Source organism: Rhinolophus hipposideros (assembly GCF_964194185.1).
Source record: "Rhinolophus hipposideros genome assembly, chromosome: 2".
NCBI lineage: Eukaryota > Metazoa > Chordata > Mammalia > Chiroptera > Rhinolophidae > Rhinolophus > Rhinolophus hipposideros.
The window spans coordinates 76,935,392-77,007,480 of record NC_138048.1 but is presented as its reverse complement, the minus strand read 5'-3'; the positions used below and the strand labels follow the sequence as shown (position 1 = coordinate 77,007,480).

The following is a 72,089-nucleotide window of genomic DNA, read 5'->3' as shown; positions in this document are numbered from 1 at the left end:
AATATGCAAAGTAACAGATGGGGTCATGCAACAGATTTAGTAAAAGGAGTATAAGTGATTATGTAGGCTACAGGATTGGATACAGTTTGGAAGGCTGTGAGATAGGAGATAACTGGTTTCTGCCTACACAGTTTCAGCAGCTTTGCAAAGATGAGATTTATAAATACTTTATAAATTAAAGAAATTAACTACAGCATCACTAAACTGAAAGTACCACCTACACTACTTGCACAGTTTTCTATTAATAGTGAGTGAAGCATTAGCTGCCAAGGCCCTGGAATAAATTATTATGGAATTAGAGCTTGCAGAGATGAGTTATTGTCTCTCATATGCACATTACTTGTAGCAAGAAAATACCATATTTGGAGTCAATCTCTTGTAAAGTCCAAAACCTTCACAGTTACAGTGACATAAGAGCTTAGACTTACAGCCTTGTTAATGTTTTATAGAAATGGGGTGGAGAAGATGAAGTGGATAATAATTTAAATGAAGATGACATGGTTCTTCAGTACATCTTGATCCTTTTTTGGTCTCTCAAATACTTGTAAGAGTATAAGCAGGCATTTCTTGTTTTAAAAAAAGCTCATTATTGTATGGTATCAAGAAGTGAATCAATTGATTATTAATTACATGAAAAATTATAGTTACAAAATGTTGAGGTCCACAAGTAATAAATTGTGATCTATCTGCAATGTGAGCAAAAGGGGGTTTCGGATCAGGATTGCATATCTATAATTAATATAATGATTATAACTCTTAATGGCAAATAACAAACCCATTCGAAATGGCTTAATCAAAAGGAAAATTTATGGGGCTGCTGGTTAGCTCAGTTGGTTAGAGCGCGGTGCCCTTAACTACAAGGTGGCCAGTTCAATCCCCACATGGGCCACTGTGAGCTGTGTCCTCCATAAGTAGATTAAAACAACGATTCAACTTGGAGCTGATGGGTTCTGGAAAAACACACTTAAAATAATTAAAAAAAAAATAGTTGTTGTTGTTTTTTTAAAAAAGGAAAATTTATAACCAGAATAAAATATAAGGATAATTCACAGTTTACAAGGACCTCATGTACCCAGGACTCAGGAAAAGGACTGCAACTACCAACATAATTGTCATTAGTGCTTTCTCTTCAGTGATTATTTTAGACTGGTTTCTTGTTCAGTCTTGATGCTGACCAACCTCCTCTCATAGCTGAAAATGGTCTGCTTTAGTTTTCAAATTTAGAATCTTCTATTGTAGAGGGAGTCATAATCAAGATTAATGTCTAGATTCCTTGCTAAGGAACTATTTGGCCCAGTCAATGTCAGTAACTTACCATTTCTAGTCTAACCACAATGAGTCCTGCAGCCCTGCTACTGTGTCCAGAGAAACAAGTCAGTTTCACTGTTCTAATCTGACTCGTACTCACCAGTCAAACCAGAAAATGTAGTAATAGAATCAACTGACAAGAAATCAGTTGTCTAAAAAACGTTATCCAAAAAACAAAAATGTTTTGCTTGCCCTGGTTATAACTTTATAGGTTTGTTGAGCAGAAAAATGAAATGATGTATGCTAGTAATATTTGCAATTTTTTTGGTAGTGATTTGAGCTTCCTCAATATATTTAAAGAATTGTTTTCTTTATAATTGTAGCTGGAAAGCTAAGCTCCTTGCACATACTATAGAAGCTAAAAATGCTACATTCTCACATTCCAAGACTCTATGACACTTCAGGCATGAACATGTGACCCAGGTGGGTCACTCAGGGACATTTCACACGGACTGTGCATTTTGATGTAGAGTTACCATTAGTAGAGATCTTGGTGTTGGGCCATGGCATCTCAGGTAGTTGTGTCAGCTCGACCTCATCCCAGACAGAGGGCACAGTGGTGCTGTGGCAGCATTCAGGGTTTGTTATACTGTATCTTTCCTGACTGTGTTAATATCATCATTATTACCTTAGCCCAGATTCCCATTCTTTTTCGAGATTGGCTCTTCCTGTTCCTGGTGCTTTGTCTCTATTCTCTTCAATTCAAACATATAAACAACATATTTTTCAATAAATTTATTTTTTGCTTAGGTAAAAAATATTTAGATCTACCTGAGCTGGTTTCTGTTGCTCATAACTTAGAATTCCAATAAATAGTAAAAGCTAATAAATAGGGAAAGTACTCATAAAACAAAATTTATTAATGCTGAATAGTTGACTTTCATTTATAGCCCTCAGTCAACCAACCTGGAAAGTATTGAGAAAAAAGAAAACAATAAGATGAGTCCATGCCCTTTTAAAATTAACATCATTAACATCTATATGCATTTATCAGAATTCATTGAAAGGACAGTAAGGTTATGTATTTAATTTTATATATAATTGACCTCAAGCACAGCAACAAAAAAGCACTGGAAAGAAATATCACATTCTGGTTAATAATATGTACGTTGAAGTATTTGTGGGAATACACTAGATAAATAGATATGTGATAAAGCAAATATAGTAAAATGTTAATTGTAGCATTGATTGTAAAATTCTTTTAACTTTTCTCTGTGTTTGAAGATTATCCTAATGAAACATTAGAATGAAATAAGCACCTAATGAGTCAGCACATCCTAACATAAAGAATGAATTCTCATCTCATATTTCCAAGTATTTCAGAATCTAGAAGAATCTCTATTTCTACTGCTTTCATTATAGTATTTTATATGCTTTAAACTCATTTACCTTTGAAGTTTCTAAGTTCAATGTGTACCGCTCACTGTTTATAGTGGGCCATCTTAAATATTCCTTTCAAGTTTTTTATTCCACAATGAATAGTTATGCATTTTAGAAATACAGAAGAGCAAACTCTGGAAATATAAATTATTTATATACTCACTACTCAGAGATATTTGGTGTGCATTTTTTTTAGAATTTAATAAGAGCCCTTTTAAAATTTGGAGAGACTATAGCAAATGTATGGGAAGTATGTATCATTTTTGTCATTTAAAGGATCTGGTCAGAAATACTGCTTTTTAAAATCCAAATTTATTATTGCTCACCTTATCATGACAAATATTTGTTTTTATCCTTCATATTTCTCATTGACCTCTTCCATGGATATTTCATATTTTATTGATTTTCTCAACCAATACAGTATTGTGAATGCACTTCATAGTACAATATTATTGGATTGTTCTGTCTCAATAGCTTAGGGACTGAGATGTTTATCACGTATTGCCTAATAGGCACCATTATGAATAGTGCCACAAAAATAGTATAAAGGAAATAAAATTTATTTTAAGAAATAGTAAACAGATCGTTTTGTTGGAAGTTTACGACAGGTAACTTCTCTGACCCCCCTGCCTGTTCTTGAACCTTAACATCTTTAAGAAAAATAAAATAAGATGCTTGTAGCCCCTTGTCCAGTGCACTCAGTAAATGTAAGAGATAATTGCTATAGTATGTTATTTTCAATTTGCATATTGTTAGCATATTGAGACTCAAATGTGCAAAAAAATGTGTACTCAATTTTTTTAACATTTTCCCATAAATGTTTTGCACATTATTGACATTTTTCTTCAGCCCTTTTTCATTAATAATGCAGTCTTATCTCCAGCTTAGACGAGTTCTGATACCAAAGTCTGAATTTTTTGCCTCAGCAAACGAGATTTTGTTATTTAAGAATCTAAGATAATGACCCTCACCGAATGTTTTAGATTCTTTGGCAAGACATTATTATTATTATTATTATTATTATTATTATTATTATTATTTACCTCTATATTGGGCTAGTGACTCTGTTACTCTATTTGTGTGTAACAAGTTATTAAAGAAAATAAAGGCTTTTTTCCCTATTACATATTATTTCTTTTTATTTTTTATTTAAAGCTTTCACATTTGTCATGTAAGAGCCATTACTAATCTATTCAAATTCTTTGTAAAATTCTCACTTTCTATCAATGTTTGCTATATTTTTTCAATCAGAAAGAACAAATTATATGTTAATTTTGCTATCTTCCTTATCTAATGGAATTACCCTTCCAACCCACCTTATGTGAGTCAACTGACATGTGGCAAGTACCAGCGTCACAGATGGATCACTAATGGCAATCACACAATCACTGATTTTTGCAACACAGGTGCTTAGATTGGCTTTGCTTGCCTGCCAGTAATATACAGACTTTTGGCAGACCCCCACAATTGTAAAAAGCAAAGAGAGAGCACATACCCATTTAGTTGGCACTCATCCTTCTCCATAATGGGCCCTACAGTTGAGCCAGACTCACTGCTATCATTGCCTCTTAGTCCCTGAATCACTGTCATATTTTTGACCCATACCTGCAACTTGCAAAGAACCCATTTTGGTTTAATTACTAATGTGCAAATTTAGTATAAAAATAATGTGTTCCTTCATGCAATATTTACTACCAGCAGAAGAGTGGAAACCGAGAAGCTTGAAGACAATAGTTTTTCTTCCCAATCCAAAATGAAATGTTTTTACAACAAAAACAAAAATACATTTAAAATGTGTTTTCTTTGATAAAAATGTCATATATTTGCTTTTAGTTTTCAAATGAAACCTCTGATTTTTCAAATGTACTTTTGTCCTTCATACTTAAAGATGTAAAGATGTATCTAGAAAGAATGATTACTATTTATATGCATGTGGGTGGGTCTGAAAATACTGCTTGTGAGCTATTTTTCAGCATGAGTGCGTATCAAAATTTGTCTTTAGTGAGAATTTATGCACTGGGCTTGTTTCCAGGGATCCTAATGTGAATTGGAGATAAACTCACTCTTGAGGAACTCATGGTAGAGTTGATGAGAATGTGTGTGACAACTCTTACTAAAAAGTGTAAATAAAGTGAAGTGATACTGCTCAGGGAGAGGCAGTTATGCCTGATAAGAGTCAAGGAAATCAGTGGAAACTGACACATACTTAGGGTTTAGAGGATGTATAGTACTTCATTACAAAAGTATACAGATATAGGTAGTTTAAACAAAGGAAATTGAAGAGTAGGTTTGTTTTGGAAAATTGGCTTTATGTATGTTTGTTAAAATTTACTAGAGATATGTTTGAAGAGATAGTCTTGCATCAGAAATGAAGAACTAATAATTTATCCTAAGGAATATGGACTTTACTTAAATATAGGTAATGTAAATTGTAAGCATTTCCAGAACAGAATACTTGAATTACACCCTTAACTAATAACCGTGTCCCACTTCCTGAGTTTCCCCACCTCAGCTGCCCATATCCCTGTACCACAATACACTGAGTTAATTGAGCCAAAAATCTTAGTTATTCTCACATCCTCCTTTTCCTTCACACCCATATTCAATCCACTAACAAGCTTTGATTATTTCATCATCAAAGAATATTCCATTTTCTTACTTGAACCTTCACTGTTATTATTCATTTTCACGCCATAATCATTTCCTGTCTGGACTATTTTAGTAGTGTCCTTATTAGTGTCCCTGCTTCTCCTTGGTCCACCATTCCCAGGAATCTATTTGTCACAAAGCAGTCAGAATGATCTTTTTAAAACTAAATCAGAGCAAGCCATTCCCATGCTTATTACCCTTCTAATAGCTCTCCACTGAATTTAATGTAAAATATAAAGCCCTAATTCTCTTATAAGATCTACATGGTTCAACTTTATCTCATGTGGTTCCTGCTATTCTTTCTAAACTCCAATCTTTTCCTCAAACACAGTAAGTTTAAGTTTGCCTTGGGGTCTTTGCACTAGCCTAGAATACTTTTTCTAAGATTATTTGTATTCTGGACCCCGAGGGGGAAAAATAATTTGATGTGAATCCGGAGAAGGAATTTATCTGCTGAGATGGACCTCCCATGGTCAATCGAGGGCATAAATTTTACAATTAAAAAAGCTCAATGGCTATTTGCTGACAGGGGCTTCTCACATGCTCTGGATACCAGGAAGAAACTCAGACTGAGCTCGCAACTTCCCACACTATGTCCTGCTTATGTGCACCGTCTGAGTCAACTTTATAAGGGAGTTTCTGATTTCGTCTTTCAACCAATGAATTAAGACTTTCACAGTCCAATCAGAAATGTCCATGACAACCAATCAAGACACATAATAATGACCAATTACAACTGCATGATTCAGACTAATCAGAAAGTATACAAATTTGGATATCCCATTTACATAAAATGGACCTAATTGGGAACCTGGGCAGAAACTTTTGCTATAAAACTATCCTCCTCTTTGTCTTGACTGAACACAATTTTAGTTGCTACCTGAATCTGTGTCTCCCAGGCTACAGCTCCTTTTGCTCAAATAAATTGTTTTTAAAATTTTTTATTACAGTTTAAAATTAATTTTGGTTTACAGCATAAGGTATTTTTCTTGTTATTTTCATATCAGATTTAAGTAACACTGACTTGGGGGACCATTTATAACCACTCAACCTAAGTTATCCTCCAGGCATACACAAACAGAGTGCTCTTCTATGTATGATCTTCTGAGCAGTTGGAAATGAAAATAAGGAATTTGTGGCAGAATGTAAAACAATGTACTACTTTCTTTACTGAGAAAGATTTGGTGTACAACAAAAAATATCAACAATAATATCCTATGTGTAAGAATCATACTTGCTTTATTCAGAAACTACAGAAGCCAGTGTAGTGGAAAGTCATGGAAGAAGTAGATTTATCATGACCAGAAAACAGGCATGATTATCTGACAACTTGCCTGGGTATTCTTACTTTTTGCCATTTATTACCCTCTTGTTACATCTTCTGAATAGAAAAATGGAGGAAGGTAGTGTTTATGGATAACAGAAAGGTCAAAGGTATCATGTTAGGGTTTGATTATGATACCAAAACTTTGATGCTACTTTTCCTTTATGTTAGGAGAGGGAGAAATGACCCTGGCTAGGCAGGTTCTCATATCCATTTTATCTATTGCAACAAACTAGGATATAGATACATTCGGATATTGACTGAAGTAAACTATAAGTGCCCATTTTAACATCCCATTGTGGAAGACAAAAAATTGTATTTTCATTTAAGAAGTTTGTTTATATATACATATTTGTTTACTTTTATTTTTTTCTTTCCCGTAAAAGAATTAATGCTCTGGTTTAGATCCCAGAGTTATGCATCACAGAACATGGAAGAGCCGTTTTGGCTTGAAAATGTTAAAGACAGGTGTTTCCAGTTATCCATAGACATTAAAGAACTTTAGTAAATCTCTTGCTAAATATATAATTTTGAAAAGCATGGCTTTCATAGATTAGTTAGCAGCAGAATGCTACTCCAAATAGTTGAAAGTATTAACATGTTGGATGGCATAATTTTGCATCATCCATTATATTGCTGAACAAGGCCTGCGAAAAGTAACAGTATGGGTATCCAGTGGTTACTGCATTTTTCCCCCAAGAATAATTAACAAGTTTCACTGCCTTTTTAAATTACATGTAATTATTTGTTTTGAATACATAATATACGTACGTTACAAAGTGTAGAAAGCTCTCAGAGATAGAACATGAAAAATAAATTCTCAGTTCTACATTTCTATCATTGCCATCTAGTTCCTTCCTCAGAGTCACACTTTTATTCTTTTTAAGTGTGTTTCCACAGATAATTATTTTTAAATAGAAATCATAATACATCTATAATATTATGCACATTGATTTCTTCAAATTCAAAAACCTTGGAGATATTCCATATTAGCACGTAGAGACTTATCTCATCTAACTGCTGCATGGTATTCTATCTTATGAATAAACCAAATTAGCTTCAGTACCATCCTATTACTGAACATTTATCATGTTTTCTAATCTTTCTGATAAAGAAGAGTTTTATTATAGAATTTCTAGGATATGTCCATTACTCTTTCTTAGCTGAGAAACAGTGCCCTTTTTCCAATTTTCTTAAATTATACCATCAATTCTTTTTGTCCCTTTATTTCATTTCACACTTAGCAAAGTGATTGTATTCATCTCCTTTCAAAATATTTTCTATTCATCTTTGTCTGTTTTTACTCTTTTTTTACTTTTATTTTATTTGTTTTACTTTTCAATCCTATCATATTTCACTGTGTTTTCAGCCAGGCGAGTTATGTATTTATGTATTTATTTTTTGTATTCCTCCTAATTGGGCTTTATATCTGAGATTTTTCCCCCTCTTATTTCTTTTCTGTGCTTTGCTAACTCATCAGTTGTCTTTCTCTGTTACCTACCACATTTTTCCTGAATTCTTGTATCTCTGCTTTGAAGTATTGGTTTTGCCATTTGTTTTATTATTAAGATTTTAAAAAATGTAGTGGGAATATATTTGTTCACCATTTTTATCTGCATCATGAAATCATTTTGTTTTTTCCTAGTGAATCTTTTATTTATCTTTTATTTTCCTGTGTTCTTCCTTTTTATTCTAACAGTTTCCTATAATTCCTGTGCCAGTCTCTTAATTTCAATGAATTGAATTCTGGGACCAATAATTTGCAGAAATTTTGTGTGAGGCAGAAATTTTTCTTAGGACAGTATTGAATTAGGGCATTATTTCCTTAACTTATTATTGAAATAAATTATTATATTCATTATATTATGTTTAATTACAACATTTAAAATCTCTTAGCTTAATGATACCCACATGTTCATCTTAACCTTCATTAACCAGGCGTATCTTAAAAAAATGGAAAAAAAAGGCATTGGGTGAATTTAATATGTCTAAGCAACAAGAGTTGATTTTTTCCTTCTCAAGGTTAGCACCACCATGCCTCTTGACTTTTAATTAAATAACACACCTCAATTAAAAACAAAAGAAGTCTGTAAATGCTACTGTACCTATAAGCATATAACGTATGTCTGAGAGTCATTGAGCCTATGACAAAGAAATAAAATAATTGGTAGAAATACTCAAACAGAAAAATGTAGTAATATGGTTCAATAAAAATAATTTTACAGCTCTTGTGAATATCATCCGATGGTATTGACATTAGTTAACAACCTAATGATTGTCTTTTTCTATAGAAAAAGTAATACCAATATTGTGATCAATAAAGATTTCTATCACACTGATTTACCTAGTTTTTGAGGATGCAGTTTTTTTCTTCCTTTTTAGGATAGGATTTTGTGCACTGGCATCACACATAATACCAACCTATACCCCTTTATGTTTTCAAAGTTTAAAAAATCTTTGGCTCCTGCAGGTCAGCAGCATTTGAACTCTACCAGTTAAAAAAAAATCATGTTTCTAGTACTGAAAGCTGAGCCAGGCAAAGAGCAAAGCAGACCTCTTAAGGTAAATCCTGGTGCATCCCCGGGCCACGCAATACTGAAATGTGGGGGGAAAAAAAACAAAAAACAAAAAAACAAGTAAAATGAAAACTAAACTGAAATGTGGCATTGATAAGGCAATTTTATGATTATCACAACTACCTTGGAGAGGAAGCTTCCTGGAACCAAGAAAAATATTCCTTCCTCTAGAATTTCCTCTTAGACCCTAACAGATGTTGGGTTTCCCTACTGATAAGTTAAAATTATGTTAAATATAATTTGTTTCCTCTTATTTTGTGTGTGTCTGAAGGATTAGACCAGGAATTCTCACCTACTTCTGCCTAAATTTATTTCAGTATTAATATCACTTAATACTATATTCACATAAACTATGGAAAATGAATTAATCTAAAAGGAATGACCATATTCAAAGATAACCTGCTTTTGCAATTCTGTTAGTGCAGAAATAATAATTTTTAAATAATATTTATAATAATAATAATTTATTTTAGAAGATTAAAGGGAATTTTGCACGTATGAAATTGTAACAATGACTCACAGAGTAGTTGAAATAAGAAAAGCTACATGGAAAGCAAAATAAAAATGATGAAATTTAATGAAAATAATGGTGGTAATAGAATAATGAGTTAGATATAGAAGACAAATCTTGGAGGAGAAACAAACACGGGGGAGGAAACTTCACAATTCATAGTGTTTCTGAGGAGAACAAAGAAAAATTAAAGTGAGGCTAAAGTGGGACAGATTCATGTAATTGGACCCATGTAATAACAGGACTACGGGAGGTGACAATAGTGAACAGAACAAAAATAATGACATCAATCTGAACACTGTCACAAAATGAAGATCTATTTTAACTGGTAGATTGAAAATGCATAGTTATTCTGTCATAGTTCTAGAAGTTAGAAGATTGAAATCAGTTTGTATTGAAACTAAGGTGTCAACAGGGCCACCTTTCCTCCATATGCTCCAGGGAAAGATTCATTCTTTGTCTCTTCTAGATTCTCATGACTGCTGACACTGCTTCGCTTGTGGCTCAGTCACTCCAATCTCTGCCTTTCCTCTTGTGTGTCAGATTTCCCTGTTTCTCTTTTATAAGAACACATGTGGTTGTATTTAGTGCCTTCCTGGATAATCCAATATTGTCTCTCCCTCTCAAGATCTTTAACTTAATCATTTCTGCAAAATTATTTTATGAGTTATAAGGTAACATTACAAGTGCTAGGGATTAGGAATGTCTTTGGGAGGGGCATAATTTAGCCTGCAAAATATATATGTGTAAATCTTATAAGTATCCAGAGATATAGGTTATATGCATGGAAAAATCTAATTGTTCTTAAACTTTTATTCTGTAGAGAAGTCTATGAAGTTGAGGAAAGTGTATTTCAATGATGATATAAATTCCATCAAATATTCACTTATTTGCAAAGGCAACTAAAAGATTTTCTCAGCTATAAAAAAGTGTGGTTTATTTCCTGAAGAAAAAAAATATATATATATTGTTGAATTACAGAAGGATGGGAGACAAGTCAAGGTTAGAAACTTAAGAGGAAGAAAGTTGTTTTATAAAGATCTGGCAATAAGCACTGTAGCTTAACAGATACTTAAACATCAAATTAAGTTTCAGTGCTGGAGTGCTGGCTCTGCTCAGTTCAGATTTACACTTAGTCTCTAGGTAATTTCCTTCCATACCATGGCCTTATATACTATCCTGATGTTGGAGACAACCTAAATTATATCTCTAATCTAGACATCTTCCCTCAACTCCACTCTCATTTTACAAAGTGCTTTTTCTAGCTCTTTCTTAGATAACTAGTTATGTAGATGCTCTGGAATTTGACCCAGTCCTTGGTAACTTTCAATCTACATTAAGATAAATAAATAGGTACATCTCTAACTGGCTTTAATGCCAGGTGAATTGAGATGAAGGACATGATACTCACTCACTGTCTTTGAAATCTTCAAAAATCTAACAAGAAAGAACAGTGTTCTGTTAGAATTCTCACTTAATATTTTGCACATGACTTCAAAGAGACAACTCCAAGGGAGATTATTAAAATTTCATCTTTTATGATTATATGAAAATGTTAATTCACTTACTAAAGAGAATATTTTACACACATTTGGTTTAAAATTGTAATGCCACAGCAGATGTTAGCATTTATTATTGTTCACTCATTTATTACCTTGCACAAAAAGAGTAACTTCAAAATTAACATTACAATGATATCAAACAAAGATAGCACATTCAACTAATGAAAAACAGGGAAATATCTTTAAGAACAGTGGGAAAGGAAGAGTCCTCTTGGATTAAAAATGTTGTTTTATGCCTAGGGCTATAAACTAAAGGCTCATTTCCAATTATGTGGTGAAAAACCATAGCTAAACCAAGTTTTGCTCTTCCCGAAACTCATATGTTTCTGGGAATCCTCTTCAAGGAAATATATATATGGTACCCAAAAAATGTATACACATTTTAAGAAAGGAAAACTGTATTTAAATCATAATACTCAATAACAAAATCATTATAACCAATAACAAAAAAATGAATACAAGTCACATTTGACTTCTGTAATTACAAGAAATACTCAAAGTTGTTACCATCAGCATCCACACATTTCTGATTACAGTGAACTACTGCTTGAGCAATGTTGACCAAAGTGTCCACTTGTATACACTTTTGGGCACCCCCAATCTTTATAAAATTGCAAATGCATAATTACATACAGTACCCTCAAAGGAGTCCTTGCAAGTAAGGATTCCTGAAATTTAAGTTATGTACATTTCATGATAATTTTCTTCTCTGGGAAAGTGTTATTTTCTAGGCTCTGTTCCCAAAGGCCAAATGGAATAATGAAAATTTGCATTGCAGACGCAAATGTAATCCTTTATATCACCAATGACTTCTAGACCATAGCACAAAGTTCTGCAGCTCTTCTTTTGTGTTATGGAAAAGAAAAAAGAGAAGAGATAAAAGGAAAAGAAAAGAAACCCTACATGCAAATTGAATTTTTCCACCACCATTCTGTTAGGAAAACAGCATGACCATGAAAACTTAAATTTGATGTAGAAAGGAAGAAGAAAAAAACATACCCTGGAATATTAAGAAATGATAAAAATGATAATCGCCAAACACTTGAGATTGACAGAGGTATGCAAATTATTATCTGGCTAAGATCTAAAAGATATTAGGGAAAAACTACCAAAAAATAGATATTCAATACCTCATCAATTTAAGTACTGCTATCATCGTCATTAGATTGTTAAGAGAGTCACTGTTTCTGAAGGATATCTGCTGCATGAAAAATATTTGTTTTTTCCTGATATGGCAATACAAAATTGATAGAAATGTGAGTATGCCCTGGGCACTTTAAGAAGTTTTAGAATTTGCTTTAGTCTGTTAAAGTAAAAAATGCACTGGACAAAGTTAACAAGCAAGGGAGACTTTGTTCAAGACTACTGCAATACACGAGGAAAACTGAATTCAACTCCATTGCAACAAAAGCTGTGAAGGTTTTTAAGTGCTGAAGTAAACTAGTGGAAAAGTACCGGAGGATGCTGGGGAAGGGCTGACCAATGGGATGCGTTGAGCACATTGAGTTTACAAGTGTTTCTCTATGATTGGGCCATCTGTGTTTGGGAATTGGCTCCCATCAAAGTTAGTTTCCTACTTTACACAGAGACTGAGAGATGAAGGCACTATCTCATTTCATTTTTAGTTTCAAAGCAATGGTTCCCAGTTCTTTGAGAAAGACATTTCCTGTAGTAAAACTGGCAAGAGGCTGCTAGATTTACATACATTTCAAAGGGCAGAGAAAGAATTTACAAAGATTTCTAAAGTAAATGCTGTAAGAAATGAGAGGTTAGAGGCCTCCCATCAGGGAGAAATCTGTCCAAAGTTTAGTCAAGCTGAAGGGAACATTAAGGCTATTTGTTCAAGGCAATGGCTTTGAATTTATATTCCAGTTTGAACCAGCTATGTCAATATTTCTCTGGTGTTTCCCACCCCCACTTTGGTTAAAATTGGCAGTGGCATATTCTAGATAGATGTTATATACACAGATAGATGGTAGATAGATAGATAGATAGATAGATAGATAGATAGATAGATAGATAGATAGATAGATAGATAAATAAGATAGATAGATAAATAGATACAGATACTCATAAATACATAGATAATTGTCTTCGCATAACATTTCAAGGATGTTATAATTCTTAACATTGTTAAATACATTTTTATAGTTTATTCTCCAGAGACTTCTTTGATACCTTTTGTTTTTCTTCCCTGAATTGTTGAAGGAAATAAAAAACAATTTAAAAGGAATGAAAGGTCTCCCTTCAGAAAAACAAGGTAATATAGTAATTGATTGCCTCAAGGGTATCTGTTAATTCTTCTTACATGAAAAATAACTCTTACTACTCACCTACTTAGTTTAACAATCATTAAGTAATTAATACGAACAACATCTCTTTATGATCCTAGAAAAAATAATTACTTGAAATAACTTTGAAAGATCACAAGACAGTCAATACTTTTTATGTGAAAAGTATACTGGAAAATGGGAATTAAAATTCTGATTTCTTATCTTGAATCTGAATTATTATTGCCAAATATTGTCAAGCGAGCAAATTCTGGGTTAGTTCAAAGCAAACAATGATGTACTCTAATAACCACTATGATATAAACCAATGTAAAATGTTATATATATTTTATTTACTATTTCTTATTTTTCACTCTCTCCAGAGCATAAAAACGATATCCCGAAAAGATAACTTTATAGAGAGTAGAGGTTTTAAAAAGAAGTGAGCATCCAAATTTATTCTCCAAATTCAGTTATCTCTGTTACAGTTTCTTGTTCAGAAAAAAAAAAAAAAAAACAATTAGGCTTTCAGATATCAGTAACAAGTACATTTCTTACATAAAATTTCAAGTTTTATAGTTATATGCTTGTGAGTACTAAAACAATATGAATATGGAAATATCAACCCAGTTCTTTAAATTAAGCATCTGAAATGTGTTGTTGGTTCCCAAACTTTGCTGTACATCGGAACCAATTAGGGATCATTAAAAAATACTTGTGCCTGGCTCCCACCCTCACCTTGTGATTTAATTAGTATGGGGTGTAGCATGGATATTAGGATTTTTATTGAATTCCTAGATCATTCTAATATGTAACAAGGTTTGGAAACTACTGATCTAGGACCTATAATTTCTTCCCTATCAAAATCATTGTCTTTTAATCTGTTGAGACAAACAGTGCTATCATAGAAAAATAAATTAATGCATTTCAACCTGAAGAAATCAGAATCACCTGAAAAATATTAAAAAAAAAAAATAGTGTCTTGGCTCTACTCTCAGAGATTCTAATTTAATTCACTGGTATATGCAGGCCATATGTAGGTAGCTATTCCAGTGATTCAAATGTGTAGTCAAGGTTGAAGGTGGAGAATCCTAGAGTTAAATAGCCCATACATCAATGTGAAATTATCTAATCATCTAATATGTATACCATATGCTATTCCATATCTCATCACCTCTTCTGCCCTGAAACACCCAATTGCCTAGACAGCTCATTTGGATAAATTTAGTTCCAGGTGGTGGCCCTCCTCTTCTCACTCTTCCTCCTCCTCTTCCTCCTTTTCTTCCGCTTTTGTTTCATGCTTCCTCTTGGCTCCACAAAGATTCACAATGAAATTTTTCTCCTACATACCAGTAGTGGAACTGAACTCTGCTGTATCTTATACTCTTATTCACACAATCAATCAACAAACACCATGCAGAGTGTGGTGCCACTGTGTAAGCAGATCCTAGCTGAGAATCCAAAGATGAATCTCATAAGATTAAGGCATTGACGATTAATTGCCTTAGAAATTCAGGTTTTCACCTCTTAGAGTAACTATAAAAGGATTAAATGGGTCTAAGAAAATGAGCAATGGCTAGCAAAAAATCCAGCATTCTTTGGGTGAGATAAATTCATTTTGTGTTTTGTGTATATGGCTATTTGTGTTCGCATTTACCTCTAAAATCACTATGCCACTTCTACTGCCTTAATTCTCTCATAAATTGGAAACTAGGTGAGATTTTGGACCAGAGACAAAACGGAGTAATGTCAGCTAAACTAAAAGAAACTGGGGCCAAAGTGAGAAAGGAATTTTCTTCTTTCTTTCTTTCTTTCTTTCTTTCTTTCTTTCTTTCTTTCTTTCTTTCTTTCTTTCTTTCTTTCTTTCTTTCTTTCTTTCTTTCTTTCTTTCTTTCTTTCTTTTCTCTTCTCTTCTCTTCTCTTCTCTTCTCTTCTCTTCTCTTCTCTTCTCTTCTCTTCTCTTCTCTTCTCTTCTCTTCTCTTCTCTTCTCTTCTCTTCTCTTCTCTTCTCTTCTCTTCTCTTCTCTTCTCTTCCCTCCCTCCCTCCCTCCCTCCCTCTTTCCCTCCTTCTCTTCCTTTCTATTTTTGTTTCTTTTTTTCTTCCCTCTGCAAACCAGTTATTTTGATTGACAATATTCCTCACTCAGCATCCACACAATAGATCTACTATATCTCTTCAATTAATTTGTAAATAAATTGCTTTCCAATTATAGCAGCACATTCCAGTGACATATGACAATGACTGTTGTGTTTTATCACAAATTGTCCTATATATTATATATTTAAACATTATTTTATAATTATATATGTATACACAACAAATATGTTTATATTTATAAAATATATTTTATATCTTGCATTAGTTTTTAATGCTTGATTAGATGGCCATCAAATAACTAAAATGCACTCTGCTTTCCTAATATTGCCAACTCCTTTTTCCCCCACTCTTGGAAACATGCAGTGAAATTTTTCACTGTGATCCCTTGCTGGATATTAATAGAATTCTGTTTGTATAAATGCATGTATGTATGCATATACCTGTATGAGTGTGCATGTGTGTGTATATGTGCTTGTGTTTAAATCTGGTTGTCTTTTCTTTATTTTTTGACAGTGTGAAGGTTCCACCAAAATTACATTGATAAAAGCACTGTTGGTTTATATTTATGTTAAGTACATTAAGTAAAAAACTTGTATTTCCTATTTTTCTTACCATACTAATTTTAAAACAAACTCTATAAAGAGAATACTTTTATTGAATTAAGTAAGGCTATAGTTGCAACTGGAAATTTTATTAACTGTTGAGTTTGTCACCTTTCTTCAGCAATGTCAAAAAGGTTCATTTTATCAGAATATTCTGCTTAAAATGTCATAGCTGCAGTTATGTTAAGGTTTATCCCTGGAATTTAATTTCTGATCGGTCAGAAATTAATTATCTTACCTTTACATATCATTGTCTTTATGCAGATATAATCCGGCAGCCATTTTTTTAAAAACCAAAACTTAGTTATCATATTTTTAATGTGACTTGTTACCTTAATCCTCATAAATATCACGTGGATACCAAACCATAAAGCTAATATCCTGATACTGGTTGGACTAATTATACTTGTTCTGTTGTAACCTTAGACATAATAGTCCTTCACATTTTGGGGAAACATACTTCAAAAATTTACCAAAAATAGGTGACAGCCTCTGTGGTTTTGTGTACTTGCTGACGTAATATCTTTCTACGTTTGTCCTATAGCAATGGTTTTATACCATTTTTTTTTGTTTTAATATTTATATACTGTTAATATGTCAAATAACCATATCTTCTTTTATTTATGAGTCTGCTGACCTATAAATCTTCAAGAAGCCAGAAATACTGATTTACATCACTTTCTGAACAACTTTTTTTCTCTTCTGGTTTGGGATCCCAGAATTAGAATCCTATATTTAAACTGTCTTTTAAGTGGCTATCATAGCAAGGAAAGTGATATAGACTATTGTACAAGTGTGTTTTTAAAAGCCTTCACCTAACTTCTTGTAAAGGTACAGGACACAGGGAACTCACGTTAATTTATTTACAGAACAAAGAATGTTTTATGTGCAGGCTCACACTTGATGCATTTGGGTAAAAGCTTTAGAGTAAGTCAAGTGTTGTCTAGGTAAAATTCAAGAACAAACCAATGGATTGTCCAAGGTGGGACAAAATGGTCCATAGGAACTTTCCATAACAAGAATATGTCATATGAGACAGCTTAAAGAAATTCTACAATCATCAGCTTTGTTTTTCTACTGATTGCCCTCATCAGGAGTATTTTTAATGGTTCTTTAATGCTGTTGAACAAGTATCATCCTGATATTTCATATATTAGAGGATTCTGCATGAAAAGGAGGATCAAGTGATTTCAAAAAACATAATGAATCCTGGAAGAATGGCACCTGAAATCAAGACAGTGGTGTAGAATGGAAAGCCTGATAATTCACCTATTATTTCTGTGTGTTTTTTTCTTCATCTCTGGGTAAGGGAAGAACTATAAAGCAAAAATGTGCATTTACATTTTAATATCAAAATGAAGTGCTATCAAAACTGGCTTGGCTTGTATAGCGACTCTCTCTTACCTCCTGAATCTGATAAAGTACCGTGAACTTTGAGTAAGGATGGCAGACCCGTAATGGATCTCACTTAAGACAAATGAACAATGGGATCCGCTTTAACCAACAGTGTAAAGACCTATAGACTCACTTTGTCCTATCCTGAGTCCTGGTTTTCAATGCTTAATTAGCATAATCAACGAATATGGCCCTTTTCAGAAACTTAACATCCCCCAACTTCTTCCTGTTAGTGAACTATTCAGTGATCTTCGTCAATAGATGTGTTCCTTTGTCACACAAGTTAGTCAATGCAGCTTTGTAGTTTTTTAATTATAAAAATAATATAATTTATCTGCTGAAAGTATAAACATTTCTCTCTTGGAATTGAACAATTTCCCTATGAAAATCCTAATATTTTTGGGTCCAGCCAGAGTTCTTCTTTCCCAAATGGTACATGACTTCTGACTTTGGACTTCAGATCATCTGCATTTTTTATTTCTGATTTATAGGAAGAGTGATTGACATATATATGTTTGGGGAGAGTCAAGGAGTGGGGAGTTGAGAAAGGGCAAGAGTTGAAAGAATATAGAATATAATTTGATGCCTCTAAGCATACATATTTTTAAAAATATAAACAAGAATTCATTATATTGCCTTACTTTTGTCTCTTGGTAGCAACATTTTATTTCTATCCAAGTGACGAAGCCTCTTATTTTAAAATTCCCTTTTGTTTTCTATTAAAAACAAAAGGACCAAGTATTTTCTGTTTGTTTTTATAACTCATATTGACACTAAATTCATAAATTAATTAGAGGAAGTGGTATTGTAAATTATAGTATCCTGGGTTTTAAGAACTAATTAATTGTTAAAATATAACTTTTTATAAGTGATAATAAAAATAAATGTTCAACTAAAAACAGAATACAGACATTTTTTAGGAAAAAATCTTAAAAGTTATTTGGGAAAGAGTTTGAAGCTTCAAATCATTTTAATATGCATATAATTGCCAAACTTTATATTGTGAAATTTAATTTAACATGTTCTGGCCATTTGGGTTTTGAAATGCTAGGTACAATGCTAAATGAAAAATGTGAGAAATCGATATTATCCTTCGGCATTTTTGTTCAACTATATAACTTTCTCACTAGCTGCATAAGAGAGCTACTGATATTTTTGCCTTGATCTACAGAAAAGCGAACATTCTACAAAGGGTAAATCTATTAATTAGAGACCTGCACAGCTTTCTTTCTTGCTAGTGTAATCGTTAAATTGATTTTTCCAGTCCATCATGTAATTGTTCCAGCGATGGAATCCTGCTTTCCATTCTTGTTCTGCTTCATCAATATTTCCTGTAAAACATGGAATAAATTGAATTAATCTAAATTTTAATCTCTCTTTATGTTAATTGAAAAATAATTTTGATTACAGATGCCCTTTTCTCCAAGTACACTGCACAGAAACTTTTTATTCTTTATTATTAGCTTTTCTCATGACCTGAAAAGATTTTAATAAAATGTTTATACATTATATGAAAATACAAATAATACATGTGTATAAAATATATGTAAAATGTAAAAATATATAAAACAAAATGCAAAGATGAATGTATATATTATGTCAAATTATATTTCATTATATATATTTGTTTTTGTTTCTAAGATTATAGGTATTATTCTATTTTCTTGATTTCCCTATTTATAACAAAAAGTCTCATTTAATAAATATCATTTACATATATAATAATATAGCAGAGTATTATTTCTAATGAACAAGTTTATATCTCAATATTTTGCATAGAATGAACTTGGTGATTGACATTCTATACAGATTTTACACTCATCCTATTAAAATATATTTTAATTAAAAAACAATGCACGGTTATTAAAAGCAGTTTATTGAAACTACTATAGGAAAGCAGTTTGTTAATTGCTTTGCAAATTAGAAAGATGACTGAGACAGTCTCTTCTTTTCAGTAGTTTGCAAAGTGTATGTTTTTGTCAAGGGAGAGGAGTATTTATGCCAGAAAAAATGTGAGGCAATGAACCACAAGTGGTTGACGTACTGTCAGAACCTTGAAATATGACTTATTTGAAAGTGGATTACATTAAAGAATACAGTTTGTGAACAATAGAAACTCTTAAATTACAAACTTTTAAAATTATATGTTTTTGTTCTTAATAGAAATATATACGATCAGTCTAGAAGATGGTTTAAATTATATAAATTTTAAGGTATTTTTTACATGGTAGTTCGCTTCTTAAACTTTTAGGATGCTGAGCTCTTATCATTGAATAAATAACAGACGTTTAAATTACTTCTACTTTCCTAAAAATAAAGACTTAAAATTGTTTTAATGTATAATTTTCAGTTTGGAATTTTGGATCAATTATAACTTTGTAAGACTTTAATTTAGAGACGACAATTCATGTAATGTCATACTATATTATAATATTCTTTCATACTGTTAACAATGGAGCACCCAGTGATTGATTTTTAGTTTAGATAAAAATCAAAATATTAAATATTTTCTATGGACATTAAAATAGTCCTAGTAATCTAGGATAAATTTAAGTTTGAAATGTTTTTAATGCTTGGACATTGGACACATATTTGAGAATTTATACAAAAATATCCTGTTTTTATGTTAAAATGGCTTTTAAAAGATCAATGACTACAATTTCTTTGTGAAAAAAACAATTTCTCTAAAGAGTTAAAAATATTAGATGTGTAAGATATTAAATATCATATGAAATGACCCACTCTTAATGTTATTTTTATGATAATTAAATGCTGTTTAAAAGTTACTTACATGAAAGAAGGACTCTAAAGTTCAGAAAAAGCAAAATTTTTGATATAACAAATAAATGATTGATAATTTAGACCATGAATTTTAAAACGTAGAGGAAATGTCCTAGATCTGATTTTCTTTTCCTGTTGATAGAATAATTCCAAATCCACTTATTCATATAAATGCAAATTGATTTCCTTATGTGTCATAATCAAACATCTATATGATTCAACATATTGAAATACTTTATTTTTTAGTGTACAAATGCTCTGTAAACCTGACTCCATTTTTCATTTAGAAGTACTAAACACTAAGACAATAAAATATAAACATTTAATTATTTTCTAACCAAATCCAGTGGAACTGAATACACCATAATAAAATGATAATAAAAAAACTTGATTCCCATGACATAACTGAAAACCAAAATTAGAAGTTTTTCTCCTCCCCCCTCATCCTTTCCTTTCAAAAATGGAATGCCACTTAAATAACTATAGATTTACCAACTGTGAAATATAGTTCGATTTGTTTTTTAATTAACAAGGTACTGCAGTGTGAAATAAGGAAAAGAACATCAGTATAGGCTTTGGAGTGACATGGGTTGAAATTCCAGCTTGACCATTATCTATATTAGTGACAGAAAAAACGCATTACTTTCAAATTATTTTTACAACTATACATGGTGTTCGTAATACCTATTTTGCAATATTACTGTGAAGCATGGATGAGGTGGTGTGTACATTATGAAATCAAGCTCTGTGAACCTATTGGGAACTCCACTAATGCATTTACTGTCCTTGTCACAAAAATTTATTCCTAACTTGGCTCTTCATTGAATCCACGTACAGCTAGATCAATACCAGTAGTTCATAAACATACTGACACCATTTTTTCAGGATCTTTGTAATCTTTGTTGTATCCATATTGTAGTCTCATTAAAACAAAAATGTCAGTCTTTCCTACAGAAAGAGTAATAATAATAATAAAGCTATATTTTATTTTGTCAATTAAAAAAGAGTAACCGATCTTTCACCAGAGCTGTGTCTATTTCATCAAATTTGAGGAGTTAGGAGAGAACACAGAGAAACGAGTCAACCCAAAATCATTAATGGATGTCAAGTTAGAAGAAGAGATTAAATTGATACTGAGTTCTGCAGAGCATTATAATAATAATAATAAAAATACTATAGTTCATGTATTTGAGAGTTCACAGAAAATCTCTTCTGTACCTGTTACTACTTACTTGTTTCCATGTTTGTCGACCAATTATTACAATTATCAAGAAATGAGTAACTCTTTATGCAGTAAATCACAACATATTAGTTGTCCTATTGTAATTTTGATCATGGGTGTGATAGTAGAGTGAACTACTATAAACTCAGGATAGGCTTTTTGAAGATTTCATGTACTTTTTTTGGGGGGGTGGGATTTCATTGGATGTATAGATCATTTTTTTTTATTAGTTTCAGGTACACAAGACAAAGTAATACTTAGACGTTTATCATTTATATCCCTCACACTGTGTGAACCCCCCCCCCATCCACTATCCCTCTGACATCGCACAGAGCTCATGTACTTTTAAAGTGACATAAAAAAAAAAATTGATTCAATTATCATGTTACCCAAAGCCTTTTTGTTTTGTTTTGTTTTGTTTTGTTTTACTTTTAATAAGGGATTACATATTCAGACTTATGAAAACAGCAAAACAGTTTGATTTTTTCCTCCAAATCAGCTTCCCACTCACATTTTTGGTTTCCAGTCCTGCTAACTGATTAGCAAATAGCAGTAAATGATTCTTCCAAGTGACCAATCCAAGTGGTATCTCAGCTCTTAAAATTATTTCTGGTCCTCTTTAGTTTTGTCAAGTAACAATGTTTCATGATTTATTGAAAGGCCCAAGGAGGAAACACTGGATCTAATGTTTGTTTTTATTAAGAACATGTGAAAGTCAAAGATTTTCTTTTCCTTCAAATAAATTTACTCTTCCAATTTAAGTAAAAACTCATTGATATATTATTGACATTGAATGGGTCATTTCTTTCTTTTTTTCTTTTAAAATGATTCTGAGCTGTTATAGAGTTATATTCTAGTGAAAACTCTGAATTTGATAACATTTGAAACAAATATTGTACATTTTATTTCTTGCAGGTGCATGCAGCTGTGGCATGTGCTAAAGAATGATTGAAAGTTAAGTACTAGAATCATGTCTTAGGGATCATTTTATTTGAGAAGATTCATTGCTCAAATGTAAACTACTGCTCAAATGACACTTATAAAGCTTTATTAGTCTTGCAATTTGAATGAGGTCAGCATCACATTTCTCCTTTTAAGAAATCCAGTCTGTAGTGATTCTTTGAAATTTTCTTTTCCTTTTAGAGCTGCATTTTAAAAAAAAATAATATTTTCATAAATACTTCCATCCAGTTCATCTGAATAACCTCAATTTTCAAAACATTGAAAATTGAAATGTTTAAAGTTTTGCAACTTGAAAAATTTAAAGTATGATAAGAAAATGTCCTTTTAACCTTTTTAAATGTTCTGCTATCTATTATTCTGTTCTGCTACCTTCTGCTATCTATTATTTCTAAAAGTTAAAAACATGCAATTTCACACTGGATTTGTTTGTTTAAATTTATTTTTTATTATTAATGAATATATTGTTGATGTTATAAAATATGCATTTACTTTAAACTTTATAAAATATATTTAATGTAACTTTGTGAAGGAATTATCTGGGAAAAAATAGTGCTAAAATATTAAATTACGTTTTCAAGACACAAGGCACTACACAAGAGCATGGTACTAACCCAGGGCAAGTGTGGTATTTCCATACAGTTTTGCTGGAACTGTAATAGAAAGTTGTTCAGCACTGCAAAGGAAAGGGAAGCAGCTGGCCAAAAATGTCTGAGTTTGTTTATTAAACTTGTTTAATTATAGTGGAGTATTTAGAGGTAGAGATTTTGAAGTATATCTTCAAAAATTGCTAATATTCAAATTTTATTTTATCAACAAATAACTTGCAATAGACCACATGTGCCTTAACCAGAATGGCTCGATTTGGCTTATAATAAATTAGTCATTTTCACTTCTCCCAACCCCACTCTTATTTTTCTTCTCAAATTATGACCCTCTCATTTAAAAGTGTTTTAAGTAAAGATTAAGACTGCATAGTCTGCGATGTGTTAAGTGGTACCTCTTCAGGTCTTTTGGCAGATGAAACGCGTTACCTCATTGTTATTTACACCCGGAGGACACAAGGGCAGTACTGTAGCTCTGCCAAGGGATGCAGAAGCCCATCTCTGGTTATACATTATGTCACAGAACATTTGGTAATACACAGAGTACGGGTATGTCAGAAACCTTTCCCAAACAGATGGAGTACAAAATTATAATTTTAGTGAGGAATGTCTGATAATCAAAAGGCATATTCAACAATAAAATAAAGTTCTGAGATGCTCATATTTGAGTGAAACGAACTCCTTTTCTCTCTAAATAAGAAACTGAAAACATCTACTGTATTGTGGTATCTAATATGTAGTATGAATAGTATAGTGTTGTGATGAACAGAATGGCAACAGAAACTGGCCAGCAATATGTCCAATGGTTGGAAGTCAATTACTTTTATTTGAAAAAAATTAGGGCAGAAAATAGACTAGAAGAGTCACATGGGTTGTAAACAGCTGGGCATTTTAAAACCAGGCCTTGGATTGGATATGTACGTCATTTTTCTCACAAAAGATGTGATCATTCGAGTTGATTGCTCAAGTTGATTTAAGTAATTTCTAACTAATGGATTTTAAAATAATATGATAATCTGAATCATTTTCCAAGCATTTCCTTATATGTCTAGGTAATCACTTCCTGAAGATTAGTGAACTAACCATTTGCTTGTTGTATTATGTATGTCCATGTTGTTAGATAAATATCTTCAATTTCAGATAATTTGCAAATATTTGGATTGTGTTTTTAAACGTGTAAATTTTAGAGTTTTTTTTTTTCATGTAGAAATCAAGGGTTCATTTTTAAATGAATTTGTTTTTATCTATTTTTGAATATAAATTATATTTAGTTCTATATTTTATTAGTTCCAGTTTTTAGTTGTATAAATTATTTTACATTTTTATTTATTCATTATCTATTAGTTAATTACAAAAATGTTGGCTGAGTAGAAAGTAGTACACTAGTTTAATTCCACTACTAAGTTTTATGTTCTTTCAGGAAACTTTCTATTTTAGTTTTCTTTATTTAACTATGAAAGTGCTGCTTATATAGCAAGCCCTCAAAACTTATGCAAACTTGCTGGAAGAAAGTTCTTAATACAATGTACTTATTGGAATCAAACAATTGTAAAGTCACAGATTAACACCATCACGGTGCCTTGGATAGTCTACCTTATCCCTCTTTTACATAATCTACAGCCAATTATTTAATCACATACGAAAAACACACACCTGTCATTTCCAAGACTTTGGGAAAAAATAGTGTCCAGAATCGGCATTGTTGAGCACGTAGCTTAGTGTATACTTTTGGGGACTCTGTATTTAAGGTTAAATATTTTTGTTCAGTACTTTTGAAGACAGGCCATCTTGTATTACTATTCTGGGTCCCATTTGGATTTCTAAAAAAAATAAAGAAAGACATTATAATTCTACTGAAATCATTGTTAGATAAAAACAATACTGTTTTCAAAAACAAACAAGAGCTTTTTAAAAAGTCAGAAAAAAATTGTGGATTTGGTTTGATTATGTGAAGCATAAATAAACTGGGTTGAATGTTTTCAGTACTTTGAAGGACTATGTTAGTTAAAATTGTAGGAAGTAAAATTTGACGAACATTTTTTGCATGCATTTCTGCTTTCTATACAAGGGAAAAAGTATTTTTTTTATTTATTTCAATCATGCTAATGTTTTATTTTTTAAAATGCTTAAATAGGCAATGTTACTTTTGTTTCATCTTTTTCCCTTATCTTTTCACCATGAACATTAATACCATCTACTCAATAGCTCTTGCATCTATTTCATTCTATTTGTTCTTATCCTTACTTCCTGAGTGTGGAACTGATTACACATTTTCCTATTATGGAATAACCTTGTCGCGTTAAGACCCTTCAGTCTCACTTTTATATTGATCTTACATTTTTGTAGATCTGTTCACTGCTTAAAATCCTTTCCATAATCTCCCATTGGGTTCAGGAAAAGGTTAATAAACATGATGTCACCCACATTCCCAAGCTTATTTTCAGATATTTTCTTCATGAGCCCACCATCAGGAATTAGGGATAGTTCGTTAGCAATTTCCTCCTTATTTCATTTCCTTACCTTTGCCCTATTATATTACTTCTGCTTGATATCCCTTCATTCCTTAACATCATGTACCTAAGTCAATTCAAAACCTTTGTATTCTCTTTTTGTGTTGATATTTCTTTTATCTTTCATTTCGATTTTTAAATCAATATCACTTAACTCTATTATTTTAGAAATTCATAGTTTTGGGTTCATTTACACCTTTGTATCACTCAATAATATATTATCACCTAGGTCACTAAACAGAAACTCAAAGAGTGAACATTTTTATTGTCTCCAAGTAGTCAGTCACCGGAGATTCTATAGATTTTCAGCTATAATTATGAGTCAGACATGGCTCTGGAATTACAAATAAATAAGGGAAACAGTTTCCCTCAGGGCATTTTTAAATAAGAATACCCATGAAAACAAATAACCAACAAATAACCAATTATGGTAGCCTAAATCAAGCATAAACAAAGGACTACAAACCGTCAGAAGAGGGAGCAATCACTGCATGTTTGAAAGAAAATTACCTGAAGGAATGAGATTCTAGCTGAACGAGAGGAAATAAGGAACTGAACCAGAAAGAAAAGTTGGGAAGCTAAGGAGAGGAAATAGATTTAACAAAGGCACACATTATGAGTATTCATCTTAGTTCAAATAACAATGAGAATGCTAATTTTCTTGGATTCTAGGATAGACGATGTCCTATTATAAGAATTGTAGCTTTAGAATATTGGTATTACCACATTAGGATCTGACAGCCTGGAAAAATGGTTTAGACTTTAGGTTGCAGGCATTTACTATATTTGAGTGATTTTTCACCTAAATTGCTTACAATGAACATAACATTTTAGAATTATTGACCTGGGGATGGTATCTAGAATAATCAAGAAAACTGTAAAGCAGTCACAGATACTTTCATCATAAGCAGAAGACTAAAGTGATCAGGATTAGAAGTAAGTCATTCCTTTCTCTTAGGTTCATTCTGCTGTAAGCAAAATCATATAAGAAAAACTCCAGTTTAACTTTCCTAAAAGTTCACACAAAATTCTTTATCATTCAATATATTCTATAGATTATTAATAGATGGAAAGTTGGGAATAGTGATAGTAGATATAGATCTTTTTTTTTCTTTTTTTCTTTTTTTTTTTTTTTTTGCCAAGAGCCTGTGAACCCAGTAAATTTTGGAAAGAGAAGCAGGCATTTATTCAGTATGATTATCTAGAGGTAGATTATGCTATCAAGAACTTGTATAAAATAAGCACCATAAATTCATATTTTGTCGTAAAAGCAGACATATTCAACCATGAATTCCGGAGCTTTAGCAATAAATAGCTTCTTGATGGACTAGTTGATTTTATGTAGGAATTGGATGATTTAATAAGAATTATTAAAAACCAGAGCTATTCAAGCTAAACCCATATCATAATAGGATTGAAACATCCTGCTTTAGGGTATTATTTGAGAGAGGTCATGAAGAAAATTTCTCCAGATCACAGATGGCACACTTGTCTAGGTGAATTATGGAGTCTTCCTTTAAAGCTTTAAAGCTTTAGAAACTAACAAGTACAGCTGCTGGAGGCTGGATATTAAACCAAGAAAACCATTGGTCTGATTCGGTACAGCAATTCTTATGTTCCTAAATTGCCCACTTTACTTCTAATTCCACTCTAATTAACTTATGGCACCATTTTAACTGCACATTCATCTGGCTTCTGCAAATGGTGACTTAAACAGACCTGACTTGTACTTGAGTTCAAGAGTGAAGCACTAATGCACTGCCAGTATTCATTTAACAAACTTTGTCCTATGAAATAACTCATGACATTCCAAATTACAATTCAGAGATAATAAAATTCCTGTGCCTATGGATGCAGATAGAGTTTTCAAAAAGTGATTGAAATAGCTATTGAAGTGATGGAACATTTTACTCTATAATTTGAAGAAATTTTCAAACTTTAAAACCTAACAAGAGAGGTAATAATCTTCCTATCTGTATCAATTAAAAACTTTGTGAAATACAACCTATTTTCCAGATACACAATTTTGAAACACTATGTAATTTTAATCTCAAAAGTATAACATGCATTTAAACATGTGCACTTTGCCATTTTTCAACAATATTTATGTTATTGTCACAAAATAATGACTTCAAAGTGATAATACCTAAAATTTTCCATGAAATAGAGTAATGTCTGCTTTATTTTTACTATCACAATTTTTTTCTACTGTATGGGATACAAAAGTGGTCTAAAGGTCATCTTACACTTTTATTCTTATGTAGATTTGAAAGTTTTAAGACATAGCTTATTTAACCAAAATAAATCAGATTTCCTTTCTTGCATCTGTATTTCAGGAAATTATCTGATTGTCATTTTATTTGAGCCCAGATTTCACAACTCATTACATAAATAGATTTTTTGAAATTATATTAATTGACTGAGGCTGCCTGATATGAAGATGTAGTATGAATTCAGCTCCAATCATCAAGTTTTCTTGGGATTATAAATCCCAGTATTGCCTGCTAAACTTAAACTGAAATTATTATTCTTTTTGACTAAGAATTCAGAGACTATAATGTCTAAATAAGCTATACAAGGATTTTAAAATGAATATATTTGTTTGCTTTCCAATCTAGTATGATGAAGCCATGATTAGTAGTTGTAAATTGAAAGGCCTCCTGAAATATTCCACTGTCATAACAGAGCTAAGGGGTAACAGTTTATATTGGATAATTTCTTAAATATACAAATATTTATGGATACATATTCCATGTCACATTACACTTTAATCAAATTGTATTTTAATGTAAGGAATAGAGGAACTATAAGAGAATCTGAATTTAGAGAAAAAATTCATTCATTCAACAAATATTATTGAGTGCATACTATGTCAGATTTATTTAAGTCACAGAAGATTCAAGAAAGACAAAATAGGCAGAAATTCCTGCCAGTTATAGTTTTCATTATTTTATAGTAAATGTTCACATTTAAAAACTACCACCACATAGAAAATCATATTTCACAGATAATCATATCTCCAATTTCAGGAAAATTGGTATTCTGAGCCAAATAATGTGAAATTCTGCATCAGATAAGTTTTTACTATGGCTGTAAGACATTGTGTGCCAGTTTTAACATGTGCTTTACATGCAAACCTTTCACAATGATATTGCAGTTGAACATTTAAATAAAATTGATAATATAGCATATAATGGGTACCTGAAGGGTCAACATCTAAAAAGTGAGATGTGCAGATTTAGTACTCTTAGAAAAAATTAGGAACTGATTGAGCAAAATAGAACAAAAATAAAATAAAATGGAGACATTGAGTTAGCGTCATGAATAGTAATGGTAGCAGCAAATAAAAAATTTCACAAGTTGCTTCTATTACTTTGACATATTTATATAAAGTACATACAAAACAATTTTGATTTAATAAACAAATTTACTCATCATATTTGAATATAAAATGGTGAACATGAATGTATAATATAATCTGTTTTAGATAAATATGGAGACATGGGTGAAATAGAGACAATAACAAAAAGCAAAGGATAAATAAAATCATGTTTTTCCCAAAATATATTCTCTGTTTCATTTTGCATATAGAAAACTCCTTAGGAATATAGACATTACAGAGAAGTATTTGATTCCTTCTAGAGGAATTTTCTGTGACTGCAGTATATTTAAAAATTTGACCAAGTTCCATTACTGACTTTATTTAATTCAATATCCCAAAATCTGTGCAATCTTGAAAACTGACCCAAAGAGAGCTTTAATTAATTATCACATTTATTCTTAATTACATAACCAATGAAAATGTGTTTGATACCACTGAATTTTATTAAAGCAACTTAGTATTAATTTGCGAACACATTCCCAATATTTCAATCATTTTGACTCCATTTTAATCTACAAGGCTAATGCTAAATTGACTGATTAATTTTGTAAAACCTCTTGTAGAGAATTTCAAGGTTTTCTACAGGCTTTCAAAATGAATCTTTAAAGACAAGTGGAATAATTTAAATAATTTGTCTTTTCATATATACATACATATTCACATAAACATGCCCATTTCTGTGAATCTGACATATGTATGTCAGATATGTATATATACATATATACATATATCTATACATATACTACATATTTGTATATACTCTATATAGTATATGTATATATATGTATATGAATACACACACAAATATGTGCATATACATGTATGTGTGTATGTGCATATGTTCTGCAACTTGAATATTAAGGATACCAAAAACAATTTGAGAAATATAATTTCCATACAAATTTAATTTGTATTATAACATACTGTTGTAACTCACCATAAGCATGCATATTATATAAATAATGATTATATTTTGAGCTTCAGGTCAATCACATCTTTTTTTTTTTTTTCTTCTCAGCATCTACCATAAGCCTGAACAGAAAATATATGGTTAATGAATGCTTGTTGAAATGAGAACTAAATGAAAAGCCTTCAGAACTTTATACGTATACATTTTAAATTACATCAATATCAGTTACAAACTATTAATTTTCATAGTTTTAGAAGAGAGAAATTCACTTTATTCTCATGTGTTAAGATAAAAATAAAGTCTTGTAAATATTACTCTTCTAAGATTAAAAACTTGAAAAGTTACGTTGACTCTTGAAGTGCCTAAAGAAATAATACTGTTTTTGACTTCAAAGTACTGCATCAGCTAATGAGGAATAACAATATGCATGAGCTTCTTTTAAGTCTGTTCACAAATTGAAACTCAACTCTTCCCAGGGCTCACTTATGTCCTCCATCTAAACTCACTGTACTTTCTTAGGGAGGATTCTTTTTCTTTTTCTTTTTTTTTTTTTACTGTACTGTTTTCCCTCTGGATGTAATAAGGGAAAATATACCAGTTACAAAAGCAATATAGAGTTTATAATATAGTTGTGCATAGACAATTTTTTATGAGGGGTTAATTGCAATTTAGATTACACAAGTTCAGACAATTAAGTTCGTGAACTCATCCTAGAAAAAGTGCTACATAACCTCATTGCTGAATATAACTGCAGTCATCTTTGAAGTACTCCCCTTGGGAAGCTATGCACCAATGCCAGTGCACAGTTCACCCCTCAAAGCAGTTTTAGAACTCTCTTTCTGGAATGGCCTTCAGGCTGTCGTAGTATTACCCTTGATGTCCTGAATGTCATCAAAATATCTTCATTTCAATATTTGCTTTATCTTTGGGTAAAGAAAGAAGTCATTGGGGGGCCAGATCAGGTGAGTGGGGAGGATGATCCAATACAGTCATTTGTTTACTGGCTAAAAACTCCCTCACAGACAGTGTCATCTGAGCTTGTGCATTGTCGTGATGCAAGAGCCACGGATTGGTGAAAAGTTCAGGTTGTTTTCATCTAACTTTTTCACGCAGCCTTTTCAGCACTTATAAATAGTAAACTTGGTTGACTCTTTGTCCAGTTGGTACAAATCCATAATGAATAACCCCTCTGATATCAAAAACGGTTAGCAACATCATTGCAACAAGTTTGTGAACTTAATTGTCAGGTCTCCTATTTAAGGCAAATATCTAGATCTAGTTCACTTTTGTTACTTGCTTCCTCCCATGTCCTGGCATTTCCATTGCAAACTATAGAAATGAAGAAAGTAATCACTAAAGAAAATGCCCTAGATTCATTAGTTTGTTAAATTTTCTCCTTCAAAAGGTTTGCTTTTCTAGGCATGTTTACTGGGTACCCAAGAGGCAGGATTCTATTAGTACACCAGGGAAGTTTGTGATAACTCAGAAATTCTCTGAAAATCACTTATTGGGTCTAAATATCTTATATAGTAGAGTCCATGGTCAAGCTGGTTATTAAATGTATATTATTTCATCTTTCCTAACTGGTGGATTGAGACATATTCTCAACTTCACAGAGAAATAGGAATATAGATCTTTATGAGAGAAAGAGGAGAGGAGAGGAGGGCAGGGGATGGGACAGGAGGGAAGAAGGAAAGAGAAGGAATGGGTGGAAAGAATCCCAAAGGAAATATATAAACTATGATTCTGTCACCAAATTTGCTCAAAAGGCAAAACACATCAATTGGGCTAATCCTTCTGGGGAAGGCATAGAAAGAGATAAGAAGATTTTTTCACTCAACAGTAATAAAAAGGAACAGATTACATTTCAGTTAAACAAATACCATTAGAAAAATGACGTATATTTAGTTGCACAGCATCTTCTAACTTTAAGAATAATTAGCAACTGTAGTTACTAGAGGCCTTCAAAATATGGGATGAGGTTTCGGTGCTAGTGATAACAAAGGTCAATATGTTACAATATAGCTAGAAATGTGCTATGAAAGGGGAGCCTGGTAAGAAAAAAGCATCCAGTCTAAAGGATGATTTTTAAAAAGTAAAGCTGAATACAGCATATAATGTGAGACTTCTTAAGTGCTCCCTGGTGTCAGGAAACTTGTCTAATTTTTTTTTTAACTTTAATTGTAAGCACCTAACAAAGAAATTGGCATGTGTTGGTAATCAGTTGTTAAACTGAGTCATATTTAAAGAAAAAAAAAGAGAAATAAAATGTCTTAAACACACACAAACATGTTTCTCCTGTTAATCTAAATTTAAATCTTCCAACACATTTTCACCTTTGTTGAGATGTATTTTTTTCTAAATTTATAACTATCTAAATTTATAACCATAGTGGGAATCAAATGCCCACTTTAAAGCACATGTTCTATGTTTTGTAAGAACATTTAAGTCTTAATTAGTATTTAGAAGAGGTTTTTGTACGTAATCCACTCTCCTAAATACTTCACTAACATAGTTGGATAGTCATGCAAACAAATTGATTCTCAGTGCACAGTTCTCATTTAGCAATTAGGCCACATTCATTGTTGTCATCAGCTGAAAGGGCAAAAGGTTGCCAGATAAAATAGATCCCAAAGATCTTAACTATACCATTGGTATGATGGATGAATAAAGCTTTCACGGTCTGGATTATTCTTTCTCCTTTCGTCTGCATTATTTGGGCAGAGAGTTTGCTTAATTAGCTAGAGAGTTAAAGAGGAATATTAGGCAATGTTTAGCACACTCCAGCTCTCAGAAAATGAACTGGGCTGAATACTAGATTGATTTAGAAACAAAATTTTCTTCCCTCCCTCTTTTCCTTCCTTCTTTCCTCCCTTCCTTCCTTCCTTCCTTCCTTCCTTCCTTCCTTCCTTCCTTCCTTCCTTCCTTCCTTCCTTCCTTCCTTCCTTCCTTTTTTCCTTCCTTCCATTCTTTTTATATCCTCCCTCTACTTTCTTTCTTTCCTGCCATTTCTTTTTGTTTTTTATTAGCTTAGTAAGCACTTGCCTAATTTAAAATGTGCAAATGCATTATATTTGTACCTATTTTGTTTTCTAATGACAGTAGAGCTACTATCACTAACTACTATGATTTGGATGGAATCACATGAATCCCAGAGGGGCTACAGCACAAATGTCTGTGGAAAGTTCAAATGCACTTTCACATAATAACCCAAGAGCACTTATTTTAATAAGGGGGCAGGCAACATTAATTATGGATAAGAAAATAATTGCAAACTTGAAACCAATTGGCTTCTTTTGTGAGTCTTCCAAATTCTATCAGTTTTGCTCTTCTTTATGTCTGTTTGCTCTAGTCTTTGCCATAAATTTGATGGCAGCAAGCCCACAGTTTCAGGAATAAGTGTAGGAAATGCCAAGAAAAAGTCATGGAAATGTACTCTTAAAGTAGCATATAAGAGTCTTAAAATAGCTTGAATTTAATGGAACACTTGAACATTACAAGGGACTTGGGAAATCAAATGCTCTAAGAAAATTATATAAAACTTTAAATTATTGTGATTTTTTTCTTGAATGGGTAGTTTGAACTTAAAATATAATTATTCTTGAATTCAAAGTTATTTTCTTTATACCACTATTCACTGGAGGTCCCTATAATTGACTAATGATCTCCATTAGACTGGAAAGCTTCATGAGAGCAGAGAACATGCCTGTTTTGTTCATTCCGGTAGCCTAGTGCAGTCAGTGTTCAATAAAAACTCCTTGGCAAAGGTTTTGCCTACCAGAGAGCTTGCTTAAGTAAGGAAAACATTAGACTGATTGTATTGTAAGCAGTATAATTTAGATCCGTTAATTTAATCTGTAGAGCTAGACAACAAATAAAGTAATAAATATCAAAAATTCAGGTGATGATATTGTCTATGAAGAAAGACAAGGAGTATAACCAAATATCTGTAAAGAACATGTGATAATTCAGATTTGGCTAGTGAGTCACAGAAGATTGATGTGTGAGGAATTGAAGAACGGTAATGAAAGCAAACCTTACTTCCTGCACTGCTTCTTGGCTACATCTTTCTGGCTTTTACCTAGAAAGGGAAATGTGAGAGGGATGAACAGAGTGGACTTTGAGGTTCTCACAGATGCTAAATACAGCTCAGGCAATTCCTCCCAGATTCTTCTTTACTGACAATGATGAATGTGACTTCCGCATAACTTATTAATTGCAGCTAAGTCAGTCACAGGATTTTACTTCTTATGTCCAAGGCAGGTGCACCATAACATAAACTACAAAGATAATTATTCTTTACAGGGAAGTATGATTTAATAACTTGTGAATTTAAAGGCAGTATTCATTGGAAGCTATTTCATGAATTGTATGCAAAAATAAGATAATGCTGAAGAATTAAAAGTATCTTTTCTATGAAATTGCATACTGTTTTATGACTAAATCTACAGAAATTTCTCTGTAGCTTAAATTAATAAATGTAATTTTTTTGAAATCAGTAATTTAAACACGTCCTTAATCTGAGAGATGGAATAAACATTTATTTTCTGCACAGAGAATGGCAGCTTTATAACGAAGATAAGGAGTATTCCTGCAATATATTCATTTTATAATTTAAAATTTTTCTTTTTTCCCCCGACACTAGGCATTCTAAAGTATTACTTCAGATACCATAATTTAAAAACAATTTTGATATCAAGAAATGAAGTACAAAAAGTATTTATTAAAAATGTCATTGGTTGTGTGACCTTGGGCAATTTGCCTAAAGTCTTCAATCATCAGTTTATATGTAAAATAGGGATATTAATGCGTTCTACATAGAGTGGTTGTAAAGAATATGTAAAATATCTATTTGGAGTGTTTAGAGCCATGAGGGATCATAATAAAATATTTAATAAATGGAAACTAAGAATATGAAGAGGAAGACACGGCAATAGTGAAGATTGTAATATCACTGTCCATTCTGGCTCTTGCTTGCAGGCTTTCAACAGTAGGAAACATAGTACTCACTGAACATGTTTTCCCAATAAAGCTCTGAGGTAGGTTTTATTAGAGAAAGAGAAGCAAGGAGGAATTAAGTACCTTGGAAACCATGTAGCAAACATGCGCTTCAAAATTAAGTATATTTTTCTCTACTAGCCATATTCCTTCTGATCCATAATAGTTGGTTGGAAGTTTAATAAAAAAGCAACCCTTTTTCTGTGGAGGTGTAAGAAAAAGCTAGATATCCATACTTAAGTGTGTGTTTATATTTTCCACTTTTAACGTGATTTTTTCCAATATTTTTAGGATTAAAAGTAATTAAAATGAAACAATATTTAATTTTTTAAAACTGTAAATTTAAAAAGCTTTACTCTGACCCTTTTTTTAAGAAGCACATTCCAGCAGACATGCATTTACCAGTAATTTATATTATCTGCACAGTGGTAAGAATGTTGTCCATGAGATAGCTTTTAAATATATATATATTTTTTATGCTGTGTCTTTATTACTTCTACCATTATTTTCTCCTGTACTGTTAACCTGCTCTTTTGTCTGTATAGTTTGAGGGAAAAAAATCAGTTACGTTTCTGTTTCCTATGTTCTAAATCAGTGATCCTCAATGGGCAGGGAAATAAGAGTGAGGAGAAAATGATAGTGATAAGGAGACACATCTGATTAGGAGCCGTACCAGACTTATTTGCAGGACTTTTTAAAATTGCACATGCTTACTAAGAGATTTGATAAAGATACATGTCCCATTTCCTACATTTAAAATCACTGTCCTTGTGACCAGAAGCAAATTAAAATCTTATTATTCAAATTATTGTATTAAATAAAAAATCAAACTGCCATTTAGATTTGGGTTTCCATGGAGTAACTTTAACTCAAATTTTCTTTATGCCTCTACCCACTCCCATGAGAAACTTACCCATTCTCAGTTTTAATTATTCTTGTACATAATGAACTCTTATGTTTTTCTCCACTCTTTCATCGATAACACCTTGCTGTGGGCTCTGGTTGTGAAATCCCAGCCACTGCGTATACACCTATATGTACCATTCTGCTTTCCCTTCAACTCTATGGGAACACACCATACTTAAGCTCCATAAAAGCGCACCCGTTCTGTGTTCTCCATTTCAATTAAAGTTCTCAACTCATTCTCAATATCACATTACACCCTAAAGAGTTGCATAATACATGATTTGGAGTCAGTCTTTACAAACAGACTCTACTACTAAAAATTGATTGAACTTGTGCAAATACATAAATATATGTATTTATATATACACACACACATATATATATATATTTATATATATAAATATTATATATATATAATATCTGAATAAAGTTATTCAACTTCTCAGAGCTTATTTATAGCCTATTTACATATATGTATGTACATATATATTTATATATATATGTACATACACATATGTATATATATATATATATATATATATATATATATATATATATATATTTTAATTTTTTTTTAAAGAGGATAGTTTATTGAAAGCAAAAGATCAGAGCTCCCGAGTGGGAGGGGGTCCCAAATGGGGATGCCTCTAGCCACATATTTTTAATAAGCAGTCTCAAGACGAACAGATTGGCTGGAATATAGTGAACAGGGAGAGAATCCTAACAAAGGTAGCCAAATAATATGCTGTGTGGGTCCTTCTAGATAACGATGAGAAATTTGGATTTTATTCTAGATAAAATAAGAAGTCTCTGGAGAGCTATTATTTAGGCAGTGATAAGATCTTGCTTACATTTTGAAGTGATAATGTCCACCACAGTGGGGAAAATAAACTATAGAGTGACTATAGTGGTTGGACCAGGGAGAGTAACTATTTGTAGTAAACCAGAAAAGATACATTGGTGGCATAAAACAAGCTTGAATCTGAAAATAGTGAGATCTAAATTATTTTTGTATCTATTCTGAAGGTTGAGCTGATAGAATTTGGAATGGAGAAAGTAAGAATTTAAATATAGAAGAGGTTTGGGTTTTAAGCAACTTGCAAATGAGGAGATATATTTACAGATATATAAACAGAATTCATGAAGATATAAGTGGTGTTTAACATCATAGAAATAGATAAGATTGCTTAGGGAATGTACAAGAAAAGAAAAGATCTAAGAACCAAGGTTTTTAGAGCTTTAGAGGTGAGAAAGATGAGAAGAATGATTCATTTATTCCTTTATCAAACAATTAATAATTATTCATTGACTACCTATATGTGTCCAACAATGTACCAGGCATATAATTCTAATTGAAATAAACAAAAAACTCTGTTCTTTTGGATCTTATGTTTTTGTAGGAGAGATGATGAATAAGATCAATCAGCTAAATTATACTTGCGACAAGGACAAAAATAAGCAGGGAAGGAAAATGTTAAGTGTATAGAGAGTTGAAAATGTGCTAAGGTTGCCAGGAAAGGCTCCAATGGAAAGGTTACTTTTGAGTGATCTGAAGAAAATAAGGGATATATTTATGTAAATATCTGGAGAAGGAGACAAAGGGACTCAGAAAAGTACACTCAGCAAAAGTTCTAAGTATAGCTAATATAGGAGTGTGCTGGTAAGTTCAAGAAACAGTAAGGAGAGCAGTGTGGCTAATGTGGAATGGAGATCCTGTGTTGAGAACAGATAAAAGTTGAGCAAATACAGAAAATATAGATACCAGATACAAGGCTAGTGAAAAAATACAAGTGGGAGATGATGGTGGTTTGAACTTAAATAGTAGCAGTGGAATTTAAGCTGTTTGGGTACAATTATATATTTAGACATAAATAAGGCTGTAATTCCTGTAGGTGAGAAAGATTGAGAGAAAGAAGTTATATTATTGAATGGGTTATTTGTATGAACATTGAAATAATTTAAAACAATTGCATAAATTATGGTAGAGAGAATGAAAGTAAGCTAGATGCTAAAAATCTCCAGTGAAAGAGTAGGATTTAAGCAGATGACTATAGCAAGAATAGGGAGCAGGATAGCATAGTCTGATATCATGTGATAGAATTGGCTTCAGTGAATGGACTGAAGGGGGAAATAGAATCTTCATAATCAGCTAGACATCAATTAAAGCCAAAGAATGAAGGCAACATTCAGAAACCCAGTGAATTCACTGCAATGAATTTTATTGTCAGACTGGATATCCTAGAAGGAACAGTTGAAGGGGTTTGGAAGTTTGGAAACGTGGAAATTTGATTAGTGTATACTTCACTAATAGGTTTAATAGGTTATTAAATAATAGGTTACTAAAGGAATGCAAATATATTTCTACAGGGATTTTTTAAACACAACATTATATGTCTTAGTGGCATAAAATGTTTGTTACATATTTTGAATATTTATCTTGATACTTGCACACTCCTATGTATATAGGAAGATGAAGATAAATTTAACTCTCTTCCTATGATTCTGGAGATCTGAGATATAGCACAGATGGATAACAATGATCTAAATCATTAAATATGAAGGTCATTATGATCTAAATTATTAAATACGAATGCTTACTTTGCTAACTTTTTAACCTTTCTTTTTGACAAACTTAATTTAATTGCCTTCAGAAACACCACAAACACTTCTTTTCTTTTTTTTTCCTTCTAATTTTCCAGCCACTCCTTACTCTGAATTTTAGGCACCTTTTCCTTTTCTTCCTCCCTAACACTGGGTATTGGCAATTATTCTAGGCCTGTTAGGCTTCTCATTCTGCCTAAAATATCTTAGCAATCACAGCCAATTTGATTGATTAGATTACCATTTATATCCAAGTGCCTACTCAACACATCCCCGTGGATATCTCATAGGCACTAATTCAATGTATGAGAAATCAGTTCATCATTTTAACCCTGTCCTCACATGCATTCAACTCATTAAAAGGTTATGGCTAGTCAAGTCAGAAAACTGGATGACATTCATTCATTTCCCTTTCTCCTCACACCAAACCCTATTATGGCTTATATCCACTGATCTCTCAAATTCATTGCCAGCCTGGTCTTTTTCATCCCCAGTGTAACCCTGCTAATCTAGGTCATTATTATTGCTGCCTTGAATTATTGCAACACTCCTCCAAATTCTTCTTCCTGTCACTTTTTTTTTTTTTTTTTTTGGTCACTTCTAAGCCATCCACTCCCCTATGGATAGGATGATCTTATTAAAATTCAAATTTGAAAGCATTCTCTGCTGATTTAAATAAGGAAACGAACAAAACAAAATGTTTCCACATGGTACCTCTGGGATATAATCCAAAAACAGCAGGATTTACAAATTTGACTTGGTTTCTGCATACCTCTCCAGATTCATCTTTCCCCATACTTGTCTTACTTTCTCTTGCTCTATCAACTTTGGTTTTTGAAAACACTATTTCATCGTTCCAAAGGAATCTGATTCTTTGAGAAAGGTTTCCATAAGCCTCTAGTACTGGACTACTGTTCCTCTATGGTTTGTTTCACAGAGGTCTATGGTTAACCATACTATATAGTCCTTACTCTGTGCATGGAAAATTGCTTGTTTGTTTCTCTCTTCCTTAGTAAATGGTAACCACCTTGATGGTAGGTCTGTGTTTTATTCTCCATGATATTTTCTACGGACTCCATAATATTTAGCACAGTGCCTGGCTCATAATTGGTGCTCAATAAGTATTTGCTAAATGAATAAAATTATAAAATATAAAGATGTGGAGTAAAATTTAATATGAAATATTTGATTTTTTTGCAATCATTTATGTTCATAATATTGGATAAACCAAAAAAGGGCTACAACCAGGTGCCTAAATAATAGTATAATCTCATCTTTATAATAACAATTATGTAGTTTATTTTAATTTGCCTGGATAATAGTCAAAATGATGAAATACTGTTCTGATTGTTTTAATGACCAAATTGGGTTCTTTGTATATGTTGATTGGTTAGCAAAACTTAGTTGTTAAACTAGAGAGAGAAGAAAATGCCTTGATTAGAACACTGTAATCTTAGAAACAACTACAATTAATGATGTTAAGTCTTTGGGAAGATAAGTTAAATACATATTATCAAACCTTCACTTTAAAACAACAATGATCTATCACATTTCCTTAATAAGTCATGATATTTCTTTTCCTTTGGTTGGTGAAATGGAGATGGAAACTCAAATAGTACATAATTTTCATTTCTTTCTAATTTTTTGAGATAAATATTACAGAACAACAAAAAGTATCATTAGGTTTCTCACTTTATTTATAAATTTTAATTTATTTATAAAATTATTTAAAAAATAGTTATAAAAATTTATTTATAAAATTATACATTTTAATTTATTTAATTAATTTATTTTTAAATTTATTTATAAAATTTATTTATAAATTTTCCAGCATCTGATATATTTTTATAAGTTCAGGTTAAGAGCTCTTCTAATTGAGGTAAATTATACTTGAATTACAATATTTGTTTAATTTTCTGAAATCATACAATATTCTTTTTTTGTTGTTGTTGTTACAATCTCTCATGATAAAGGCTATATTTAAAGTAGTAGTTTCTAGAAGTTTATTTGTCCAGTAAGTTTCCTTAGGAAATATAGTTGAAATTCTCTCTATCTGAAATACAATAATATTTAATATAGTTAAAAAATTTATAGTTGTTTAAAAAGCAATTATCAGCTGGTGCAGATTTGGAGAAATGGGAACGCTTGTGCACTGTTGGTGGGATTGCAGATTGGTGCAGCCTTTATGGAAAACAGTATGGAGGTATCTCAGAAATCTGAAAATGGAACTACCCTATGATCCAGTAATTCCACTACTAGGTATCTATTCGGAAAAATCCAAAACTCCAATTCAAAAATCTGTATGCACTCCCATGTTTACTGCAGTACTATACACAATAGCCAAGATATGGAAACAACAGAAATGCCCATCGGTAGATGATTGGATTAAGAAGCTGTGGTACATTTATATAATGGAGTATTACGCAGCCATAAAGAAAAAAAGAAATCTTACCATTTGCAACAACATGGATGGATCTAGAGAACATTAGGTTAAGCTAAATCAGTCAGACAGAAAAAGACAAGTACCATATGATCTCACTTATATGCGGAATCTAAAGAAAAGAATAAGTGAATGAACTAATCAGAAACAGTTTTGGGGACAAAGAGGAAAAACTGAGGGTTGTTAGATGGGAGGGGTGGTGGGGATAAGGGGAAAGGTGAGGGGATTAGAAAACTGTCGGTAACCACAAAATGGCCTCAGGGTTTTTGAAAAATAATTTGGGGAACGTAATCAATAATGTTGTAAAGATTTTGTAGGGTATCTGATGGACACATGTCCCATTTGGGAGACCACCTCAGGGAAGATGTAGATGCTTGATCAATGTACTGTACACCTGAAGCTGAACAATAATGAATGCCAACTATAATTTTATATATATAATGTGATGGCTCGATGTGATGTCGGAGGGATAGTGGATGGGGTGATCGGGGGAGGGGAGTCCACAGTGTGAGGGATATAAATGATGAACATCTAAGTATTACCTTGTCTTGTGCACCTGAAACTAATAAAAAAAGGTAAAAGAAAGAAAAAAAGAGCAATTATCATGGCACAGTACCCTGAGATATTCATCTAAAAATGATTGAGATCAAAATGAAGAAATTTTATTAGAATTTTTAAATTAAAAGTATTTTACTCACAGTGAAATTTCTATGGTTAAATTTTGTTGAGCTAAATTTCATCAAGAAAATCTGACTAGTTGGTATAATCTTGCCTATTTTAAATAATGTTACGTATTCTGACACCAGCTATTGAGAAAGGAGTAATAGATATATCAGAGGCTGCTTATGAATTCATATACACTGATGAAAAACAGATTTCAAGGAATTTTTTTGGACTTGTCAGGTACATAACCAAATCTTTGTATACCAGTTACAGACATTAAAGGAAACAGTATAATATTTGCACATTCCTTTTACTAACTTTCGGTATATTTAATTTGTAAAACTGCAGTGATCTTTCATTTTTAAAAATGCCATATAATTCACTGTGATAAAATTATCTGTAAGAAATATTTTCTATTTTATTTAAATATTAATTTGGTCTTCTTTTATAAACCTCATAAAAATATTTAGTTTTAGAGGCTACAACTATATTGTTGTTACTTTATATTCGCTACAACATAAGAAGGACGATTTTGAATAGCATTTGGACTCCTATGGGTACACTTCCAAAATGTCATTCATGTATGTAAAACAGTGGCATAAACTACAGAAAAAGGCTGAATATAACCTTCCTTACCTGTGGGTAAGTTAAGAAAATGAAATGTAGGAAAATGAAAAAAAAAATCATCGGGTTTATACTTAGTTATTTACTCATTTGACTTTATATATCATTACATTTTAATACTAAGAAAGTCACAGACTATTTTTGTCTTGCATATTTAAAATGTAAACAATCTATATGTGTTTCTCAAGTTTATTATGAATTGTTTTCCTTCTATGATAAATAAGTGTTCATAATATTATTTCATATTTAGCTTGTGGAAGACAAAACTGTTATAAACTTTCATTTTCCTATATTGTAAAAATGTTTCACCTTTATTTTATGTTGTCTATTGGGGTAGGGGGGATACATGGGTAATATTTAGCCAATATCGGTAAAAATATTGAAGTCCCGGTAAAAAAAAAAATAGTTAAACTCAATTTCCACATAGTTTCAATTAAAAAAATGTATGAAATTTTCAACTTTTATGTTAAGACCACATTACTGCCAAATTTGAATGTTCATGGGTCTCTTGCACAACATACTGTTTCTCCGAAAATAAGACTTAGCCAGACAATCAGCTCTAATGTGTATTTTGGAGCAAAAATTAATGTAAGACTCGGTTTTATGATATATCATATCATATCATATCATATCATATCATATCATATCATATCATATCATATCATATCGTATCAATTATATAATTATACTTAAGACCGGGTCTTATATTATAGTAAAATTAAACTAGGTCTTATATTAATTTTTGCTCCAAAAGACTCATTAGAGCTGATTGTCCGGCTAGGTTTCATTTTTTGGGAAACACGGTACTAAATACAACTTAAATACTTAAAGAACACTTTTTTTTTAATTGTTATAAAATAAGAATTTAGCATGAATAAGTAGATTTTAAAGATTTTTTTTGACATTCAAGATGCTTTAAAATGTCTCTTCCCATTATGTATCTATATAATCTCACATGCATAACTATTTAGATCCATTGCTTATATTTAGCATAAGTTTACCAGTGGTACATAAGGCAAATGTTTGTTAGGTATATTCCTCTTTAACTATCTAACCCATATTAAGTGCATTTTTTACAATCCAAGAGTAGCATACTTTTATATTACCTCAACTTCCAAGGTAAAGTATATAATATGATGCTGTACACAAGTTCTTCAAGATAAGTGGCGTAGTTTTTATGATTAAATTTACAATACTAAAAGTTGACTAAGCATGTCTAGTAGAGCATGGCCCTTAGTTAAATTTCCTTAACTGTCAATCTTTAAAAAAAAACACGTGTTATCAGGACGAGTACTATTTTATTATCATAATGGAAAGTACCACTATATCTGGTATTTTATACAGGTCTGTAGAGTGTTAAACATTCTTAAGATTTTTGTTTTATATATATATATATATATATATATATATATATAATTACTAGTAACATCATTAAAATTACCATTAATCATGCTTGCTACACGATAGACATTGTATTAAATGATTTAAATACATTCTCTATTTTCACACCAATTACAGAAGCTGAGGTTTATTTTGAAGACAAAAATAGTAAGTTTCAGGTAGACTGTATTCTTGCTTATTGGATTTTTAAAAATAGATATTTGACAATAAATTATTTTTATTATCTATAGTTATACTCAATGTGAGTTATGTGTAATATTTTTCCTGTTCAAGTTGTGATTTTCTAGCAGCCGATTTGAATTCACAGACAAGAGGTTATGAAACTTTTTCATGTTGTTACTATTAAATCAAAACTTCTTGACTTACATATATCGTATTCTAGAAGAGTGTACATTCCCAGTACATATACCTCCTTCATTTGTGTGCTAATGTTGTATTTTAAGGGACTCACTGCACACTTTGAAAAGCTTTATCACTTTATGTTGTTTGTTCTCATTTTGTCATTGAGTGTGTTGTTGCCAGGATTCCACTTGAGGATAGGCTGTGATATTGGGACAAACACCACTAGTCAAATTACCACTGGGAGTAAGGATGCATTGTGTCATCAGCTCTGCTTTAGCAGTCATCTGGAGAATCAAGTTCTTCCATTTGAAATCGAGAGTAAAGTGTTCGACATTGGTTTCCTTAGCAGCTTTTGAGGCAAGCTGTTGTTCCTTTTATTTCTTAAAAATATTTTTGTTCTGTAGTATACAAGTAAGTAAAGAACTGGTGTGGTGCTTTTAGCCTATATGACAAACTATGACAAGATCAGAAGATAAAACACTTAGGGAAAACTTCTGGAAGAGAAATGTTTGACTCAAGGTTAATACATGAACATGTGCAGTTGGTGATGAAATATCCTTTTTTTTACTTGTTATAAATAAATTGTCTGAAATTTATTTCACAGCAATGATAATAAAGCCGCTGTAGTACATAATCGATAACTAAAATAGATTCAATAGATCTTTACTTTTTTAAATCAGCCACTGAAACAGTAGCAATGTTACATTTTAATTAGTAGAGTATAAAACCCAAGAAATGAAATAATCTTTCTCAAAAGTGGAAGACTTAAAGTGCAAATGAATCTTAAGTTGAGAGATTTAGATCTCTTCACTTAGTAGGCGGTTAAATCCCCACTGAAGAAGTGAAATTAGAAATGATTCTGCACATGCAGGCTGAGGTCTGATTCTTCTAATTAAATTTCCATATATTTCCAAAAGACACCCGTCTGAAATAAAAGTTAAGACATACTTACCCAAATATTCATGAACAGATGCCCACCTGTGTGCAAATATGCCTAAGAGAGGTGTGCAAGTGCGTGTGGAGAATGCAGGATTGTGGAATAAAGAGGAAAATAATACAATAATTTTAAATATGAAAGAGGTCTGGCATGAACAGACAATGGAAATATTCCAGAAATAACTGAATTCTCTGCATCTACCAAAAACACAAACTGTAACTGACAAAATAAGTCAATTTAATTTGTTCTTCAAACATTCTTGTTTTAGATTTCTGTTTTCAGCCTTAAATTTTTAATTTGTAAATCTGAAATAAAATAGTTTAATCTGGTAATTTATACTTATTTCCTCAGCAAACTGATAGGGCATATGGATAACCACTGTTTTATCTTCCTAAACACAGAAGTCTGAATAAGTACTAAACATAGTGGAGATTTAAAAATAATACTAAAATCTAGAGTGACAAGTTGGCTAGGAGATCTAACAGAAAGAAACGGTCTTTGGTGTCAGAACAACTTGGGTCATGGCCCATTTCATATCATGTGTAGACATTTGACTTGCCCAATTTAAGTCACCCTACTTCTTTATTTAACTAGTAGAGGTAATAACTGCTTGGCGAGTTTGTTACAAAAATTAAGTGGGTTCATATATGTGGAAGCACTTAATCCAGAGCTAGAAGCTTGATAAATTAATGTGTCCCTTTTTTCCCTTCCTTTCTTTTCTTTTCCCCATTCTCATCTTTCATTTTTAGTGTAGAGTGATTCAACAGTTCAAAATATCTACAGTGTGGAGCCTAAAGACTGCAAATATTGGCTATCATGCACAGGTAAGAAGCTGCCTCATTTCTATCAGAAACAAACAGAAATTTACATAAATGTGTATATTTGCTCTTTGTCCATTCTCAACATTTTGGTACCACATCTGAGATATACAATTTTATCAACAACAAGTTTGACAAATATATATAAATATAAATATATTGACAAATATATGTATATAGACAAATATATTGTATATATTATATATATATATATTATATATAGAGAGACAACTATATTGACAAATATATATATAATACTATAATAACTTCATTGAAAGATTTCATAGGAATGAATTTATAACTGGATAAAAATTGGATCTTTTAAGTCTTTTAACATTTTGTGGTTCTACTACAAGAGTTAAACGACAAAAGTGTTTTTGGTCATTTATACTCTATGTTTAAGTTTAAGGCATTAATTTGCTCTTGATGGCCCAATAATCTAATATATTTTACATTCTAGACATTATAAAAATATTACAGTTTCAAATAAATGGCATGATTGATTTTTCAACTGTTTATACTGACACTTCTAATTTTGTAAACTACAATATCTTTCTTTTTAAAGTAATTTTTTGCATTTTATTTATAACTCAGCTGTTCTAGAGCAGCACAGAAATAAATATATATATATATATTTTACATAAATTTTTCCATGGTGTTTTGCTTGTTACCAGTAGTATAGTTGATATTTATTTGGGTTGTCTTTAATGATGTATTTTCTCATGATGAAAAATGTTTAACAAATATTCTATGAACATAATGCTGTGAATAGGCATACACCTTAATAGTGTGTGGATGTGGGAGAGGATTCCTTCTTAAATATGGATATATATTCTAGACATTAAGGGACTATGCTTCAAAGCATTGTATATTGGCATTAGTTCTTCCAGGTTTCTTCTAGACCCTTTTCTCTGTTATCTCTCATTTCAAGCTACTAAAAATATTCAGGATGCCTTTCATAATGTGATAAAATTTCCACAATTCTGTACTTGCTCAATTACCTTTACTTTCATTTTCAACCATTCTAGGAGGGTCTTCTGCATACATTTTTTGGGGGGAGGGGTCAAGATTATGGTTTGAATCTTCACTTTGATTATTTCAAAGTTCATTTTGACTACTTACCAATACAATTTAAAAGAAACTTTAATATGTTAGTGAAATCTTTTTGAGGTCAACTAATTTTTATATTTTTTTTTAGGTATTAAATTATCAAATATTTTTGCTGATCATTTCACTATAATCATCTTTTATTCTCCTTTCTGTTCATTTCCTTATTAAGTGAATATTTTTTATTTCTTCAATCACTAAAGACTAAAGATCAATTTTGATTTTTTGTCACTTCACTATCTTCCATTTGTAGATTCCTGATTATGTTTATATCTAGAGCAGATTCACAATGGGAAAATTTAGTTATGGTATACCAACTTTTGTAAAGTCTTTTATAAATTATCACTTTACAAAATAAAGGTTATTAACCCTAACCATAAAGAGTTGGTTGAGAGCATAGAATATTCTGTTTAAACCATAATTGATCCACCACTTAGATTCACTTATTCATACCAAAATCTTTCCCTGGTCCCAAAATGAAGGAAAATAGTTAAAGCATAATGTTTAAATAAATTTCTAGGCCCAAGATGAAGCCGCTTTTGCCAACGGGTGCTATGTCAGAAACTGAAACAGATCATTCTTTTTATTTCTGTAAATGTTCCACTTGACCAGAAACACAGTCTATCCAGTCAGCCAATCACCAAGCATCAAACCATCTCTGGGCTCTATACTTATTTTCCTCGTTCCTTGATCTCTCTATATAAGATCAGATAGGCAACCCCAACCAGTCATATTCTGTTGCTGTTATGTTTCTTTTAACACTTTATAAAACTGGGTCTTGCTCTGACATTTCTCACTGCTTATGAGGCACAGTACTCACCCAATCCATAGATTTTTTTTTTCCCTTTAAAGAATTTCAAACTCATTACTAAATTGTTTTATTGTTGTCATTTGACGATACTAAATGTAGATTTATGTTTTAAATACATTTTCTGTAACAGTTTCAACATAACAGGGCAATTGTAAAGATAAAGTTCAATTACATATTTAGAAGTTAATAATTTTTCTCACTTTAATATTACTTCTTGGTTACATATAAGTGATCTCCATTAATGGTAGAAAGAGAATGTAATTAAATTAACAAGATATAAACCACCAAGGTGGCTCTATACAATAATTTAGGTAGAGATAAAAAAACTATCTTAATTAATACACATAGTCTATTATAAGCCTGAATAACTAACAGAATATCTGAACCCAACTTTGATGGAGAAGTCAAGATCAGAATTTGTATATGTTTGAATTGTGATCATTTTTTATAATTTTTAGATTTCTATAACTTCCACAATGGTCACTTTTTAATAAACGTCCTTATATTACAAGGTATGGATAATTTATTTTCCTATAACTCAAAGTGAAACGTAGGTAGAACATTGGAAATTGTTATTTTTATAATTGAAATTGAAATCTGAGAATACAAATTCTAGTGTTATAAATAGAATTAGTTTGAAGATCCTACAGACAACATGTTTTCTGGTTTATGTTATTTTCTGCTCATTCTTTATTTCAGGGTTCATCAATATGATTCAAAAGTCTTTATGAATATATTTTATGAAACATTAATTTCCCAGAAACTATCTTTTCTTAAGTAGAAAATTTGAAAACATATATCAAAAATAATAAAATAAACTCAAATGCATATTCAGAGCTTTAGAGATTCAGGCTAACAAAGGAAACCTTATTTCTATTATAATGTTAATATTTAGACCAGCTTTTGCCCTTATGATGTTAATTTTTACTTTCTTCAGCTCACTTAACACTTAATGGAAACCCTAAACATACAAGCTGAGCCCCAAGCCAATCTTGAGCCAGGAAATTAGAAATGCAGGTTGTCCCTTCAAAGCCTCATTATCCAATCCCTGCTGTCCTGATCCAGTGGTGAAAGCAAACTCTCACTTCTGTTTTTGTCTTTTTTTTTCCTACTGTTTTTCCTAGCAATTCGTGGGCCCTTCACTAAACTGTCCTCTGATCACTTTCTCAGTTTTTGCCAAATCCTTCTTCTTCCAGTATTGTGTAGGCCATCTGACTTGCAGTCAGATTAACAGAGTTAATCAAAAACAAAACAGTACATCAAAACAAGAGTTATCAGAAACAAAACAGAACATCCAGCTGAATGTGAATTTCAACTAAACAAGTAACTTTTTTTTAGTATAAATATTATCAATGCAGATTAGTGAGACACACACACGCACACAAATGTTGTTTAGCTAATCTAACAACTGGGTATTATGTTCTTTATCTGGCAACCCTTCTTTAGTATGTGTCTTGAAAAATGTCAGGTATTTTACATATAGTTTCTCAAATTTCCATGACAACCAAGGAGACAGTTATAAGCACTCCAATATTAAAGATAAGGAAAGTAAGGGCAAAAGGGTTTCAGTTATTTGTTCTTTTCCTTTCCCACTGGCACACAAAAATTCCAACAGAGAAGGAGCAAAGCATAGGGAAGATGTACCTGGTTTTCATCAGACCACATGGTTCAAGTTGGAGGTCTGGTTTTTACTAATCCCTGTGGAATTTTGAGCAGCTTAAGCTCTTTAAGCCTAGGTATCCTTATCATCATGACCTGTTGATTACGACCCACTATCTAGAGAGCTGTCATAATGAAACTGAAGTCCTGAGCACAGAACTAGCACATGCTAGTAGTTAATAAATTTTAATTAATGTTTTTATTAACACAAACAGCACAATAGGATTAAAATGATTAATTCAAAGGCTACTTGGTCAGTATTTTCTTAAGAATATTCTGACCACACAAGGCTAGTAACTATTATTTGAAAATAGTATTCCTCAAGGACTGTTATTTGTATTAAAACATATTTATTTTATTTTAAAAAAATTAATTTTTCTAAGAAATATTGCATATTTCCCTGCATGCTAATGGACATATAGAAGATGCGACATAGCATGATATGTGGTCCCAGGGTCAATATTTTGTCACTAGTTTTACTAGGTTACATGTCAGAACTTATTCCCCCAGCTTCTTTTCTTTCTGTCTGACTTCTCAGACTGTTGTGAAGTTGTTTGCTTCCTGCCTTAGCTCTCAGAAAACTGTTGCTTCTGATTTGCCTCTCATCTTAAAAAGTAAAGAAAAAATACTTTAGAATTTAGGGCATATTGCAAGTCAATAAGTTCCAAATGATGAAATAAAACCCTTCTATGGAATAAATATGAAAGAAATATCTCATGATAGCTTTTTCTTTTTTTATGTTCAAAATATTTAGGTGGTAGTTTTATTTTCCCTTTGTTTCTCATTTCTTGATTCCCTTACTTTTTGCCCTGCAAAATCCAAGTTACTAAGTCTGACTTCTAAGTGGCTTGCGTTGTATTTAGATGTTTTCTTTAAAAAAATAAAAATAAATAAATAGTAAATTTTAAAAATTAGATGATTATGATGCTAATATAGAAAAGGGGCATCAGGACTTTTTTTCCCTTTTTTTTTTATCCCCCCAAACAACAGAAGGAGCTAGGAGGTTGGAGTTCAAGCCTGCTGCCTACCTGCTTCAAAACACAGAACTCAGGCAGACATTAATTACACAGAACAAACCAAAGGCTATTAAGCAAAGAGATTCCACTATGGCCGTTCCTGTAGTTAAGCCTACCACAAAAAAGCCACAAGTTGTGCCTTACAAATTAAAGATAAGCCTGCCCCTATTCTTGCATTTTACAGAGGTTAAAGATAAATTTACCATTGTTTTTGTTTCCTCCTTTACTCCATACCAAGACATTTTCCACGGAAGCAAGAAAACAAGCAAGCCTGGGGGAAGAGGTAGGGCTCTCTTCCACTAGCAATTAGAGACACCACTCTGTCTGTGTATGTCCTTTCCTTTCTTTTCTCTCACTCTGTACTAAATGAACTTACTTTCACTTTAAACTCTATATTGGCTCACATTTGCATTCTTTCCTATGTGAAGTAAAGTACTTTCTTGGCCCAGGGCTTGAGTCCCCACTCCTCTAGGGTATTTTTCTCCCAGGCATCAACGCTGACACAAAACAAATTAGTCACATTAGTTACTGTCCAATTCCTATCAACACACAAACATGTTGCAATATTTCCTATATGAAAGAAAAAAAAAACTATCAAAAATCCTCCTGTGCTCTCTTGTCCTCACATCTCTTGATTTAATTGCCCTGCTCCATGTCTGAATAAAGCTCTTTGAAAATGTTGATTCAAATTGCAATTTCTAATTCCTCTCCTCCCACTCTCTTAGGAATCTTCATTCTGGTGTTACTTCCCACTGTTCCTTCAAAACATCACATGTCTTTGCCATCAATAACTTCCACATTTCTATACCCATAGACCTTTATATACATACACGGTTTCATATAGTGTTCATAATACTCATTCTATATTTGATACAGAGATTCACTCTCTCCTTAAAAAGCTTTATTCATTTGGTATTGGGGAGATACTTTGTTCTCTTGGGGAGATACTTTGCTCTCTGCCAACTCATTGGCTACTCATTCTGTCTGGTGGTTGCTCTTCTTCCTCCTGACCTTTAACTTTGGAATGCTCAGACATCTGCTCTGTCTATAACCTCCACAAGAAATACAATCCTGTCTCATGGCTTTACGTACCATTGACATACTGTTAGATACCAAATTTATACCTTTAGCTCCCACTTCTCTCTTGAATTCTAGACTTGAGTATCAGAATAGCTGTTTTATTGATCCAAGTGCCTGCAAAATAGGCACTTAAACTTGAAATATTTAAAATAGCACTTTTAATTACACAGTCCTAACCGTATTCTCCCATCGTTACTCCTATCTCAGAAAATTTTGTTATCTCTGTTGTTCTGGTAGCTCAGGTCAAAAGCCTTAGAGCATCCTTGTCTCAATTTATTCTCTCATATCCCACATCCAAATTATCAGCAAACCCTGTCAGATCTTTTTTAAGAGACTATCCTGAATCTGACCATTTCTTTCCATTTAAACCAAATCAAGTCACCTTCATTTCTCACCGGGATTGCTATAATGGCCTCCTAGCTCTTTGTGTTTCATCTTTATTTACCTACTAATCAGAGAGATGCTTATAAAGTTTTGAGCATCTCAACTGTCACTCAACTACCCCAAATCTTTCATGGCTTACCAATTCATTCAGAATAGATTTCAAGAACTTATCTAAGCTTCAAATCCTGTAGAACTTGACCCTCTATACTTCTCTGACTTTACTTTCTACCACCCAGCACTCACACATACTAGCTTTCTTGTTGTTCCTGCAACATCTTAAATATTTTTTTTTAGTCTTAGAGCACGTCCTTGTTGCTTTCTCTTCTGAGGAAACTTCCCCAAAATATACACATAGTAATTTTCTCTCAGATATCCACTTGATTATTCTGTCACTTTCCTCTGATCTATGACCACCCAGAAATGGTATCACAATCCATTCACATCATGCTCTATGTCCCTAAATATGCTTAATATTTTTTAGAGCACTGATCACTATAAGACATATAATTATTTGTTTATTGTCTTTTTCCTTCTGTTGATTATATGGCCCCTGAAAGTAGAGATTTTCTCTGCGTTTTTTTCCCCCTCAATATCCCCCCCCCTTTTTTTTCTATTTTTTCCCTGCACTAATTTTCATTACTGCTATATCTGCTACATGACGCTTGGTACTTATAGGTTTCCAGATATATTTGTTGAATGACCTAAATGGAAAAATGAATAAACAAATCACCATAATATATGGTAATATATGATTCATCCACATAAAAAAGATTAAATTGTGATTAGCAAGTGCTCTACAAAAATGTAGATATTTTTATTTTAAGGAGTTTGAGAAAATGTGTAATTTTTCATACTTCCAGAAACATTATCAAACAAGTATGGTTGGCATTATGGATTTTAAGCAAAATGTGAAATCTAACACATGTGACAACATTGAGTTATTATTTTCATTTGCAATGTTTTATCAAATAAAATATTTTCAATTAATATTTTAACTCTAATCATAAAACAAATATAATTTCTATATCAATCCTTACAGACTGCTAAACAAAAAATAAGTCAATGTCATTTGTATAAGATAAAGACTTACTTGCTTTTACAAGTAACAGAGACCTGAGGACAAGTTAATATTAACATTTTATTTACAATAAATCTGAAAATTGCCTCAACAAGTTAATAGTACCTATTGTGGTAATATGAAGGAATCCATTCCATAAAATATTAACATACAGAATATAATAGAGGGTGCAGTTATTTTATTTATTTATTTTTTTAAGATTGATTTTTAATTTATTATTGTGTGTGGCTGACCCAGTGTTGAGAGTACCCTGGGCAATGCAGCTCTAGGTGGGTGGGGTGGGGTTCCAGGGTGTGGATTTTTACTAAATTAATGCAGTTTCATTTCTTGCAATGGTGTGGGGCCTGTGACTATTTAACAATAATGTCCAGAGAACACTGCAGCCAGCCCCTGCTCTCCTTAAGCACGCAGGTCCCTGAGAACTGCCCAAGAGAAGCTGCAGTGCAGATTGTGATTCCACTTACTGCCCACCACCAAAATTTCCCCAGGCTACCACAGGACTCCGCTGCTGTAAAACGCTTCTGCAGCTTGTAGGATGGGGCTGGCCACTCAGTAGTCAACAGTGCCCTTGACAATGCAGTACTAGCTGTGCAGGGAAAGGACTTAGGGTGTCCCAAGATGATGTGCATGTATGGATTTTACCAGGCCAATGTGGTCTCAGATTTTGCCCTTTGGTGGAGGGTTCAACATAGAAAAATGACACCCTCCTGTAGGCAACACGGGAGGCATGCTCCATACAAAGGTATTGATTTCTGTCCCTCCAGCCCTCGCTCATGAGCCACACAACTCAGTCTTTCCCCATGTCTCTGGCACCTCTAGAGTTGCTGCCCCTCCACTGGAGACCACATGAGAGTTCACAAGCAAGTGAGTTTGTGTGCATCCTTTCAAAGGGTGTCTGGGTTCCCAGCAACCTTGCATCTCACCAGGATGGGCAGACAGAGTTCTTGCTGCTTTTTACAGCCAGATGTTGGGGGAACTCATATTCCTGGCATAGGAACACTGGGATGGGGAGCTCAGTGTGGGGCTGGGACCCTTTCCTCTTCCAGGGGGACCTCCACCACCAATGTGTATCCCCCTGTGTTCAACCACTATCTGTGGGTTTGGGGTCAGCTCGTTTTTAGCATTTCTGCACCTCCTACCAGTCTCAATGGGGCTTCTTCTTTTTATCTTAGTTATAGTGGTTCTGTTCAGCTAGTCTTCAGATGATTCTTGAAGTTGTTTGTTCTGTAATTTACTTGCAACTTTGGTGTCATCTTGGGATGTAGTAGGCAAAGTGTTTCCCTAATCTGCCATCTTGGAGCCTCCTCAGTTATGATGTTTAGCACTCTAATCTAGCATATTATTGACTGAGAAGGCAAATTGGAGCAAGAATAATTTCTTGGAACTCATCAATCTGACCGTACACAGTACACAGTTTAGTTATATTTTATAATGGAACAGTCAAAGACACAGAGCACTGTATACGGTAACATATTTTAAGTCATTGCATTTTGTTCTTTGTGAAATTTGAAGTTGTTATTTTGTATCTGACAAGTCTTTTAAAGTATTACATTTATGTGTATATTCCTGAAATTATAACTTTGATATTATAAAAAAGTAATTGATTGATTCTAATTTCAGACTAAAATTAAGATTTACAAATGTAATAGTTTTTTTCTCAAAGTACAGAACACTTGAAAAATCATAGAGAACAAATCACATTAAGTTATTTCCAAGTATTGAATCCCATAAATAAGATTTTCCATGTTTTAATGACCCACTTATATTACACAAGCATTAGTTTCCCCTTCTTCATTATGATAGAATATTTTGAAATACTTAGTCAAACATATTTTAGTTTTATAGCTATCTTTGTGGATGTAGCCCTTTAGGTATCTGCTTTTTTCCTTCTTATTCCATGTCACTGATGGTAAAATATTGCTGCACTCTGAAATAGTTTTGCAAATGATCTTATGTACATTTTAAATTGTCCCATAACATACTGTAATTCTTTCTTTTTAAATAAATTACACTAATGCATCTATCTATCTATCTATCTATCTATCATCTATCTATCTATCTATCTATCTATATTTTTAGCTACATCTATATTCTATCTGGTAAACTTAAAGTACTTTAACAGGAATACTGCAGCTTACATTTATTGTTTTATTCCTTGCTGAATAATTCCTCACATAATTCCTAAGGGGGAATAAAGGACTTGAAGTAATAAAATATTAATGCCGTCATGATAGCAATAAAATAAATCCAAGGGGATTTGATCCCTGGCCCTTTTGCAAAGTCATCAAAATGTTCCAGTTAGGATAACTATGATAATGTACCACAAATAATTATAGAATCAGAGGGTAAAGATTTTTTTTTTTCATTCTGGAAACCACATGAACTATTATCTGTCAGAAAACTTAATTATAAGCCTGATAATAATTGGACTAGATGGCCAGATGACAGAATTCACAAACTTAAACTTGTCTTTATATGTCATGATGTCTAATTTTAGTCTGTTCTGTGTCCTACCTCTGTAACATTAGCCAGGCAGGTATCAGCATGCTAGCATGTTAAAATTATAAGTTTGCAACTAAATGCATTTCCTAAGCATATTTAATGACTCCTTTCAATAATTTGTGGTGAAGGCAGTCTGGTGAATGGATAATACAAGGAAATGAAAGCTAATAGTCTTGAGTCATAGTTAATCTTTGTTCTGTCACTTATTAGTTCCAATTCTCTTTTCTTCTGTGGACCACACATTTCTCACATGAAAGATGTTAGACAGTGCCATCACTTCAGCATTTTTTTATTCTAATAGAATCCGTATATTTCATACCTTGTCAGTATAATGGTAGCATTCACGTTAAAACTATCTTTAACTACTGTCCCTTTGGTATATTTAAAATACCTCTTATTAAAAATGTGTTGTAATGAAGTCCTAGAATATTATTTTGTCAAGCTGAGAAACATAATAAAAAATGAATGCAAGTGTAATTTGGAAATTAATTTATTGGTGAAAGGATTTTCATAAATGCTATATAACAAGAACAGACACATGTTAACAGCCTATACAGAGATTTATAATGAGGGAGCATGGGTCTCTATTTATAGTTTATTTGACTTTCCTCAGTTTTTCTATTACATTTTGGAAATATAAAATGATTCCAGGTGTGAAAAATCAAAGAATACACAAAGAAAATATACTCATTTGTAAAAATAAGGGGGATTGAAATATTGTTTTTCAATTACTTTAGTCTTTGTGTCATATAGAAGTAAACAATACAGAAATATACCCATTAAACACTAAATAGTTATTAAATCAATTTCACATTATAAATATAAAAAATATGTTATTATTTACTGCATTTCTAGTAGTATAATGAATTTTTGGCAATGCATATGAAGCACCTATACCTTACTGTATGTGTGTGTGTGTGTGTGTGTGTGTGTGTGTGTGTGTGTATGAAATGTATTTGACAAATAGTCAAATGAGAAAGTTCATCGCTTTAGAAATGTAGCACATTTGTAATTTTTCATGATTATCATTACAATTTACTACACAGATGAAGCCTATTTTTAAGTTCTCTCAATTATTTCAAAAAATCTTGTGTACTAAGAAATTTGGCTTAGTATTTAATGCAATCATACCTACTTCCCAGTACAAAAATCAGGAACTGTTCTTACCTAGTTTTTACAGAGAAGTGAACCATGGGACTGAAATTTTAGTAATATATTTTTGTCAGCATTTAATAAATTATTCCTTTTATGATAAAGTTACTTATAGTGTAAAGGCATAAATAATAAATAAGTAAAATGCATGAGAATAGCAGCAGTTATGTCGCCATGAAGTTACTTACAAATGCTTCGTTAAGTTTTGTTTTCATGGTATCAAAATAGGACACAATAAAAGTGACTAGTGTCATAAAATTTTTTCTGGCAAAAACGTGTTAGGAAACATTAACTGTTTTAGAGATGGGCTCCGAATATGTGAATTATCATTAAAAAAACAGAAGCACATCAATTGTCTCAATTTTGCAGTTTACCTTTATTTGTTTGAAAACTTAATGGATTAATTAATGTTAAGCTATGATATTAAATAATTGTACATTTTTAGGTGGAAGCCAAGTTTAATCTTAGATAAGACTAGACTGAAGTTGTTTTTGCTTGGTAGAGGAAAAATTGAATCTTTTAATGGAAAGGAAGAATGCAATGTCCTGCAGGTATATTTCAGGTATATTTCAATATGTCAGTAAGAGAAGTATATTTATATCCCCATTTCACAGGTAAAAAATAAACAGTAGGGAATTTTAAGTAACTTGCCTAAGGTTATATATACATAGGATCTGTTAAAAAAAACTAATATTTGACATATCAGGGAAATCACATACAATAGAGAAGACTTTGTAACTTCTCTGTGAATGGTAACCCCTTGAAGTTGTACAGGAGAGGAACTATGAATATAGCACCAGAGAGGTTATAGTAAACAATAGACCCTCTGCAGAAGTAGGAGACAACTGGAGGAGTCCTGGAATCATACTACTAATTGCATTTTGGCTTATTTTCCTTCTCTAGCTGTTTTGGTTTCTCTGATAAATCAAGTTTGATTTTAACAATTTTTTGTATCACTGTGATAGTGCTGAAAGGATGTCATTAAGTGCTGCTGAATTTAATTTGTTGACCATCAAGTTATTGCTTTAATGAATAATAGACATAGATAGATATGGATATGGATATCGATATAGATATAGATATACATGGAGAGTATTGATATTTCAACATATATTAGTATAGGAGTTTGGAGGTAATGCACATATGGACCTGTGTGGTATTTGAGTAAGATTTTAAGTTCACTTTCAGAGATGAGATTGAGAGTAAGGCAGGAATAGTCAAAGTACATATTGGTGGTAATTCCAATTAGCCAAGCCCTAAATTATATTATGGCTTCTGTTTTGTGAGGGATCTCAAGCACTGCTAAAGATACTAAATTTGAATACCATTCAGTGTTACCACAAATAATGGTTTCTTTATTTTTGTCAAGAAATCAAATTATAAAGGCTTTTGTGTATCTTCGAAAGTGATAAGATCCTATAAAGTTACTGAAAAAACAAGTTCATATAACTGAATGAGAAATATAAAGATTTAGATTTTATTAACATAGAAATAGGGGAAGAGGTTGAGCTTTTATATTCATCCATAATGGAGTGATTGAAACTGGATTAGCCTTCCCACCATAACCAAGTGTAATATTGGACAACAACAACAAAAAAGAAAACAAGGCAATGAGTTTCAGGAACTGGATAATAGGCAGCAGAAGTCTATGATATTAGGTTGGTGAAAAACTAATTGTGTTTTTTTTTTCAATTATTAATATTTTTAACTTTTTAAACTGCGATTACTTTTGCACAAACCTAATATTTTAGACAAGGAAAACTTCAAGATGAGTCCATGTTTATTGTGGTTCCTTACATGAGGATACTTTCTCATCAAAGATGCAGGCTGCTTGAGCCTAAGCAGAATATAGCAGTCCTACTGAGGTTAAGAGTCAGAAATAAGAATTCTGGGATAGGGGAGAAACTAGAATCTGTGAGACAGCACTCCAGAAAGGAGGGAGCTAGGCAAAAGAGGTGGGCTAGAATTCTCTGCAGGAATTCCCTGCAGAGCTTTGGCTGAGACATAGACTAAATATATAAATACAAGGTGAGAGTTGTATATAAATACAAGAGGCTGGCCAAAGAGAAGATGCTGCAGATCAGAAAAAAGATGTGACAAGTTGGAGAATGAAAAGCTATAATAATATTGACAATGATTTGTTCACTTTACATTGATACCTCATTAATACTCAGTTTCAGCTAAGTGGAAAGCTATACCTTAGAAGTAAGGAATGCAATGTCTACGTACACCCTAACAGACTCTTAAGCAAAGTACTTGCAATAGCCTCAATAAAGACAGACTTTTGAGTTTAAGTCCTGCCAAGTTCTAGGGTCTGTAAAATATCATGGACCTAAAATATCATGGATCCACTCTAACAAAATATAAACCAAGACTATAATACATTTAAGACAAATTCAAGTCTATACACATCTCTTAATTGAATTGCCTGGTAAAACAAAACATATTTTGAGTGGAAGCATGCATTCTTCAGAGGAGGATAAACTAATACAGACTTTCTACTGCATATCATCCACAGAATACTGTCCATAAAATTTAAAATTGCTAGGCACACAAAGAAATAATAAAATAGAGACTAAACCCCTGAACCAGATATCAGATGAGCACACAAAACCTTAAAGGTATTTTAAATATGTTGAAGAACTTAAAGAACAATATTTTCTTAAATAGGAAACAGGGAGGAACACTTAGCAAAGAAATGAAATGAAACTACTAAAAAAATAAAGAAAACTTTAAATATGAAAACTAAAATAAGTGAAATAAAAAATTCAGCAGATGGGTTAAATCACAAATTGGAAAAGGTAGAAGAGTCAGTGAGCTTGCAGAAAAATTAATACAAATATTATCTATTTTGAAAAACAAGCAAAACTGGAAAAGAGAACAGAAACTTAGTGATCTGTGCAAAAATATTAAACAGTCTAGTATATGTATAATTGGAGTTTTTGTAGGAGATGAGAATGAGAATGAGGCAGAAATAATAGTTGATGAAATAATTACCCAAAATATCTCAAACGTAATGTTACAAATAAACAGGAAGAATTTTGGTGAAGCCCAGACCAAAACAAACAAACAAATAAATGAAGAAATCAAATTTGAGAAACATCATGGACAAACTACTAAAAATCAAAGACAGAGAGAAAATTATGATATCAGCTGGGTGGTGGTGGTGGGGAGGAATTGTATGCAGGGGGAGAAATCATATGAATAAAGGCCCATTTTACTTCAGAACTGAAGAGACAAGAATATAATCTTTAGACTGATGAAAATAAAGCAAGACCAATTAGGAGTTCTATATTTAAAAAAATATCTTTCAATTGAGGTAAAATAAAGGTTTTTAAATTTTTTTTAGATAAAAAAGCTGATAGAATTTGTAACTAGCCAATCTGCAAAATGAAAAAGCCTAAAGCATGTTCTTTAGCATGAAGGAGAATGATACCAGATAAAAACTAGAATCCTCAGGAAAGAACAAAGAACATTGGAAACGTTAGATATGTGGGTAAATATGAAAGACTATTTTTCTTTTTATTTATAAATGTACATAAATACCACTGGTTGTTTAAAACAATATTTAAGAGAGATTTTATATTATACATTGTCTAAACACATGACAACAATATGAAAACCATGAAGAAGAATACATGAAACTATATTGTTGCTTTCTTACATTTGTGAAGTAGTAAGAGTAAAAGAGAAAAGGGAAAACATGAGTTGTGAAAAAAGTGGGAAATGTCAGTTGCAAACTGCAAAGCAGTTCAATATTAACTCTAGGTAGACCGTTTTACATTAAAGAAACAATTGTTAATCTTCAAGAAATCACTAGAAAAAAATTAAAAGAAAAATAAAACGTGTACAAAGATAGAGCAGAATAATAAAAAAAATTCTCAATTAACGCAAAAAGAGCTGAGAAGCGGCAATAGAAAGGATGCATTAAAAAACAGCAAGATGGTTGACTTAAAACCATATTGATAATTACATTAAATGTTAAATGGATTCATTACAACAACTGTAAGAAAAGATTTTTAAAAAACATAGGTGGGTTGGATAAAAAGATGGAATGACATATTATGTACACATAAGCATGGGAAACTTGATCTGTCTATCTTTATGTTAGACAAAGCCAATTTCAGGACAAAGAGATATTTCATAATGATGAAACAGTCAGCAATACATAGTCCTAAATGTATATGGCATTAATAGGATGGATATAAATTACTAAACAGAAAATTAACAGATCTAAATGGAGAAATAAATAAACCCACGATTATAGCTGAAGATGTTTATACCCCTATTTTAGTATTTGAAACAAGTGACAGAACAATTTTAGGACGAATACTAAAAGATTGAGCAATCATGAAATAGTTATTTATGGAACACACCAGGCCAAACAACTGAAAAACACAAAATTATTTTCAAAAACACATAAAATAATTCCATATATGTATTATATCCTGGGTCATAAAATAATTCTCAATATATCTCAAAAGGGAAATCTTATAGCATATAGTCTATTTTTCGAACCAGCTTAAATTAGAAATCCATAACAAGATATCTAGAAATTATCCAAATATTTGGAAGTTAAGTAACAGATTACTAAACAACTCATTACTAAACAACTCAGTGACAAAATTTTTAAAAAAAGCACAAAGAAAAATTCAAAATTATTCTGAACCTAATCATAATGAAAAATACAATATATGCTTGACTTACTATTTAAGACAGAAAATAATTTATTAACACATCTTATGAACCATGAACTTGAAAACTCATTTTCCGGAATGACAATTACAACTCCTAGTTCTACTTTTTTACTTTCTTAACATGTCATTTTTGGGTCATGTGGAAGTAGAAACCTGTAGTTTCTCAATCCTCTGCATTATTGACATTTGGAATGAATAATTCTTTGTTGCGGGGGTGGTCCTATGCATTATAAGATGTTTAGGAGCTTCCCTGGCTTTTACCTTGCTAGCAGCACCAACACTCCCAGTCAAGAGAGTCAAAAACATCTTCAGACATTATTCCTTGGGTTGAGAATTACAGAGTTAGAACATCATGTTTGTGGTCAGACAGAAGTGGTTAGATTTCAAACTTAACACTTACCAAATTTGTTTCCATTGGAGTTTACTTAACTTTCTAAGCTTCTATATTTGTTCTTAACTATGCTTTGAAAAAAAAATGCATACCAGGAGATTAAAATTATGTTTGCCATCATGTCAACTCTCAAGACATATGATGTGTCTCTATTCAATTGTGAAAATATGGACTCTAAAGAAACTCTCCTACTAAAATGACATCTTCTTATGGCTAAACTACTTAAAAGTTTCATCTTTTGGTTTGTAATTTTATTTACATGAATTGATCATTACAATTAAAATTATGTCAACCTTCATTTATTTCCCATTAAAATATATTAATGATAGAAGTAGCGTAGGATTAAACAATCTATTCTATTAGGTGTCAAAGACTCTCTTTGCTCTGTCATTGAGAGCCATAGACAAGACATTTACCACATCTGATTTTCAGAATTATCCTTTGTGAAATGAAAAAATATAAATTCCTTGATGATTTCAACATGCAAAATATGAAGTCCTTTAAAAATTATAGGCATCAATAATTTTAAGCAATATTTCTCCTTAAAATATGTACAATCTCTAGAATTGTATGAAAGAATTAAAACATATTCAAATGTTTAATATGGATATATCGTTTAAAGAGAGAACAGAACGAAATGTAAGTATTTCTACTGCAGCTCTAGTAAGTAAGATGCTCCTTCTTAAGTAGATTTTTAAGTTGATGTTGAAAAGGCACAATATATTGCACAACTACAGATAATATAATAGGCCACGTAGCTTATAAAAATTCTTTTTTACTCATACTAGCCTTGATCTTCTGTCATTAAATCATTATCTAAATATTTGTATAGTATTATATATACCCAAGTCAGTACTTTAATGAGTATCCAACAAAACCACAGTTTCTTTTTCAAGAGACTAGTTTAATCTAGTTTAGGAGGCTCAGGATACAATGGAAGATAGCTTCCAGGGAAGGTACAGTCAATAACTTCTGTGAGAGTGCAAGGCAGTCTGAAGCAATTACAACTCTAGGAATTAAAGATATGCTTGATGAAACTTGTTGCTGAGGACCTTAAAAAATAACAGGACTTGTGTCATTAAAAAGGAGACGGGTAGATGTCCTAAACAGGCACAGAGCAAAAAGAAGTCTCGAAGGTACAGCTAAGCTTTACCTAATCTTTGTCATTCATGAGATAACTGGCCAAAGCACCAAGCAGCCAGGTGTCGTTGGGGAGTATGGGTCGGTCGCAGCAAGATTACAGAAGCCTCTTAATGTCAGATGGAAGAATTTCAGCTTTATATACAGCGGGTAAGTATCAAAACATTTTGAGAATTATATTATACAAGTACTTTGTCGAAAAATACATATAACAACAAGGAGTACAATGAATTTTAAATGGAGGATGAAAAGGAAAACCAGAAAGCAATCATACAATTATCAACAGTCTTTTCAATCAGAAAAGAGAGTATTTCAGACTGGGTTAATGCATCCATCAATTTATGAGTTTGTGTAAGCATTCCTTTTAAAAACAGATGCCCAAATTTCTATTTTTTAAATTTATTCAAATAAACAAATCTTATTTGCTATACAAATACATTTTTATATTTAGAAAATATATAAATTAGAAAATATATTTCAACAGACTATTTTCTTCAGACTCTTCAGGACATAATATCACACTATTTATAACATATGTGGGAAACATATGTTCTTTTTTAAAGTCTCTGATTATATACTATCAGCCATATGACAGCCAAAGTGGAAAACAACTTAGCAAAACATGAATAGCTCCTGTCCAAAATGCATCACCTGAAAGCTCTGACAATCCTATGAAGGGAAAAAAAAAAATGATAAAATGGCAAACACTGTATTTTGGGTAATCTGAAGGTCAAACCCATCACTGTTTTGCCTTTTGCTTTCTATGAGCAGGTATGTGTTTCTTCAAGTATCATGTACTACTCTACCTCAGCTTAAGAGAATGAGGAGAAGATATATTTCTATACTTTCCTAAACCTGTGAACATTATAAATATTCAGGTTAAAAAGCATGCTCACAGTAATTTTAATTCTCAAGGTAAACTTTTTTTTCCACACCAGCTTTTTCTAACATTGCTGAAGTGCTTTGCAGTATTTTGTAAGTAAAATTAGAAAATATTTTTCATATCAGTTCTTTGATGATTTCTTTGAAGGAATCTGATGCAAAGAATTGAAAGTCATGACATAGTAAAAGACGAAACGAATGTAAAGTATAAAGAGAATAAATATTTAAAACATTTCTGTCCTTTACCAAACATACACCAGACACCAAACATAGCTAAGCAAAACAAAACAAACAAAACCAACCAAGAGCAATTACAAAAATTGGCACTTACCCATATTTTGCAAAATTTGCCCAGCGTTTCATTAGGGATCTACTCAAAATTTCCTCAGCCTTTGTGTAATTTACTCTTCTTTCCAAAGGTAAACCAAAGACAAATTCAATTTCATAACCATGCATCACTCCCATCCATTCTGGCCAAGGAAGTTTGGAGGATCGGTGTTCAAAATAGTAGAAAAAGGCATTTCCCAAATCTGAGAACTTTTTTGTGAACTCCAAGGCAGGGCATATGATATTATAATCCCCTACAACATCATCCAAGGCCTCACGGTAATTCTCAGCTCTCTGATCATCGGACCAGTCCATGTAATGGAAAAGGATTGATTCCCTTCCAAAGTCACTCACTCCTGGAAAAAATATTTTTAAACCTTCCTGAAATTCTTTTCTAGTTATGATACTGTTGTTATCTTTGCTGAAACCGGGAGCACCGTATACTAAAAAGGCTGTCCCTTCATCTTTGTTAACACCCACCAAGATCTGGGTTTTTTTGAACTGTCCAAGTTGGAGTAGTGTGTCCGGTGAGTCAGGGAGAAAATCACCATCCACAATTGGACCAAAGTTTACTGACAGAAGAGTCTCATAAGGGACAACGACTACTTCATTCAGAAGAATTTCCTGGGGATCTTTAGTTTGAAGGCATTTGATGATCTCAATCTCATTTTCTCTAGAGCAACCAACACATTTAGCTAAGGTCAATGTTCTATTCCTAGCTTCATAAAGAGATGTTACTGCCCAAGGAGCATTAGAAGATCCACTTTGCAGAATGGCTCTAGTAAACAATGGTTGGCTTCGAGGAGAAAGTAAATGAAGGCTAACTGAAACTGCTCCTGCACTTTCTCCAAAGAGAGTTACACTTTTAGGATTTCCACCAAAGGCTGCTATATTTTTTTGGACCCACTGAAGTGCCAACTGTTGGTCAAACAAGCCCACGTTCCCTGGTGCCTCCGGATTTCCTGGTAAAGCTAAGAATCCTAGGGCACCCACCCTATAGTTCATTGAAACTACAATAACTCTTTCAACTCGTGCCAGAAACTTGCCATCATAAACATGTAAAGATGCTGTTCCAGTTTGAAAACCACCACCATAGATCCATATCATTACAGTAGCATTTTTTGGTTTAGGTGCTGGAATCCACACATTCAGATATAAACAGTCTTCACTGAGGTCGGTATTTGGATTCCACATCTCTGATCCAAGGAAGCCTGGAAAACTTTGATCTGTGTTCTGATAGCAAGAATTTGCATATTTTGTGGCATTCCAAATATTGGACCACTTGCTCAAGGATTGTGGTTTTTTGAATCGAAGTCTACCAAGAGGTGGCTGTGCGTAGGGAATTCCAAGAAAGGCTATTACTGTGCCACCAAGAACTGGCAAGTTCATCCCTCTGACTTTACCATTCTTGGTTGTAATGACAATGTCTTCTTCAGTGTGTGACTTCCCAATAAGCACCCAGAGCAAAAGAAACTTCAAAAGACATTGGATGCCTATGATTGTACCTTTGCTCTCCATGTTGGTTTCTGGAAGAGAAGTAAGTAGGAAGTTTTAACAGCCTCATGCATCTAACATTGCATTTTATTGATGATAATTAACTAAAATACAGTAGTTCTTATGAATCCTACAAATGAGGAAAACTAATAAATCTGCTACCACACTAAAAGCTTGTTTAAAAAAAATGGTTGGACATATTCCAGTGTCAATTTTGAAAATAAATAAGTGGAATGGAAAAGTAGAAATTATTTCACTTTGGAAAAATTCATTATCGAACCTCTGTAAGGAAGATTTAGTATTTTAAAAAGGAAGTTTGTCCCACACATAGACAGATAGATTAGATAGATAGATAGATAGATAGATAGATAGATAGATAGATAGATAGATAGATGATAGATAGATAGATAGATAGATAGATGATAAACAGATGATAGACAGATAGATATAGACATAGGTATAGATATAGATATAGATGTGCTTCTCTACCACATATAGCTCCACCATCAGTAGTATAAGTGGTAGTCTCCTTATGCAGATATAATTTTATCTTGGTTAGTGGAGGAAATACAAGATCATGTGTGCTTTGAAATATATACAGCTTTAATCACAGGTGGCTTGCTCTTGATGAAACAGTGAAGTAGATTAAGAACCTTTAAGGATCCTTAGATTTCTATTATTGTCTTTTTTTGTTTCCATGGTCCTTTCTGTGATCCTTTTTGCCTAGTAGTTTCTTCCTCTATACACTCTTAGTCTATGGCCAGAACAGGTTTTGGAAAATATATTTATTGCAAATTAAATAACAAAAAATGTAATAGTTGCATTTTATCCCAAAAATTATGAAAACTAATAAATCTGCTAACCACTATCGAGGCCTATGGGAAAAATTGGAAAGAGAGGGCTACAGATATATACCAGACAATTTCTCAGAAATTTAATAACCATGAAGGGCTTCTCTACCAGAATTACAATATCAATGGAGACAACCAGTGGCTAGTAATACGATGTGTGAGAGAAGAGACTGACTTAAAAGGAGTTTTACACTCAGGAATTCTTTTCTGCACATCTGTTAGTTTGTTAATTGATTAAAGTATGCACAACTAGTGAGGTTAAATGCATTAACATGGTCAGATTTACTTGTATTCGATAGAAGACAAAATGAGTGAAATAAGAGGACTAAAGCTGAGAAATAACTGGGAAAAGTGGGGGAAACAAAAGTAATCTTTGAGACCTATAAAATCATAATTATTTGGCATTTTACTAAATAATATGTATTTGATGATATGAAGAGACCATTTGGGGAGATCAAAGTTTTATGAAAAACTCATAATGCAATCTTGAGTTTTTTTTAAAAAAAATTTAAAGATCAGATTCTGAAACTCCACGTGACAAAGAGGGACAGGGAAATGTAATGCAAATATAATTTAAAAATACTACCACCTTTATACAACTGAAAGAAAACTGGATTCAAATTGTCAGATACAAACACAGAACTCATCCAATATAACAAAGGTCCACAAATATACAAAGTCTTCTCTTTACTACTTTTTCACACTGTAATTGTAAATCTAACCTATGTGTCTAAGAAGCTAATCCTCCAAGTATTAAGAATTTCTATTATTGTTGTTGTTATTATTATTATATTTTAATTTAGATTGTCTTAGAAGGCAGATGACAAGGTCCTATTCTGAAACCTGTCCCAGATCTAGGATACTCATTTTTAAAATCAGCTTCCTCACCACTGCTCGTGGGATAACTAGTGATCAACAAGTATTTTTGATCCCCCAAAATATCTAAATAAACTAACCCATTGAGTATGGTATTTTGTTCAGTGCCCAGCCTTATAGTTTCTCTCTCTCTCATCTCTGTTTCTACCTTTGTCTATGCCAATGGCTACGTCTATATCTATGCATTTATATCTAATTCTGTTGAGACGCATGTGTGCATGCATATATTTACATATAAATGATTGTTATAATAAGTATTTCAAAAATCAAACAATATATATATTTTTTAAGTTCTCAATATTGGTACAATTTAATTTGTGCTAAGACCAACATTTTATGTTATTGAAGTATACAATATTTCAATACTATTTTTACACTATGATATTTAGGTATTATAATTATAATAAATGTGATTTGTTATATTATAAATAGCGATAAATAAAATGTAATAATGTAAAGTTTCTTATAGATTTGACACTAATTAAATTTTATATTTCTGACAGTTTAAGAGTTATAGAGTCACTACTACTACAATTTTTTTTTTTTCCTTCTGATAATTTCTATGTTCTTGCTTTTAAATAAATTGAGGAGGGCGTTTGGAGAAGAACAAAATGCTGTGATGCTTTTTCTTTTTTCCCCTTCTTTTGAAAGCAAAAGGAGTTAAGATAGAAAACTGGTTTACTCTAAACTACATTTCAACAAATTAATCACAGCATCTCTGGAATTCATTTCTCCCTTTGGCTTAACTCAATCAATGTTCTACTGAGTCTAATATCAAAATTGACTATTTTTTTTCTTGGTTTTATATATATACTATTCTGTGTTTATAAACCAGACATCAAATCTTAAGAATTTTTAGTCTGATAATTTTGAAACTCTTGTTCTACAGTTTATTAATTTTATTGCACAGTAAGTACAATTAACTGTATAACCAAATGATTTTGATTTTGTATGTAATTAATACACATAATAATTTTCACTGCACATACCAAAAAAAAAGCTACTATTACACCGAAAAGTTTGTGATACTCCTATTTCACTTAGTTTGATTTACATAGTTACTTCTTGCATTTTATTTATATTTTGTGCTGACCAGATCTTAATTTTATTTAATATGATTTAATAAATAATATTGCTTTTAGAACAGTAATATCTATGAGTCGCCACCTTATAACTAATGTAATCAGTAACATTAAAAAAGTCAATGTAAGAATGTATCCATTACAATAATAGTATATATAATTCCAACGCACCTTCAGGTTACCTGTTGGAGAGTGTTATGTACCATATTATTAAATCTAGACTTTAATACTAAAATATGCATTCGTCCACGTACTTATTGTTGGTATAGGCTAATATATTTATATTTAGCTGCAGTACTTTATTTAAATAAGGATTATTTTGTCCTTTTCATAATCTGGTATTCGCCATACTAACATGTAGCTGTCTAGTTTTAACATTAAGAGATGTTTACATTTTTAAAATATGTCATCACATGAATAAACAATCGAAAGAGAAATAATTAAAAACGACTAAGAAAATGTTAGTCTATATCTTTAAATATTTATTAATAATTAAAATATTAAATAAAACATTGTTTTTCTTTATTAATTCTGGTGCAAAATAACTAGTGTCACATTAAATAAACAATTCAAACACTGAGAACACATAACATGTTTAACATAAAAAGATGGGGTAAATTTTCATGCCCAGTAAAAGTAAGTATCTGAATTTAGATCAATTAACTTAGTGTCATAATGTTTAACGTTTCAAAGAGGGGAATACGTTTCTGTTTGGAATTGAAGAAGAAATGAATAATGGGAGTGGGAAGGGGCAAAAACCTAAAAGATAATGAATACTATACTGTTCCAAATTTAATAAATACTCCAGATTTTGGGATTTTGGGTGATTTTGGGAAAATATTCTAAACTTTTAAAAATATAACTTTTATAATAAAAAAGGAAAATAATCATTTCTTTCATTTTGCATTTTAATTTTGAAAATTAAAAATTCCTTTAACAAAATTCCTTGATAGAAGGAATCAAAATTTCTTGATAAGAAGGAATTTTGATAGTATCAAAATTCCTTGATAAGAAATCATAATGCTACACTATAAAATATGGATGGGTGTAATAAAATGATTGAAATAAGGAGCTATTTATTTACCATATATTTGCCATAATTGGATACCAACAAAGTTTTCAAATTAACTTGCCAGCTAAGGACTTCCTCAAGAATGGTCAAGCAAATATTGAGAATAGTTTTCTCTGAGTATAGAGTAATTTTCCTATATTTAAAAAAGTTTAATATATGTTCTATAGAAAAATACTGGTTCTTAAAATGGTGGGAAAAGAGCTGTCTAGATGATATGATCTAGCACAAGCACCACTAAAATGTATTTGGTCAAATTAAAACAACTAAGCCTTTATACCAAACCTAAAAAAAAGCCTGTTTTGTTGCAGGCTAAGTGAAGTGGGGAACTGAGGAAGTCTGTTTATAAATAGACTATATAACTGCCTTTCAGACCCTTCGTTAGGAACTAAAAGGATGTGTGCAGATAGAAGACACTATATTAGGTACGAGAAACAAGGTCTGTATCGGTCTTCAATTAGGAAGTACATTCACAAACTTTTTATTATATGAATGATTTGAATATTTAATATTTAGAGATATCTTGGGTCTTCTTAGAAATTTGAATCTGTTCTTATGTTGACATCTATTCAGTTATAATTCTGTAACATCTGCGACAACTCAGTTTTTAAAAGAATGAACACATTTTGGCCTGAAAGCATTCAAATGAAGACAACATACAATTTAAACATGTATTATCAATTGTTACCAAGAAATTAATCAAAGCACAACCTAAATTGTGCATAGGATGTCACTTGATAAGATATTCGATTATATTTTAAAAACTGAAATGTGCAGCAGAACTCAAATATTTTCTAACAATTAAAGAAGCAGGCATTAAAAACAAACAATAATAACAACAAATCTAGGAAAACAGTAACACTAAATCTAGGAAAATAAAACAGAACTTTGCAAATCCAATTAGAAATTTTGTTTGGCATCCAAAAGCCCATCTTATTTCAAAGTCACAGAGAATTCTAATCATTTTTATTTAAATTATAAAGCCACTCTCTAAAGCTCTCAGCCATCCTTAAATAAAGTAGGTGAAATATGAATACATATTTACAATAACTATGAGATTATATTATGAAAGGCATTATACAGACTAGTGATAGTAACTCCTAATTAAGTTCATTAGCATGCAATATATTCATAAAAATTTGGAAGGCATACTCTAAAAATTGAGAAAAAACAAATAGAAATGATAAACAATGAAATAATTCTGTTTACATTTAATTCACTTTTAATCGTTCATATATTTTATAGTTAATGATTAATCTTCTTGTTAAACAAGAATTGATGACATCAAAATAAAGATACGTTTACAAGATTATAAGATGAGCAGAAGTTTATCTTTGCTTATAATTTCTATAATAATAAAAATAGCAGTAAATGTAAAACATTTTGCTATAATTTGCATACATATTAAAAGAAAAAGGACAAACAGGCCAAAGGGGACAAAAGGTGTAAATCGAATTAGTAAAAATATTTTCCTTTTATATTAAAAAAGTTAAAACTTTTCCAATTGGTGTTAAAATTTCAGATGGCAAAATATTGACGAAGAAATGTACCCTTGCAAGCCAGAAAATAAGAGAATTATTCATTCCGTGCAACTTAAAAAACAAAACAAAAAAATAGAGTAAAACTGGTCAAGACCACTTTTGTTACTCTTTTAAGGAGAAATTCACTAAACAGTGCATGGAAGGGTAAAAAGCATAAAATGTTTTCCTTTAGTGAATGCGCTAAGAACATACATAACACTGACTCCACAAGTGCTATGATCTTTTATGCAAAGTTAAATAAATTCATTTTCTCAGCAGTTAAATGTATTCAGCCTGTGTTTCCTGAATAATAGTTAGATTTGATGCATGTTCCTGTTCACTTGTTTCATCTGTCCCATTTGCAATGACTGTCCCCCACAGAGCACCAAAGGGATATAGCAAACACGTGAAGGGATCACAATCCTACAGAATGAGCTTCACAGTAACTTGCATCTCTATACGAGGATATAAATGCAGAGCAACTTACCTGACCCACTGCAACAAAGATGATAAAGTTTTCAAGGAGTGGAAATCATGTAATACTTCAGGGAAATGCAGTATGCAGCTGCTGCTCCAGCCTGTAAATTGGACTGCACTGACATTACAATCAACTGTTACTGACAAAGCTCGCGAGAGTTGGCAGCAGCAACTTGATCTAGAAGCAGCCAATCTTTACTTTCTGACATCTGTTCAGAGGCTAATGGTATGAATGTAATAGTGATTCATTTACAAAAGTATTACCGGATTCAGGCTTCGTTCGAGATTGCAGGCGCTCATCTAAGTGAATTAAAAAAGAAACAGAAGCTACTTTAACAGAAGCTCAAATTGAACAGAAAATGTACATTTTTCTAACTACCAGAATTTTAAAGATTTTACCCTCTTTTATTGAATATATATATATTTTTATGCTTGTTTTAAGGTTTAAAGATGTACACATTGTTCTAAATAAATGCTGTTATTGAAATCTTTGTAACTTCAATCTGTGCTAATGTTCTGTGCTAATGTAGTTATAAAGGAACTACAAAGATAACAGGAAACAAAATAATTACTCTGTAGGTAAAGGGATGGAAATCAAAAGATTAGTTATATTAACTGAATGAATGTCTCTGATATGTATGTCCTTTCATCCCCTCTCCCCCACAGTCCTCAAACCACAAAACTTATTTAAGTCATACAAATCTCACTGTTGGTAATTT

At 31.9% G+C, this 72,089-nt stretch overlaps 1 protein-coding gene across 2 annotated transcripts; it reads right to left on the bottom strand.

Annotated features, from left to right (window-relative positions):
* Window positions 1-16,186: 16,186 nt before the first annotated feature.
* Window positions 16,187-71,515, bottom strand: BCHE (butyrylcholinesterase). 2 transcript variants are annotated; one of them, XR_013995147.1, is made up of 5 exons: window positions 71,381-71,512; window positions 64,006-65,527; window positions 30,073-30,167; window positions 24,897-25,063; window positions 18,648-19,006 (listed from the first exon to the last, which is right to left on the bottom strand). XR_013995147.1 is itself a non-coding variant. In XM_081077042.1 (4 exons), exons 2-4 carry the CDS (start codon window positions 65,517-65,519, stop codon window positions 18,882-18,884), a joined length of 1,806 nt encoding a protein of 601 aa, XP_080933168.1. In that variant the 5' UTR covers window positions 65,520-65,527; window positions 71,381-71,515; the 3' UTR covers window positions 16,187-18,881. The 2 variants fall into 2 exon arrangements, 1 of the variants encoding a protein (XP_080933168.1); XM_081077042.1 differs by lacking the exon at window positions 30,073-30,167 and having other exon boundaries at window positions 16,187-19,006; window positions 71,381-71,515.
* Between the last annotated feature and the right edge of the window lie 574 nt (window positions 71,516-72,089).

Excerpts from the sequence above, each read along its gene's own strand:
- BCHE (XM_081077042.1), bottom strand. The coding sequence starts at position 65,519 with ATGGAGAGCAAAGGTACAATCATAGGCATCCAATGTCTTTTGAAGTTT. Across the intron at positions 25,064-64,005 it reads GCAAATTTTGCAAAATATGG|AAATCCAAATGGGACCCAGA; the intron begins GTAAGTGCCAAT and ends TATTTTTTTTAG. Across the intron at positions 19,007-24,896 it reads CAAAGTCTTGGAAATGACAG|GAAATATTGATGAAGCAGAA; the intron begins GTGTGTGTTTTT and ends CATGTTTTACAG.